Genomic DNA, 69,882 nt, shown 5'->3' on the forward strand with positions numbered 1-69,882 from the left:
TGGAACGAGAGTCAGGCTCTACAGGAGAGAGGGGTTTGGGGCGAGAGTCAGGCAGGACAGGAGAGAGAGAGGCTTGTGACGAGAGTCAAGCTGGACAGGAGAGAGTGGATTGGGACGAGATTCAGGCAGGACAAGATAGAGAGGATTGGGACGAGAGTCAGGTTGGACAGAAGAGAGAGGCCTAGGACGAGAGTCAGGCAGGACAGTGGAGAGAGGCTTAGGATTAAAGTCAGGCAGGACAGAGGAGAGAGGCTTAGGACGAGAGTCAGGCAGGACAGGAGAGAGAGGCTTGGTTCGAGAGTCAGGTAGGACAGGAGAGAGAGAGCGCTGAGACGTGAATAGGTAGAACAGGAGAGAGAGGATTGGAACGAGGGTCAGGCTCTACAGGAGAGAGGGGTTTTTGACGAGAGTCAGGCAGAACAGGAGAGAGAGGCTTGGGACGACAGACAGGCAGGACAGGAGAGAGAGGCGTGTGACGAGAATAGGCTGGACAGAAGGTAGAAGCTTGGGACGAGAGTCAGGCATGACAGAAGAGAGAGACTTGGGACGATAGTCAGGCAGGACAGGAGAGAGAGGATTGGGACGAGAGTCAGGCTGGACAGGAGAGAAAGGCTTGGGACGAGAATTACGCAGGATAGGAGAAAGTGGCTTGGGACGAGAGTCATGTTGGACAGGAGAGAGAGGGCTGAGACGAGAATAGGAAGGACAGAAGAGAGAGGATTGGAACGAGAGTCAGGCTGGACAGTAGAGAGTGGCTTGGGACGAGAGTCAGGCTGGACAGTAGAGAGCGGCTTGGGACGAGAGTCAGGCTGGACAGGAGAGAGAGGCCTGTGACGAGAATAGGCTGGACAGGAGAGAGAGCCTTGGCAAGAGGGTCAGGCTGGGCAGGAGAGAGACGCTTGGGAAGAAAGTCAGGCTGGACAGAAGAGAGAGGCGTGGGACGAGATTTATTCAGGGTAAGAGTGAGAGGATTAGGACGACAGTCAGGCATGACAAGAGCGAGAGGCTTGGGACGAGAGTCAGGGAGAACAGGAGAGAGAGAATTGTGAGAAGAGTCGGGCAGGACATGAGAGAGAGGCTTGTGACGAGAGTCAGGCTGGAAATGAGAGAGAGGCTTGGCATGAGAGTCAGGCAGGGCACGAGAGAGATAGGCTTGGGACGAGAGTCAGGCTGGACAGGAGAGAGGATTGAGATGAGAATAGGCAGGACAGGAGAGAGAGGTTTGAGACGAGAGTCAGGCAGGACAGGAGAGTGCGGCTTATGACGAGGTTCAGGCATCATTGGAGAGAGAGGCTTAGGACGAGAGGCAGGCTGCACAGGAGAGAGAGGCTTGGTACGAGAGTCAGGCAGGACAGGAGAGATAGGCTTGGGACTAGAGTCACGCTGGACAGGAGAGAGTGGATTGGGACGAAAATAGGTAGAACAGGTGAGAGAGAGTTTTGGGATGAGAGTCAGGCAGGACAGAAGAGACGCTTAGAACGAGAGTCATGCAGGACAGGAAGGAGATGCATAGGACGAGAGTCAGACAGGACAGGAGAGAGAGGCATGGGAATAGCGTCAGGCTGGACAGGAGAGAGAGAGGCTTGGGACGAAAATTACGCAGGATAGGAGAAAGTGGCTTGGGACGAGAGTCAGGTTGGACAGGAGAGAGAGGACTGAGACGAGAATAGGCAGGACAGGAGAGAGAGAGGATTGGAACGAGAGTCAGGCTCTACAGGAGAGAGGTGTTTGGGACGAGAGTCATGCAGGACAGGAGAGAGAGAGGCTTAGGACGAGAGTCAAGCTGGACAGGAGAGAGTGGATTGGGACGAGAATAGGTAGAACAGGTGAGACAGAGGTTTGGGATGAGAGTCAGGCACGAAAGGAGAGAGCGGCTTAGGACGAGATTTAGGCAGGACAGGAGAGAGAGGTTTAGGACGAGAGTCAGGCAGGACAGGAGAGAGTGGTTTGGGACGAGAGTCAGGCAGGACAAGAGAGAGAGGCTTGGGACGAGAGTCAGGTAGGACAGGAGAGAGAGGGCTGAGACGAGAATAGGCGGGACAGGAGAAACAGGATTGGAACGAGAGTCATGCTTTACAGGAGAGAGGGGTTTGGGACGATGGTAAGGCATGACAGGAGAGAGAGGCTTGGGACGAGAGACAGGTAGGACAGGAGAGAGAGGCGTGTGACGAGAATAGGCTGGACAGAAGGGAGAGGCTTGGGACGAGAGTCAGGCATGACAGAAGAGAGAGACTTGGGACGATAGTCAGGCAGGACAGGAGAGAGAGGATTGGGACGAGAGTCAGGCTGGACAGGAGAGAAAGGATTGGGACGAGAATTACGCAGGATAGGAGAAAGTGGCTTGGGACGAGAGTCATGTTGGACAGGAGAGTGATGGCTGAGACGAGAATAGGAGGGACAGAAGAGAGAAGATTGGAACGAGAGTCAGGCTCTACAGGAGAGAGGGGTTTGGGACGAGAGTCAGGCAGGACAGGAGAGAGAGAGGCTTGTGACGAGAGTCAAGCTGGACAGGAGAGAGTGGATTGGGACGAGAGTCAGGCAGGACAAGAGAGAGAGAGGCTTGGGACGAGAGTCAGGTTGGACAAAAGAGAGAGGCCTAGGACGAGAGTCAGGCAGGACAGGGGAGAGAGGCTTAGGACTAGAGTCAGGCAGGACAGGGGAGAGAGGCTTAGGACGAGAGTCAACCAGGACAGGAGAGAGAGGCTTGGTTCGAGAGTCAAGTAGGAGAGGAGAGAGAGGGCTGAGACGAGAATAGGCAGAACAGGAGAGAGAGGATTGGAACGAGAGTCAGGCTGTACATGAGAGAGGGGTTTTTGACGAGAGTCAGGCAGAACAGGAGAGAGAGGCTTGGGACGACAGACAGGCAGGACAGGAGAGAGAGGCGTGTGACGAGAATAGGCTGTACAGAAGGTAGAAGCTTGGGACGAGAGTCAGGCATGACAGAAGAGAGAGACTTGGGACGATAGTCAGGCAGGACAGGAGAGAGAGGATTGGGACGAGAGTCAGGCTGGACAGGAGAGAGAGGCTTGGGACGAGAGTCAGGCTGGACAGGAGAGAGAGGCCTGTGACGAGAATAGGCTGGACAGGAGAGAGAGCCTTGGCAAGAGAGTCAGGCTGTACAGGAGAGAGAGGCTTGGGAGGAAAGTCAGGGTGGACAGAAAAGAGAGGCTTGTAACGAGATTTTGGCAGGGCAAGAGTGAGAGGATTAGGACGACAGTCATGCATGACAGGAGCGAGAGGCTTGGGACGAGAGTCAGGCAGAACAGGAGAGAGAGAATTGTGAGGAGAGTCGGGCAGGACATGAGAGAGAGGCTTGGGACGAGAGTCAGGCTGAAAATGAGAGAGAGGCTTGGCTTGAGAGTCAGGCAGGACAAGAGAGAGATAGACTTGCGACGAGAGTCAGGCTGGATAGGAGAGAGTGGATTGAGATGAGAATAGGCAGGACCGGAGACACAGGTTTGGGACGATAGTCAGGCAGGACAGGAGAGTTCGGCTTAGGACGAGGTTCAGGCATCATAGGAGAGAGAGGCTAAGGACGAAAGGCAGGCTGAACAGGAGAGACAGGCTTGGTACGAGAGTCAGGCAGGACAGGAGAGATAGGTTTGGGACTAGAGTCACGCTGGACAGGAGAGAGTGGATTGGGACGAGAATAGGTAGAACAGGTGAGAGAGAGTTTTGGGATGAGAGTCAGGCAGGACAGAAGAGACGCTTAGAACGAGAGTCAAGCAGGACAGGAAGGAGGTGCATAGGACGAGAGTCAGGCATGACAGGAGGAAGATGCATAGGGCGAGAGTCAGACAGGACAGGAGAGAGAGGCTTGGGAATAGCGTCAGGCTGGACAGGAGAGAGAGAGGCTTGGGAGGAGAATTGCGCAGGATAGGGGAAATTGGCTTGGGACGAGAGTCAGGTTGGACAGGAGAGAGATGACTGAGACGAGAATAGGCAGGACAGGAGAGAGAGAGGATTGGAACGAGAGTCAGGCTCTACAGGAGAGAGGTGTTTGGGACGAGAGTCAGGCAGGACAGGAGAGAGAGAGGCTTGGGATGAGAGTCAAGGTGGATAGGAGAGAGTGGATTGGGACGAGAATAGGTAGAACAAGTGAGACAGAGGTTTGGGATGAGAGTCAGGCACGACAGAAGAGAGCGGCTTAGGACGAGAGTGAGGCAGGACAGGAGAGAGAGGTTTAGGACGAGAGTCAGACAGGACAGGAGAGAGTGGCTTGGGACGAGAGTCAGGCAGGACAAGGAAGATAGGCTTGGGACGAGAGTCAGTTTGGACAGGAGAGAGAGGCTTGTGACGAGAGTCAGGCATGACAGAAGAGAGAGGCTTGGGACGATAGTCAGGCAGGACAGGAGAGAGAGGATTTGGACGAAAGTCAGGCTGGACAGAAGAGAAAGGTTTTGACGGAAGTCATGCTGGATGGGAGAGAGAGGCCTGTGAGGAGAAACGGCAGGACAGGAGAGAGAGCCTTGTGAAGAGAGTCAGGCTGGACAAGAGATAGAGGCTTGGGACGAAAGTCAGGCTGGACAGGAGAGAGAGGCTTGGGACGAGAGTCAGGCAGGACAGGGGAGAGAGGCTTATATCTAGAGTCATGCAGCACAGGAGAGGGAGGCTTGGGACGAGAGTCAGGCAGGACAGGAGAGAGAGGATTGGGACGAGAGTCAGCCTGGACAGGAGAGAGAGGCTTGGGACGAGAGTCAGGCTGGACAGGAGAGAGAGGCCTGTGACGAGAATAGGCTGGACAGGAGAGAGAGCCTAGGCAAGAGAGTCAGGCTGTACAGGAGAGAGAGGCTTGGGAGGAAAGTCAGGCTGGACAGAAAAGAGAGGCTTGTAACGAGATTTTGGCAGGGCAAGAGTGAGAGGATTAGGACGACAGTCAGGCATGACAGGAGCGAGAGGCTTGGGACGAGAGTCAGGCAGAACAGGAGAGAGAGAATTGTAAGGAAAGTCGGGCAGGACATGAGAGAGAGGCTTGGGACGAGAGTCAGTCTGGAAATGAGAGAGAGGCTTGGCTTGAGAGTCAGGCAGGACAAGAGAGAGATAGACTTGCGACGAGAGTCAGGCTAGTAGGAGAGAGTGGATTGAGATGAGAATAGGCAGGACCGGAGGCACAGGTTTGGGACGATAGTCAGGCAGGACAGGAGAGTGCGGCTTAGGACGAGGTTCAGGCATCATAGGAGAGAGAGGCTAAGGACGAAAGGCAGGCTGAACTGGAGAGACAGGCTTGGTACGAGAGTCAGGCAGGACAGGAGAGATAGGTTTGGGACTAGAGTCACGCTGGACAGGAGAGAGTGGATTGGGCCGAGAATAGGTAGAACAGGTGAGAGAGAGTTTTGGGATGAGAGTCAGGCAGGACAGAAGAGACGCTTAGAACGAGAGTCAAGCAGGACAGGAAGGAGATGCATAGGACGAGAGTCAGGCATGACAGGAGGAAGATGCATAGGGTGAGAGTCAGACAGGACAGGAGAGAGAGGCTTGGGAATAGCGTCAGGCTGGACAGGAGAGAGAGAGGCTTGGGACGAAAATTACGCAGGATAGGAGAAATTGGCTTGGGACGAGAGTCAGGTTGGACAGGAGAGAGAGGACTGAGACGAGAATAGGCAGGACAGGAGAGAGAGAGGATTGGAACGAGAGTCATGCTCTACAGGAGAGAGGTGTTTGGGACAAGAGTCAGGCAGGACAGGAGAGAGAGAGGCTTGGGATGAGAGTCAAGGTGGATAGGAGAGAGTGGATTGGGACGAGAATAGGTAGAACAGGTGAGACAGAGGTTTGGGATGAGAGTCAGGCACGACAGGAGAGAGCGGCTTAGGACGAGAGTGAGGCAGGACAGGAGAGAGAGGTTTAGGACGAGAGTCAGACAGGACAGGAGAGAGTGGCTTGGGACGAGAGTCAGGCAGGACAAGAAAGATAGGCTTGGGACGAGAGTCAGGTTGGACAGGAGAGAGAGGCTTGGGACGAGAGTCAGGCATGACAGAAGAGAGAGGCTTGGGACGATAGTCAGTCAGGACAGGAGAGAGAGGATTTGGACGAAAGTCAGGCTGGACAGAAGATAAAGGTTTTGACGGAAGTCATGCTGGATGGGAGAGAGAGGCCTGTGAGGAGAAACGGCAGGACAGGAGAGAGAGCCTTGTGAAGAGAGTCAGGCTGGACAGGAGATAGAGGCTTGGAACGAAAGTCAGGCTGGACAGGAGAGAGAGGCTTGGGACGAGAGTCAGGCAGGACAGGGGAGAGAGGCTTAGGACGAGAGTCATGCAGGACAGGAGAGAGAGGCTTGGGACGAGAGTCTGGCAGGACAGGAGAGAGAGGGCTGAGACGAGAATAGGCAGGACAGGAGAGAGAGGATTGGAACGAGAGTCAGGCTCTACAGGAGAGAGGGGTTTGGAACGAGAGTCAGTCAGGACAGGAGAGAGAGTCTTGGGACGAGAGACAGGCAGGACAGGAGAGAGAGGCCTGTGACGAGAATAGGCTGGACAGAAGGGAGAGGCTTGGGGCGAGAGTCAGGCATGACAGAAGAGAGAGACTTGGGACGATAGTCAGGCAGGACAAGAGAGAGAGGATTGGGACGAGAGTCAGGCTGGACAGGAGAAAGAGGCTTGTGACGAGAATAGGCAGGAGAGGAGAGAGAGCCTTGGGAAGAGACTCAGGCTGGACAGGAGAGAGAGGCTTGGGACGAAAGACAGGCTGGAATGGAGAGAGAGGCGTGTGACGAGCTTTAGGCAGGGGAAGAGTGAGAGGATTAGGACGACAGTCAGGCATGAAAGGAGCGAGAGGCTTGGGACGAGAGTCAGGCAGAACAGGAGAGAGAGAATTGTTACGAGAGTCGGGCAGGACATGAGAGAGAGGCTTTGCACGAGAGTCAGGCAGGAAAGGAGAGAGAGGCTTGGCATGAGAGTCAGGCAGGACAAAAGAGAGATAGGCTTGGGACGAGAGTCAGGCTGGACAGGAGAGAGAGGGTTGGGACGAGAATAGGCAGGACAGGAGAGAGAGGTTTGGGATGAGAGCCAGGCAGGACAGGAGAGTGCGGCTTAGGACGAGGTTCAGGCAGCATAGGAGAGAGAGGCCTAGGACGAGAGTTAGGCTGAACAGGAGAGAGAGGCTTAGGACGAGAGTCAGGCAGGACAGGAGAGATAGGCTTGGGACTAGAGTCAGGCTGGACATGAGAGAGAGGCTTAGTACGAGAGTTAGGCAGGACAGGAGAGAGCGGCTTAAGACGAGAGTCACGCAGGACAGGTGAGACAGAGAGGCTTTAGACGAGACTCAGACAGGATAGGAGAGAGATAGAGGCTTAGGACGAGAGACCGGCAGGACAGGAGAGAGACGCTTGGGACGAGAGTCAGGACGGACAGGATAGAGAGGCTTAGGTCGAGAGTCAAGCAAGACATGAGAGAGATATGCATAGGATTAGAGTTAGGCAGGACAGGAGGGAGATGCTTAGGACTAGAGTCAGGTTGGACAGGAGCGAGAGGCTTGGGACGAGAGTTAGCCATGATAGGGGAGAGTGGCTTGGGACGTGAGTCAGGCAGGACAGGAGATAGAGGATTGGGACGAGAGTCATGCAGAACAGGAGAGAGAGAGGCTTGGGACGAGAGTCAAGTATTATAGGAGAGAGTAGATTGGGACGATAATAGTTAGAACATGTGTGAGAGAGGTTTGGGATGAGAGTCAGGCAGGACAGGGAAAAGAGGCTTAGGACGAGAGTCAAACAGGACAGGAGGGAGATGCATAGGACGAGAGCCAGGCAGGATAGCAGAAAGATGCTTAGGATGAGAGTCAGACAGGAATGTTGAGAGATTCTTGGGACTAGAGTCAGGCTGGACAGGAGAGAGAGGCTTGGGACGAGAGTTAGGCAGGATAGGAGAGAGTGGCTTGGGACGAGAGTCAGGCAGGAAAGGAGAGAGAGGGCTGAGACGAGAATAGGCTGGACAGAAGGAAGAGGCTTGGGACGAGAGTCAGGAATGACAGAAGAGAGAGACTTGGGACGATAGTCAGTCAGGACAGGAGAGAGAGGATTGGGACGAGAGTCAGGCTGGACAGGAGAGAAAGGCTTGGGACGAAAGTCAGGCTGGACAGGAGAGAGAGGCCGTTACGCGAATAGGCAGGACAGGAGAGAGAGCCTTGTGAAGAGAGTCAGGTTGGACAGGAGAGAGAGGCTTGGGACGAAAGTCAGGCTGGACAGGAGAGAGCGGACTTGGGACGAGAGTCAGGCAGGACAGGGGAGAAAGGCTTAGGACGAGAGTAAGTCATAACAGCAAAGAGAGGCCTGGGACGAAAGTCAGGTAGCACAGGAGAGAGAGGGCTGAGATGAGAATAGGCAGGACAGCAGAGAGAGGACTGGAACGAGAGTCAGGCTCTACAGGAGAGAGGGGTTTGGGACGAGAGTCAGTCAGGACAGGAGAGAGAGGCTTGGGACAAGAGAAAGGCAGGACAGGAGAGAGAGGCCTGTGACAAGAATAGGCTGGACAGAAGGGAGAGTCTTGGGGCGAGAGTCAGGCATTTCAGAAGAGACTTGGGAAGATAGTCAGGCAGGACAGGTGACAAAGGATTGGAACGAGAGTCAGGCTGGACAGGAGAGAGAGGCTTGGGACGAGAATCATGCTGGACAGGAGAGAGAGGATTGGGACGAGAATATGCAGGACAGGAGAGAGAGGTTTGGGATGAGAGTCAAGCAGGACAGGAGAGTGCGGCTTAGGACGATGCTCAGGCAGGACAGGAGAAAGAGGCTTGGGACAAGAGTCAGGCAGGACAGGAGAGATAGGCTTGGGACTAGAGTCACGCTGGACATGTGAGAGAGGCTTAGGACGAGAGTTAGGCAGGACAGGGGAGAGAGGCTTAGGACGAGAGTCAGGTAGGACAGGAGAGAGAGGCTTGGGACGAGAGTCAGGCAGGACAGGGGAGAGAGGCTTAGGACGAGAGTCAGGTAGGACAGGAGAGAGAAGCTTGGGACGAGAGTCAGGCAGGACAGGACAGAGAGAGCTGAGACGAGAATAGGCAGGACAGGAGACAGAGGATTGGAATGAGAGTCAGGCTCTACAGGAGAGAGGGGTTTGAGACGAGAGTCAGGCAGGACAGGAGAGCCAGAGAGGCTTTAGACGAGAATCAGACAGGACAGGAGAGAGAGAGGCTTAGGAAGAGAGACCGGCAGGACAGGAGAGAGACGCTTGGGACGAGAGTCAGGCAGGACAGGATAGAGAGGCTTAGGTGGAGAGTCAAGCAGGACATGAGAGAGATATGCATAGGACGAGAGTTAGGCAGTACAAGAAAGAGATGCATGGGACTAGAGTCAAGTTGGACAGGAGCGAGAGGCTTTGGACGAGAGTTAGGCAGGATAGAAAGGAGAGGCTTGGGACGAGTGTCAGGCAGGACAGGAGAGAGAGGCTTGGTTCGAGAGTCATGCAGGACAGGAGAGAGAGGGCTGAGACGAGAAGAGTCAGGACATGAGAGAGGGGATTTGAATGAGAGTCAGGCTCTACAGGAGAGAGGGGTTTTTGACGAGAGTCAGGCAGGACAGGAGAGAGAGGCTTGGGACGAAAGACAGGCAGGACAGGAGAGAGAGAAGCCTGTGCCGAGAATAGGCTGGACAGAAGGGAAAGGCTTGGGACGAGAGTCAGGCTGGACAGGAGAGAGAGGCCTGTGACGAGAATAAGCAAGATAGGAGAGAGAGCCTTGGGAAGACATTCAGGCTGGACAGGGGAGAAAGGCTTGAGACGAGTCAGGCTGGGCAGGAGAGAGAGTCGTGGGACGAGATTTAGTCAGGGCAAGAGTGAGAGGATTAGGACGACAGTCGGGCATGACAGGAGCGAGAGGCTTGGGACGAGTGTCAGGCAGAACAGGAGAGAGAGAATTGTGACGAGAGTCGGGAGGACATGAGAGAGAATCTTGGGACGAGAGTCAGGCAGGAAAGGAGAGAGAGTCTTGGAACGAGAGTCAGGTAGGACAGGGGTGAGAGGCTTAGGACGATGTTCAGGCAGGACAGGAGAAAGAGGCTTGGGACAAGAGTCAGGCAGGACAGGAGAGATAGGCTTGGGACTAGAGTCACGCTGGACATGTGAGAGAGACTTAGGACGAGAGTTAGGCAGGACAGGAGAGAGAGGCTTAGGACGAGAGTCAGGCAGGATAGGAGAGAGAGAGAGTCCTTAGACGAGACTCAGGCAGGACAGGAGAGAGAGAGAGGCTTAGGACGAGAGAAACGAAAGATAGGAGAGAGAGGATTGGGACGAGAGTCAGGCTGGACAGGAGAGAGAGTCTTGGGACGAGAGTCATGCTGGACAGGAGAGAGAGGATTGGGACGAGAATAGGCAGGACTGGAGAGAGAGGTTTGGGACGAGAGTCAAGCAGGACAGGAGAGTGCGGCTTAGGACGATGTTCAGGCAGGACAGGAGAAAGAGGCTTGGGACAAGAGTCAGGCAGGACAGGAGAAATAGGCTTGGGACTAGAGTCACGCTGGACATGTGAGAGAGGCTTAGGACGAGAGTTAGGCAGGACAGGAGAGAGAGGCTTAGGACGAGACTCAGACAGGACAGGAGAGAGAGAGAGGCTTAGGACGAGAGAAAGGAAGGTCAGGAGAGAGAGGATTGGGACGAGAGTCAGGCTGGACAGGAGAGAGAGGCTTGGGAGGAGAGTCAGGCAGGACAGGGGAGAGAGGCTTAGGATGAGAGTCAGGTAGGACAGGAGAGAGAGGCTTGGGATGAGAGTCAGGCAGGACAGGACAGAGAGGGCTGAGACGAGAATAGGCAGGACAGGAGAGAGAGGATTGGAATGAGAGTCAGGCTCTACAGGAGAGAGAGGTTTGAGACGAGAGTCAGGCAGGACAGGAGAGAGGCTTGCGACGAGAGACAGGCAGAACAGGAGAGAGAAGGCTGTGACGAGAATAGGTTGGACAGAAGTGAGAGGCTTTGGACGAGAGTCGGGCATGACAGAAGAGAGAGACTTGGGACGATTGTCAGGCAGGACATGAGAGAGAGGATTGGGACGAGAGTCAGGCACGACAGGAGAGAGAGGCTTGGGACGAGAGTCAGACAGGACAGGAGAGAGAGGGCTGAGACGAGAATAGGCAGGACAGTAGAGAGAGGATTGGAACGAGAGTCAGGCTCTACAGGAGAGAGGGGTTTGTGGCGAGAGTCAGGCAGGACAGGAGAGAGAGGCTTGGGACGAGAAACAGGCAGGACAAGAGAGAGAGGCCTGTGACGAGAATAGGCTGAACAGAAGGGAGAGGGTTGGGACGAGAGTCAGGCATGACAGAGGAGAGAGGCTTTGGACGATAGTCAGGCAGGACAGGAGAGAGAGGATTGGGGCGAGAGTCAGTCAGAACAGGAGAGAGAAGTCTGTGACGAGAATAGGTTGGATAGAAGGGAGAGGCTTGGGACGAGAGTCGGGCATGACAGAAGAGAGAGACTTGGGACGATAGTCAGGCAGGACATGAGAGAGAGGATTGGGACGAGAGTCAGGCAGAACAGGAGAGAGAGGCTTTGGACGAGAGTCAGGCAGGAGGGGAGAAAGAGTGCTGAGACGAGAATAGGCATAACAGGAGAGAGAGGATTGGAACGAGAGTCAGGCTCTATAGGAGAGAGGGGTTTGTTGCGAGAGTCAGGCAGGAGAGGAGAGAGAGGCTTGGGACTAGAAACAGGCAGGACAAGAAAGAGAGGCCTGTGAAGGGAATAGGTTGGACAGAAGGGAGAGGGTTGGGACGAGAGTCAGGCATGACAGAAGAGAGAGGCTTGGGACGATAGTCAGGCAGGACAAGAGAGAGAGGACTGGGGCGAGAGTCAGGCTGGACAGGAGAGAGAGACTTGGGACGAGAGTTAGGCAGGACAGGAGAGAGAGGCCTCTGCCGAGAATAGGCCGGACAGGAGAGAGAGAGAGGCTTGGGACCTGAGTCAGGCTGAACAGGAGAGAGAGGCCTGTGACGACAATAGGCAGGACAGGAGACAGAGGCTTAGGAAGAGAGTCAGGCAGTACAGGAGCTAGAGGCTTGGGACGAGAGTCAGTCTGGACAGGAGAGAGAGGCTTGGGACGAGAATCAGGCAGGACAGGAGAGAGAGGCCTCTGACGAGAATGCGCAGGACAAAAGAGAGAGGCTTGTGACGAGAGTCAGGCAGAAAAGGAGAGAGAGAGAGAGAGAGGCTTTAGACGAGAGTCAGGCAGGACAGGAGAGAGAGAGACGCTTAGGACGAGAGACAGGCAGGTCAGGAGAGAGAGGCTTGGGACGAGAGTCAGGCAGGACAGGAGAGAGAGGCTTAGGACGAGTGTCAAGCAGGAAGGGAGGGATATGCATAAGACTAGAGTCATGCAGGACATGAGAGAGATGCATAGGACGAGAGTCAGACAGGACTGGAGATAGAGTCTTGGGACTAGAGTCAGGCTGGACAGGAGAGAGAGGCTTGTTACGAAAGTCAGGAAGGACTGGAGAGAGAGGCTTGGGACAAGAGTGAGGCTGGATAGGAGAGAGAGGCTTGAGACGAAAGTCACGCAGAATTGGAGAGAGAGGATTCGGACGAGAGTGAGAAGAGAGAGAGAGAGAGAGAGAGAGAGAGAGAGAGAGAGAGAGAGAGAGAGAGAGAGAGAGAGAGAGAGAGAGAGAGAGAGAGAGAGAGAGAGAGAGAGAGAGAGAGAGAGGTTTGGACGAGAGAGAGGACAGGAGAGAGAGAGAGAGGAGAAGAGAGAGAGGTAGGACGAGAGGAGAGGAGAGAGAGGCTTGGGACGAGAGTCAGGCAGGACAGGAGGATTAGGCTTGTGAGTACAGTCAGGCTGGACATGAGAGAGAGGCTTAGGAGGAGAGTTAGGCATGACAAGAGAGAGAGGCTTAGTACGATAGTCAGTCAGGACAGGAGTAGCGGACTAGGACGAGAGTCAGGCAGGACAGGAGAGAGAGGCTTAGGGCAAGAGTCAGGCACGACAGGAGAGAGAGGCTTGGGACGAGAGTCAGGTAGGACAGGAGAAAGATACTTGAGATGAGAGTCAGGCAGGACAGGAGAGAGAGACTTAGGACGAGAGTCAAGCAGGGCAGGAGAGAGAGGCTTGGGACGAGAGTCAGACAGGACAAGAGAGAGTGAGCTGAGACGAGAATAGGCAGGACTGGAGAGAGAGGATTGGAACGAGAGAAAGGGAACTCAGGAGAGAGAGGTTTGGGACGAGAGACAGGCAGGACAGGAGACAGAGGCTAGGGACGAGAGTCCGGCAGGACAGGAGACAGAGGCGTGTGACGAGAATAGGCTGGACAGGAGAGAGAGGCTTGGGACGAGAGTCAGGCATGACAGAAGACAGAGGCTTGGGACGATTGTCAGGCAGGACAGGAGAGAGAGGATTGGAACGAGAGTCAGGCTGGACAGGATAGAGAGGGATGGGACTAGAGTCAGGCAGGACAGGGGAGAGAGGCTTTGGACGAGAGTTAGTCACGACAGGAGAGAGAGGCTTGGGACGAGATTCTGGCAGGACAGGAGAGAGAGGCTTGGGACGAGAGTCAGGCATAACAGAAGAGAGAGACTTGGGACGATAGTCAGGCAGGGCGGGAGAGGATTGGGACGAGAGTCAGGTTGGACAGGAGAGAAAGGTTTGGGACGAGAGTCAGGCTGGACAGGAGAGAGAGGCCTGTGATGAGAATAGGCAGGACAGGAGAGAGAGCATTGGGAAGAGAGCCAGGCTGGACAGGAGAGAGAGGCTTGGGACGAAAGTCAGGCTGGACAGGAGAGAGAGGGGTGGGACGAGATTCAGGAAAGGCAAGAGTGAGAGGATTAGGACGACAGTCAGGCATGAAAGGAGAGAGAGGCTTGGCACGAGAGTCAGGCAGGACAAGAGAGAGATAGGCTTGGGACGAGAGTCAGGCTGGATAGGAGAGAGAGGATTGGGAAGAGAATAGGAAGGACAGAAGAGGGATGTTTGGGACGAGAGTCAAGCAGGACATGAGAGTGCGGCTTAGGACGAGGTTCAGGCAGGACAGGAGAGAGAGGATTTGGACGAGAGTCAGGCAGAACAGGAGAGAGAGGCTTAGGACGAGGTTCAGGCAGGACAGGAGACAGAGGCTTTGGACGAGAGTCAGGCAGTACAGGAGAGAGAGGCTTGGGACGAGAGTCAGGCAGGACAGGAGAGATAGGCCTGGGAATAGAGTCAGGCTGGACATGAGAGAGAGTCTTAGGACGAGAGTTAGGTAGGACAGGAGAGAGAGGCTTAGGACGAGAGTCAGGCAGGACAGGAGAGAGAGAGAGGCTTTAGACGAGAGTCAGACAGGACAGGAGAGAGAGAGAGAGGCTTAGGACGAGAGACAGATGGGAAAGGAGAGAGACGCTTGGGACGAGAGTCAGGCAGGACAGGATAGAGAGGCTTAGGTCGAGAGTCAAGCTGGACACGAGAGAGAGATGCATAGGACGAGAGTTAGGAAGGATAGGAGAGAGATGCATAGGACGAGAGTCAGACAGGACAGGAGAGAGAGGCTTGGGACTAGAGTCAGGTTGGACAGGAGTGAGAGGCTTGGGACGAGAGTTAGGCAGGATAGGAGAGAGTGTCTTGTGACGAGAGTCAGGCGGGACAGGAGATAGAGGATTGGGACGAGAGTCAAGCTGGACAGGAGTGAATGGAATGGGACGAGAATAGGTAGAACAGGTGAGAAAGAGGTATGAGATGAGAGTCAGGTTGGAGAGGAGAAAGAGGCTTACAACGAGAGTCAAGCAGGACAGGAGGGAGATGCATAGGACGAGAGTCAGGCAGGACAGGAGAAAGATGCATAGGACGAGAGTCAGACAGGACAGGAGGGAGAGCTTGGGACTAGAGTCAGGCTGGACAGGAGAGAGAGGCGTGGGACGAGAGTTAGGCAGGATAGGAGAGAGTGGCTTGGGACGAGAGTCAGGCTGGACGGGAGAGAGAGGCTGAGGACGAGAGTCAAGCAGGACAGGAGGGAGATGCATAGGACGAGAGTTAGGCAGGACAGGAGAGAGATGCATAGAACGAGAGTCAGACAGGACAGGAGAGAGAGTCTGTGGACTAGAGTCAAGATGGAAAGGAGAGACAGGCTTGCGACGAGAGTCAGGCAGGATGGGAGAGAGTGGCTTGGGACGAGAGTCAGGCAGGACGAGAGAGAGAGGATTGGGACGAGAGTCTGGACAGGAGAGAGTGGATTGGGGCGAGAATAGTTAGAACAGGTGAGAGAGACGTTTGAGATGAGAGTCTGGCAGGACAGGAGAGATGCTTAGAACAAGAGTCAAGCAGGACAGGAGGGAGATGCATAAGACGAGAGTCAGGCAGGACAGGAGAAAGATGCATAGGACAAGAGTCAGACAATACAGGAGAGAGAGGCTTTTGACTAGAGTCAGGCTGGACAGGAGAGAGAGGCTTGGCACGAGAGTTAGGCAGGATAGGAGAAAGTGGCTTGGGATAGGAGTCAGGCAGGTCAGGAGAGAGACAGCTGAGACGAGAATAGGCAGGACAGGAAAGAGAGGATTGTAACAAGAGTCAGGCTCTACAGGAGAGAGGGGTTTGGGACGAGAGTCAGGCAGGACAGGAGAGAGAGAGGCTTAGGACGAGAGTCAAGCTGGACAAGAGAGAGTTGATTGGGGCGAGAATAGGTAGAACAGGTGAGAGAGAGGTTTGGGATGAGAGTCAGGCAGGGCAGGGGAGAGCGGCTTAGGACGAGGGTGAAGCAGAACAGGAGAGAGAGGTTTACGACGAGAGTCACGCAGGAAAGGAGAGAGAGGCGTAGGACGAGAGTCAGGCAGGACAGCAGAGAGAGGCTTGGGACGAGAGTCAGGTGGACAGGAGAGAGAGGATTGGGACGAGAGTCTGGCTGGACAGGAGAGAGAGGCTTGGGACGAGAGTCAGGCAGGACAGGGGAGAGAGGCTTAGGACGAGGGTCAGGTAGGACAGGCGAGAGAGGCTTGGGACGAGAGTCAGGCAGGACAGGAGAGAGAGGGCTGAGACGAGAATAGGCAGGACAGGAGAGAGAGCCTTGTGAAGAGAGTCAGGCTCTACAGGAGAGAGGGGTTTGGGACAAGAGTCAGGCATGACAAGAGAGAGATGCTTGGGACGAGAGACAGGCAGAACAGGAGAGAGAAGTCTGTGTCGAGAATAGGTTGGACAGAAGTGAGAGGCTTGGGACGAGAGTCAGGCAGGACAGGAGAGAGAGGGCTAAGACGAGAATAGGCAGGACAGGAGAGAGATGATTGTAACGAGAGTCAGGCTCTACAGGAGAGAGGGGTTTGTGGCGAGAGTCAGGCAGGACAGGAGAGAGAGGCTTGGGACGAGAAACAGGCAGGACAGGAGAGAGAGGCCTGTGACGAGAATAGGCTGGACAGAAGGGAGAGGGTTGGGACGAGAGTCAGGCATGACAGAAGAGAGAGGCTTAGGACGATAGTCAGGCAGGACAGGAGAGAGGATTTTGACGAGAGTCAGGCTGGACAGGAGAGAGTTTTGGGACGAGAGTCAGGCAGGGCAGGAGTGAGAGGCCTCTGCCGAGAATAGGCCGGACAGGAGAGAGAGAAAGGCCTGGGACCTGAGTCAGGCTGGACAGGAGAGAGAGGCCTGCAACGAGAATAGGCAGGACAGGAGAGAGAGGCTTGGGAAGACAGTCAGGCACTACAGGAGAGAGAGGCGTCTGCCGAGAATAGGCTGGGCAGAAGGAAGAGGCTTGGGGCGAGAGTCAGGCATGACAGAAGAGAGAGACTTGGGACGATAGTCAGGCAGGACAGGAGAGAGAGGATTCTGACGAAAGTCAGCCTGGACAGGAGAGAGAGGTTGGGACGAGAGTCAGGCTGGACAGGAGAGAGAGGCTTGGGAAGAAAGACAGGCTGGACAGGAGAAAGTGGCGTGGGACGAGATTTAGGCAGGGGAAGAGTGAGAGGATTAGGACGACAGTCAGGCATGACAGGAGCGAGAGGCTTGGGACGAGAGTCAGGCAGAAAACGAGAGAGAGAATTGTACCGAGAGTCGGGCAGGACAGGAGAGTGCGGTTTAGGACGAGGTTCAGGCAGCATAGGAGAGAGAGGCCTAGGACGAGAGTCAGGCAGTACAGGAGAGAGAGGCCTCTGCCGAGAATAGGCTGGACAGAAGGAAGAGGCTTGGGGCGAGAGTCAGGCGTGACAGAAGAGAGAGACTTGGGACGATAGTCAGGCAGGACAGGACAGAGAGGATTGGGACGAGAGTCAGGCTGGACAGGAGAGAGAGGCTTTGCACGATAGTCAGGCAGGAAAGGAGAGAGAGGCTTGGCATGAGAGTAAGGCAGGACAAGAGAGAGATAGGTTTGGGACGAGAGTCAGGCTGGACAGGAGAGAGAGGATTGGGACGAGAATAGGCAGGACAGGAGAGAGAGGTTTGGGACGAGAGTCAGGCAGGACAGGAAAGTGCGGCTTAGGACGAGGTTCAGGCAGCATAGGAAAGAGAGGCCTACGACGAGAGTCAGGGTGAAGAGGAGAGAGAGGCTTAGGACGAGAGTCCGGCAGGACAGGAGAGATAGGCTTGGGACTAGAATCAGGCTGGACATGAAAGAGAGAGGCTTAGTATGAGAGTTAGGCAGGACAGGAGAGAGAGGCTTAGGACGAGAGTCAGGCAGGACAGGAGAGAGAGAGAGGCTTTAGACGAGACTCAGGACAGGAGAGAGAGAGAGGCTTAGGAAGAGAGACCGGCAGGACAGGAGAGAGAGGATTGGGACGAGAGTCAGGCAGGACAGGATAGAGAGGCTTATGTCGAGTGTCAAGCAGGACAGGATAGAGAGACGAGAAGGAGGAAGGAGAGAAGAGGAGAGAGACTAGAGGGACAGAGAGAAGGATGGGAGGAGAAGAGAGAAGGGGAGAAGGTTGGACGAGAGTTAGGCAGGAACAGGAGAGAGGATGGGACGAGAGTCAGGCAGGACAGGAGAGAGAGGCTTGGACGAGAGTCAGGCAGAACAGAGAGAGAGAGAGGATTGAGAGAGAAGTAGGAGGACAGGAGAGAGAGGATTGGACGAGAGTCAGGTGGACAGGAGAGAGAGGCTTGGGACGAGAGTCAGGCAGGACAGGAGAGAGAGGCCTGGAGAGAAAGAGCAGGACAGGAGAGAGAGGCCTTGGAAAGACAGGCTGGACAGAGGGAGAGCTTGGGACGAAGTAGGCATGGACGGAGAGAGAGGCTGGGACGAGAGTCAGGAGGACAGAGAGAGAGGATTGGACAGTGCCAGGCAGAAGAGGAGAGAGAGGCTTGGACGAGAGGTAGGCAGAAAGAAGAGAAGAGGTTGGGACGAGAGTCAGGCTGACAGGAGAGAGGAGGGATTGGAAGAAAGTCAGGCAGGACAGGAGAGAGATGTTGGACGGAGTCAGCAGGACAGGAGAGAGGGCTTGGGACAGAGTCAGGCAGGACAGGAGAGAGAGGTGGACGAGAAGTAGGCAGGACAGGAGAGAGAGGCTTGGACAAGAGTCAGCAGGACAGGAGAGAGAGGGCTTTGACGAGAGCAGGCAGGCAGCGAGGAGAGAGGCTTGGGACGAGAAGTCAGGCAGGACAGGAGAGAGAGGCTGGGAAGATCAGGCTGGACAGAGAGAGAGGTTGGGACGGAGTTAGGCAGACAGGAGAGAGAGGCTTGGACGAGAGTCAGGCAGGAAGAGAGAGGCTTGAGAGAGTATTGGGGGAAGGAGAGGGCTAGACGAGACAGAGAAGAGAAGAGCTGGACGAGAGTAGGCAGGACAGAGAGAGAGAGCTTGGACGAGAGTCAGCTGGACAGAGAGAGAGAGCTGTGACGAGATAGGCAGGACAGGAGAGAGAGGAGACGAGAGTCAGGCAGGACAGGAGAGAGAGGCTTGGGACAGAGTCAGGTAGGACAGGAGGAGAGGCTTGGACGAGAGTAGGCAGGATGAAGAGAGATAGAATCGGAGAGCAGGCAAAGGAGAGAGAGGTTGGGACGAGGAGTAAGGAGGACAGGAGAGGGGTTTTAGGACGGGGTTTCAGGCAGGACAGGAGAGAGAGGTTGGACGAAAATAAGCAGGCCCGGGAAGAGAGGTTTGGGACGAGGTTCAGGCAGGACAGGAGAAAGAGGCTTTGGCGAGAGTCAGGCAGGACGGGAAAGGGAGAGAGGGGGGAGAGAGTGGGGGAGAAGGAGAGAAGGGGAGATCGGTGGGAATGGGGAGAGAGTTAGGACGGAGTAGGAGGAAGGGAGAGAGGAGGAGGAGAGAGATGGAGAGAGGAGAAGAGAGAGGAGAGGAGTAGAAGGAAGGAGAGAGAGAGAGAGGCTTAGGACGAGAGACAGAAGGGAGGAGAGAGAGGCTTGGACGAGATTTAGGCAGGACAGGAAGAGAGCTTAGCGAAGTCAGCGGACAGAGAGAGAGAGGCTTGGGACAGAGTTAGGGGAAAGGAGGAAAAGCATGGACGAGATTTGGGCAGGAGGAGAGAGAGGTTGGGACAGAGTCAGGGGACAGGAGGAGAGGTTGGGAGAGAGTAGCAGGAACAAGGAGGAGAGGGGAGGTTAGGGGACGGAAAAGATTACGATCAATGGACAGGGGGAAAATGGATTGTGGGAGATAGTTAGAAAGGTGGAAAAGAGGTTTGGATGAGAGTCTGGCAGGAAGAGAGACGCTTAAAAGAGTCAAGCAGGACGGGAGGGAGATGCATAGGCGAGAGTCAGGCAGGACAGGAGAAAGATGCATAGGACAAGATTTAGCCCGGACAGGAGGGAGAGGCTTGGGACTAGAGTCAGGCTGGACAGGAGAGAGAGAGAGGCTTGGGACGAGAGTTAGGCAGGACAGGAGAGATAGGCTTGGGACGAGAGTCAGGCAGGACAAGAGAGAGAGGGCTGAGACGAGAATAGGCTTGGACATAGATAGAGGAGGAGTTGGAAGTGGAGTCAGGATCTATAGGAGAGGAGAGATTTGGGAGAGAGTAGGCTAGGACAGGAGAGAGAGAGGCTTAGGACGAGAGTCAAGCAGGACAGAGAGAGAGTTGATTGGGACGAGAATAGGTAGAACAGGTGAGAGAGAGGTTTGGGATGAGTCAGGCAGGACAGGAGAGAGATGCTTAGGACGAGAATAAAGCAGGATAGGAGGGAGATGCATAGGACGAGAGTCAGGCAGGACAGGAGAAAGATGCATTGGACGAGAGTCAGACAGGACAGGAGAGAGAGGCTTTGGATTAGAGTCAGGCTGGACAGGAGAGAGAGGCTTTGGACGAGAGTTAGGCAGGATAGGAGAAAGTAGCTTGAGACGAGAGTCAGGCAGGACAGGAGATAGAGGATTGGCATGAGAGTCAGGCAGGACTGGAGAGAGAGAGGCTTGGGACGAGAGTCTAGTAGGACAGGAGAGAGTGGATTAGGACGAGAATAGGTAGTAGAGGTGAGAGAGAGGTTTGGGATGAGAGTCAGGCAGGACAGGGGAGAGATACTTAGGACAAGAGTCAAGCAGGACAGGAGGGAGATGCATAGGACGAGAGTCAGGCAGGACAGGAGAAAGATGCATAGGACGAGAGTCAGACAGGACAGGAGAGAGAGGCTTTGGACTAAAGTCAGGCTGGACAGGAGAGAGAGGCTTGGGACGAGAGTTCGGCAGGATATGAGAAAGTGGCTTGGGACGAGAGTCTGGCAGGACATGAGAGAGATGGCTGAGATGAGCATAGGCAGAACAGGAGAGAGACGCAGAGGACGAGAGTCAGGCTGTACAGGAGATAGGGGTTTGGGACGAGAGTCAGGCAGGACAAGAGAGAGAGAGAGGCTTGGAACGAGAGTCAAGCTGGACAGGAGAGAGTGGATTGGGACGAAAATAGGTAGAACAGGTGAGAGAGAGGTTTGGGATGAGAATCAGGCAGGCCTTTGGAGCGCGGCTTAGGACGAGAGTGAAGCAGGACAGGAGAAAGATGCTTAGGACGAGAGGCACGCAGGACAGGAGAGATAGACGTAGGACGAGAATAGGCCGGACAGGAGAGAGAGGCTTGGGACGAGAGTCAGGCTGGATAGGAGAGAGAGGCCTGTGACGAGAATAGGCAGGACAGGAGAGAGAGGCTTGGGAAGAGAGTCAGGCTGGACAGGAGAGAGAGGCTTGGGACGAGAGTGAAGGAGGACAGGAGAGAGAGGCTTGGGACGAGAGTCAGGCAGGACAGGAGAGAGAGGCTTGTGACGAGAATAAGCAGGACAGTACAGAGAGGTTTGGGACGAGAGTCAGGCAGGACAGGAGAAAGAGAGATTCTTTAGGCGAGAGTTAGGCAGGACAGGAGAGAGAGAGAGAGAGAGAGAGAGAGAGAGAGAGAGAGAGAGAGAGAGAGAGAGAGAGAGAGAGAGAGAGAGAGAGAGAGAGAGAGAGAGAGAGAGAGAGAGAGAGAGAGAGAGAGAGAGAGAGAGAGAGAGGCTTAGGACGAGAGACATTAAGGACTGGAGAGAGAGGCTTAGGACGAGAGTCAGGCAGGAGAGGAGGGAGATGCATAGGACGAGAGTTAGGCAGGACAGGAGAGAGATGCATATGACGAGAGTCAGACAGGACAGGAGAGAGAGGTTTGGGACTAGAGTCAGGCTGGAAAGGAGAGACAGGCTTGCGACGAGAGTTAGGCAGGATTGGAGAGAGTGGCTTGTGACGAGAGTCAGGCAGGACGAGAGAGAGAGGATTGCGATGAGAGTCAGGCAGGACTGGAGAGAGAGAGGTTTGGGACGAGAGTCAAACTGGACAGGAGAGAGTGGATTGTGGTGAGAATAGTTAGAAGAGGTGAGAGAGAGGTTTGGGATGAGAGTCTGGCAGGACAGGAGAGACGCTTAGAATAAGAGTCAAGCAGGACAGAGCTAGATGCATAAGGCGAGAGTCAGGCAGGACAGGAGAAAGATGCATAGGACAAGAGTTAGACAGGACAGGAGGGAGAGGCTTGGGACTAGAGTCAGGCTGGACAGGAGAGAGAGGTTTGGCACGAGAGTTAGGCAGGATAGGAGAAAGTGGGTTGGGACAAGAGTCAGGCAGGACAGTAGAGAGAGGGGTGAGACGAGAATAGGCAGGACAGGAAAGAGAGGATTGGAACAAGAGTCGGCTCTACAGGAGAGAGGGGTTTGGGACGAGAGTCAGGCAGGAAAGGAGAGAGAGAGGCTTGGGACGAGAGTCAAGCTGGACAAGAGAGAGTTGACTGGGACGAGAATAGGTAGAACAGGTGAGAGAGGTTTGGGATGAGAGTCAGGCAGGGCAGGGGAGAGCGGCTTAGGACGACAGTGAGGCAGAACAGGAGAGAGAGGTTTTGGACGAGAGTCACGCAGGAAAGGAGAGAGAGGCGTAGGACGAGAGTCTGGCAGGACAGGAGCGAGAGGCTTGGGACGAGAGTCAGGTAGGACACAAGAGAGAGGATTGGGACGAGAGTCAGGCTGGACAGGAGAGAGAGGCTTGGGACGAGAGTCAGGCAGGACAGGAGAGAGTGGGCTGAGACGAGAATAGGCAGGACTGGAGAGAGACGATTAGAACGAGAGCCAGGCAATTCAGGAGAGAGAGGTTTGGGACGAGAGTGAGGCAGGACAGGAGAGAGAGGCTTGGGACGAGAGTCCCTGAGGACAGGAGAGAGAGGCCTGTGACGAGAATAGGCTTGACAGGAGAGAGAGGATTGGGACGAGAGTCAGGCATGACAGAAGAGAGAGGTTTGGGACGATAGTCAGGCAGGACAGGAGAGAGAGGATTAGAACGAGAGTCAGGCTGGACAGGAGAGAGAGGGATGGGAGGAGAGTCAGGCAGGACAGGGGAGATAGGCTTTGGACGAGAGTTAGGCACGACAGGGGAGAGAGGCTTGGGACGAGAGTCCGGCAGGACAGGAGAGAGAGGCTTAGGACGAGAGTCAGGCATAACAGAAGAGAGAGAATTGGGACAATAGTCAGGGAGGGCGGGAGAGAATTGGGACGAGAGTCAGGATGGACAGGAGAGAAAGGCTTGGGACGAGAGTCAGGCTGGACAGGAGAGAGAGTTCTGTGATGAGAATAGGCAGGACAGTAGAGAGAGCCTTGGGAAGAGAGCCAGGCTGGACAGGAGAGAGACGCTTGGGACGAAAGTCAGGCTGGACAGGAGAGAGAGGCGTGGGACGAGATTCAGGAAGGGCAAGAGTGAGAGGATTAGGTTAGGTCAGGCATGAAAGGAGAGAGAGGCTTGGCACGAGAGTTAGGCAGGACAAGAGAGAGATAGGTTTGGGACGAGAGTCAGGCTGGACAGGAGAGAGAGGATTGGGACGAGAATAGGCAGGACAGGAGATGGATGTTTGGGACGAGGGTCAGGCAGGCCAGGAGAGTGCGGCTTAGGACGAGGTTCAGGCAGGACAGGAGAGAGAGGTTTTGGACGAGAGTCAGGCAGGACAGGAGAGAGAGGCTTAGGACGAGGTTCAGGCAGGACAGGAGAGAGAGGCTTTGGACGAGAGTCACGCAGGACAGGAGAGAGAGGCTTGGGACGAGAGTCAGGCAGGACAGGAGAGATAGGCTTAGGAATAGAGTCAGGCTGGACATGAGAGAGAGGCTTAGGACGAGAGTTAGGCAGGACAGGAGAGAGAGGCTTTGGACGAGAATCAGGCAGGACAGGAGAGAGAGAGAGAGGCTTTAGACGAGAGTCAGACAGGACAGGAGAGAGAGAGAGGCTTAGGACGAGAGACAGACAGGGAAGGAGAGAGACGCTTGGGACGAGAGTCAGGCAGGACAGGATAGAGAGGCTTAGGTCGAGAGTCAAGCTGGACACGAGAGAGAGATGCATAGGACGAGAGTTAGGAAGGACAGGAGAGAGATGCATAGGACGAAAGTCAGGCAGGACAGGAGAGAGAGGCTTGGGACTAGAGTCAGGTTGGACAGGAGTGAGAGGCTTGGGACGAGAGTAAGGCAGGATAGGAGAGAGTGTCTTGGGACGAGATTTATGCGGGACAGGAGATAGAGGATTGGGACGTGAGTCAAGCTGGACAGGAGAGAATGGATTTGGACGAGAATAGGTAGAACAGGTGAGAGAGAGGTTTGAGATGAGAGTCAGGCAGGATAGGAGAAAGATGTTTACAACGAGAGTCACGCACGACAGGAGGGAGATGCATACGACGAGAGTCAGTCAGTACAGGAGAAAGATGCATAGGACGAGAGTCAGACAGGACAGGAGGGAGAGGCTTGGGACTAGAGTCAGGCTGGACAGGAGAGAGAGGCTTGGGACGAGAGTTAGGCAGGACAGGAGAGATTGGCTTGGGACGAGAGTCAGGCAGGACAAGAGAGAGAGGGCTGAGACGAGAATAGGCTGGACAAGAAAGAGAGAATTGGAATGAGAGTCAGGATCTATAGGAGAGAGGAATTTGGGACGAGAGTAGGTAGGACAGGAGAGAGAGAGGCTTAGGACGAGAGTCAAGCAGGACAAGAGAGAGTTGATTGGGACGAGAATAGGTAGAACAGGTGAGAGAGAGGTTTGGGATGAGTCAGGCAGGACAGGAGAGAGATGCTTAGGACGAGAATAAAGCAGGATAGGAGGGAGATGCATAGGACGAGAGTCAGGCAGGACAGGAGAAAGATGCATTGGACGAGAGTCAGACAGGACAGGAGAGAGAGGCTTTGGATTAGAGTCAGGCTGGACAGGAGAGAGAGGCTTGGGACGAGAGTTAGGCAGGATAGGAGAAAGTAGCTTGAGACGAGAGTCAGGCAGGACAGGAGATAGAGGATTGGCATGAGAGTCAGGCAGGACTGGAGAGAGAGAGGCTTGGGACGAGAGTCTAGTAGGACAGGAGAGAGTGGATTAGGACGAGAATAGGTAGTAGAGGTGAGAGAGAGGTTTGGGATGAGAGTCAGGCAGGACAGGGGAGAGATACTTAGGACAAGAGTCAAGCAGGACAGGAGGGAGATGCATAGGACGAGAGTCAGGCAGGACAGGAGAAAGATGCATAGGACGAGAGTCAGACAGGACAGGAGAGAGAGGCTTTGGACTAAAGTCAGGCAGGACAGGAGAGAGAGGCTTGGGACGAGAGTTAGGCAGGATATGAGAAAGTGGCTTGGGACGAGAGTCTGGCAGGACATGAGAGAGATGGCTGAGATGAGCATAGGCAGAACAGGAGAGAGACGCAGAGGACGAGAGTCAGGCTGTACAGGAGATAGGGGTTTGGGACGAGAGTCAGGCAGGACAAGAGAGAGAGAGAGGCTTGGAACGAGAGTTAAGCTGGACAGGAGAGAGTGGATTGGGACGAAAATAGGTAGAACAGGTGAGAGAGGTTTGGGATGAGAATCAGGCAGGCCTTTGGAGCGCGGCTTAGGACGACAGTGAAGCAGGACAGGAGAAAGATGCTTAGGACGAGAGTCACGCAGGACAGGAGAGAGAGACGTAGGACGAGAATAGGCCGGACAGGAGAGAGAGGCTTGGGACGAGAGTCAGGCTGGATAGGAGAGAGAGGCCTGTGACGAGAATAGGCAGGACAGGAGAGAGAGGCTTGGGAAGAGAGTCAGGCTGGACAGGAGAGAGAGGCTTGTGACGAGAGTGAGGCTGGACAGGAGAGAGAGGCTTGGGACGAGAGTCAGGCAGGACAGGAGAGAGAGGCTTGTGACGAGAATAAGCAGGACAGTACAGAGAGGTTTGGGACGAGAGTCAGGCAGGACAGGAGAAAGAGAGATTCTTTAGGCGAGAGTTAGGCAGGACAGGAGAGAGAGAGAGAGAGAGAGAGAGAGAGAGAGAGAGAGAGAGAGAGAGAGAGAGAGAGAGAGAGAGAGAGAGAGAGAGAGAGAGAGAGAGAGAGAGAGAGAGAGAGAGAGAGAGAGAGAGAGAGAGAGAGAGAGAGAGAGAGAGAGAGAGAGAGAGAGAGAGAGAGAGAGAGAGAGAGAGAGAGAGAGAGAGAGAGAGAGAGAGAGAGGCTTAGGACGAGAGACAGTAAGGACTGGAGAGAGAGGCTTAGGACGAGAGTCAGGCAGGACAGGAGGGAGATGCATAGGACGAGAGTTAGGCAGGACAGGAGAGAGATGCATATGACGAGAGTCAGACAGGACAGGAGAGAGAGGCTTGGGACTAGAGTCAGGCTGGAAAGGAGAGACAGGCTTGCGACGAGAGTTAGGCAGGATTGGAGAGAGTGGCTTGTGACGAGAGTCAGGCAGGACGAGAGAGAGAGGATTGCGATGAGAGTCAGGCAGGACTGGAGAGAGAGAGGTTTGGGACGAGAGTCAAACTGGACAGGAGAGAGTGGATTGTGGCGAGAATAGTTAGAAGAGGTGAGAGAGAGGTTTGGGATGAGAGTCTGGCAGGACAGGAGAGACGCTTAGAATAAGAGTCAAGCAGGACAGAGCGAGATGCATAAGGCGAGAGTCAGGCAGGACAGGAGAAAGATGCATAGGACAAGAGTTAGACAGGACAGGAGGGAGAGGCTTGGGACTAGAGTCAGGCTGGACAGGAGAGAGAGGCTTGGCACGAGAGTTAGGCAGGATAGGAGAAAGTGGCTTGGGACAAGAGTCAGGCAGGACAGTAGAGAGAGGGCTGATACGAGAATAGGCAGGACAGGAAAGAGAGGATTGGAACAAGAGTCGGCTCTACAGGAGAGAGGGGTTTGGGACGAGAGTCAGGCAGGAAAGGAGAGAGAGAGGCTTGGGACGAGAGTCAAGCTGGACAAGAGAGAGTTGACTGGGACGAGAATAGGTAGAACAGGTGAGAGAGGTTTGGGATGAGAGTCAGGCAGGGCAGGGGAGAGCGGCTTAGGACGACAGTGAGGCAGAACAGGAGAGAGAGGTTTTGGACGAGAGTCACGCAGGAAAGGAGAGAGAGGCGTAGGACGAGAGTCTGGCAGGACAGGAGCGAGAGGCTTGGGACGAGAGTCAGGTAGGACACAAGAGAGAGGATTGGGACGAGAGTCAGGCTGGACAGGAGAGAGAGGCTTGGGACGAGAGTCAGGCAGGACAGGAGAGAGTGGGCTGAGACGAGAATAGGCAGGACTGGAGAGAGACGATTAGAACGAGAGCCAGGCAATTCAGGAGAGAGAGGTTTGGGACGAGAGTGAGGCAGGACAGGAGAGAGAGGCTTGGGACGAGAGTCCCTGAGGACAGGAGAGAGAGGCCTGTGACGAGAATAGGCTTGACAGGAGAGAGAGGATTGGGACGAGAGTCAGGCATGACAGAAGAGAGAGGCTTGGGACGATAGTCAGGCAGGACAGGAGAGAGAGGATTAGAACGAGAGTCAGGCTGGACAGGAGAGAGAGGGATGGGAGGAGAGTCAGGCAGGACAGGGGAGATAGGCTTTGGACGAGAGTTAGGCACGACAGGGGAGAGAGGCTTGGGACGAGAGTCCGGCAGGACAGGAGAGAGAGGCTTAGGACGAGAGTCAGGCATAACAGAAGAGAGAGAATTGGGACAATAGTCAGGGAGGGCGGGAGAGAATTGGGACGAGAGTCAGAATAGACAGGAGAGAAAGGCTTGGGACGAGAGTCAGGGTGGACAGGAGAGAGAGTTCTGTGATGAGAATAGGCAGGACAGTAGAGAGAGCCTTGGGAAGAGAGCCAGGCTGGACAGGAGAGAGACGCTTGGGACGAAAGTCAGGCTGGACAGGAGAGAGAGGCGTGGGACGAGATTCAGGAAGGGCAAGAGTGAGGGGATTAGGTTAGGTCAGGCATGAAAGGAGAGAGAGGCTTGGCACGAGAGTTAGGCAGGACAAGAGAGAGATAGGTTTGGGACGAGAGTCAGGCTGGACAGGAGAGAGAGGATTGGGACGAGAATAGGCAGGACAGGAGATGGATGTTTGGGACGAGGGTCAGGCAGGCCAGGAGAGTGCGGCTTAGGACGAGGTTCAGGCAGGACAGGAGAGAGAGGTTTTGGACGAGAGTCAGGCAGGACAGGAGAGAGAGGCTTAGGACGAGGTTCAGGCAGGACAGGAGAGAGAGGCTTTGGACGAGAGTCACGCAGGACAGGAGAGAGAGGCTTGGGACGAGAGTCAGGCAGGACAGGAGAGATAGGCCTGGGAATAGAATCAGGCTGGACATGAGAGAGAGGCTTAGGACGAGAGTTAGGCAGGACAGGAGAGAGAGGCTTAGGACGAGAATCAGGCAGGACAGGAGAGAGAGAGAGGCTTTAGACGAGAGTCAGACAGGACAGGAGAGAGAGAGAGGCTTAGGACGAGAGACAGACAGGGAAGGAGAGAGACGCTTGGGACGAGAGTCAGGCAGGACAGGATAGAGAGGCTTAGGTCGAGAGTCAAGCTGGACACGAGAGAGAGATGCATAGGACGAGAGTTAGGAAGGACAGGAGAGAGATGCATAGGACGAAAGTCAGGCAGGACAGGAGAGAGAGGCTTGGGACTAGAGTCAGGTTGGACAGGAGTGAGAGGCTTGGGACGAGAGTAAGGCAGGATAGGAGAGAGTGTCTTGGGACGAGATTTATGCGGGACAGGAGATAGAGGATTGGGACGTGAGTCAAGCTGGACAGGAGAGAATGGATTTGGACGAGAATAGGTAGAACAGGTGAGAGAGAGGTTTGAGATGAGAGTCAGGCAGGATAGGAGAAAGATGTTTAAGACGAGAGTCACGCACGACAGGAGGGAGATGCATACGACGACAGGCAGGACAGGAGAAGAGTGCTTGGGACGAAAGTCAGGCAGGACAGGAGAGAGAGGCTTGGGCGAGAGTCAGGCTGGACAGGAGAGAGAGGCTTGGACGAGAGTCAGCAGGAAGGAGAGAGATGATTGGACGAGATGAGGCAGGAAGGAGAGGAGAGAAGGTTGGATGAGTCAGTGGACAGGAGGAGAGAGAGCTGGAGAGAGAGAAGGAGAGGAGAAGAGGCTTGGACGAGAGTGAGGCAGGACAGGAGAGAGAGGCTAAGGACGAGAGTCAGGCGGGACACAAGAGATAGGCTTGGGACTAGAGTCAGGCTGGACATAAGAGAGACGCTTAGGATGAGAGTTAGGCAGGACTGGAGAGAGAGGCTTAGGACGAGAATCAGAGTAGAGGAGTAGAGGAGTAGAGTAGAGGAGTAGAGGAGTAGAGTCAGGCAGGATAGGAGAGAGAAGATTAAGGCAAGAGTCAGGCGGGACAGGAGAGAGAGGCATGGGACGAGAGTCAGGCAGGATATGAGAGAGATGCTTGGGACGAGAGTCAGACAGGACAGGAGAGAGAGGCTTGGGACGAGAGTCAGGTTGGACATGAGAGAGAGGCCTGTGACGAGAATAGGCTGGAGAGGAGGGAGAGTCTTGTGACGAGAGTCAGGCATGACCGAAGAGAGAGGCATGGGACGATAGTCAGGCAGGACAAGAGAGAGAGGACTGGGACGAGAGTCAGGCTGGACAGGAGAGAGAGGGATGGGACGAGAGTCAGGCAGGACTGGGGAGAGAGGCTTAGGACGAGAGTTAGGCACGACAGGAGAGAGAGGCTTGGGACGAGAGTCAGGAGAGAAGAGATGAGAGAGCTGGGAGAGATTGGACGATAGTCAGGAGGTACGGAGGATTGGGACGAGAGTCAGCTGGACAGAGAGAAAGGCTGGACGAGGTCCGCAGACAGAGAGAGCCTTGGGACGAAGTCAGGAATAAAAGAAGAGAGAGACTTGGGACGATAGTCAGGCAGTGGGAGAGATTGGAACGAGAGTCAGGCACTATAGGAGAGAGAGTCTTGGGACGACAGTCAGGCGGGATAGGAGAGAGAGGCTTGGGACGAGAGTCAGGCAGGACAGGGGAGAGAGGCTTAGGACGAGAGTCGGGGAGGACAGGAGAGTGAGGCTTCGGCCGAGAGTCAGGCAGGATTGGAGAGAGAGGGCTGAGACGAGAATAGGCAGGAGATGAGAGGATTGGAACGAGAGTCAGGCTCTACAGGAGAGAGGGGTTTAGTAAGAGAGTCAGGGAGGACTGGAGAGAGAGGCTTGGGACGAGAGACAGGCAGGACAGGAGAATCCTGTGATGAGAATAGGCTAGACAGAAGGGAGAGGCTTGGGACGAGAGTCAGGCATGACAGAAGAGAGAGCTTGAGACGATAGTCAGGCAGGACAGGAGAGAGAGGATTGGGACGAGAGTCAGCGGGCAGGAAAGAGAGAGGCTGGAGAGTAGGCAGGACAGGAGAGAGAGGCTTGGATGAGAGCAGCAGGACAGGAGAGAAGGCTTGGACAGAGATAGCTGGACAGAGAAGAGGCTTGGACGAGAGTAGGCAGGACAGAGAGAGAGAGGCTTGGACGAGAGTCAGACAGGACAGGAGAGAGAGGATTAGGACGAGAGTCAGGCTGGACAGGAGAGAGAGCTTGGGACGAGAGTCAGGCAGGACAGGAGAGAGAGGTTGGTAAACGAGAGACAGGACAGGAGAGAGAGTGCATTGACGAGAGTCAGGCAGGACAGGAGAGAGATGCTTGGGACGAGAGTCAGGCAGACAAGGAGAGAGAGCTTGACGAGAATAGGCAGGACAGGAAGAGAGGTTGGGACGAGAGTCAGGCAGGACAGGATAGAGGAGGAGAGGTTCAGGCAGGACAGGAGAGAGAGGCTTAGGACGAGATCAGCTGGACAGGAGAGAAAGGCTTTGGACGAGATAGGCTGGACAGAAGAGAGAGGCTTGCGACGAGAGTCAGGCAGAACAGAAGAGAAGACTTAGGACGATAGTCAGGCAGGACAGGAGAGAGAGGACTTAGGACGAGAGTCAGGCAGGACAGAGAGAGATGCTGGACGAGAGTCAGCAGGACAGGAGAGAGAGGCCTTGGGACTAAAAGTCAGGACGGACAGGAGAGAGTGGCTTGATAGGAGAGGGCTGGAGAGAGATGGCAGGAGGGAGAGAGGTTAGGACGAGAGTCAGCAGCAGGGAGAGGTTGGGACGAGGTCAGGCAGACAGGAGAGAGAGGCTTGGACAAAACTGCAGAAGAGTGGATTGGGACGAGATAGTAGACAGGAGAGGAGTTGGGATGAGAGTCAGGCAGGACAGGAGAGAGGGTTGGACGAGAGTCAGCGGACAGGAGGAGATGCTTGGACAGAGTCAGCGGACAGGAGAGAGAGGCTGGACGAGAACAGGCGGACAGGAGAGAGAGCTTGGACAGAGTCAGGCTGGACAGGAGAGAAGGTTGGGACGAAGTAGGCGGAAGGAGAGAGAGGCTGGGAGAGTAGCAGGCAAGAGAGAGGTGAGAAGTCAGATGCAGGAGCGAGCTGGACGAGAGTCAGGCAGACAGGAGAGAGAGATTGACGAGAGTCGCAGGACAGAGGAGGCTTGGCAGAGTCAGGCAGGACGAGAGAGAGGGCTTGGACGAGATAGCAGGAAGGAGAGAGGGCTTGGGACGAATAGAGGACAGGAGAGAGAGGTTGGACAGAATACTGGACAGAGAGAGGCTGGGACGAGAGTCAGCAACAGGAGAGAGAGTTGGGACGAATAGGAGGACAGGAAGAGAGGCTTGACGAGAGTCAGGCTGGGCAGGAGAGAGATGCTTGGACAGAGTAGGAGGACAGGAGAGAGAGGCTGGACGAGACAGCAGACAGGAGAGAGCTTGGAGAATCAGGCTGACAGGAGAGAGAGGCTGGGAAAGTCAGGCAGGACAGGAGAGAGAGGCTTGGACGAGAGTAGGGACATGAGAGAGAGCTTGGGACGAGAGTAGTGGCAGGAGGAGTGGAGAGAATAGGCTAGGACGGAGAGTGGAAATCGCAGGACAGGAGAGAGAGTCTTGGACGAGAGTCAGGCTGGACAGGAAGAGAGGCTTGGACGAGAGTACAGGACAGAGAAAGTGAAGAGAGAGGCTTCGGGACTTGAGAGTCAGGCAGGACAGGAGAGAGGGCTTAGGACAGAGTCAGGCTGGACAGGAGAGAGAGGCTTAGGGACGAGAGTCAGGCAGGACAGGAGAGAGAGGACTTGGACGAGAGTCAGGCAGAAGGACGAAGAGGAGACAGGTCAGGAGACGAGAGATCTAGGAGGAAGGAGACTGAGGCTTGGACGAGAGTAGCAGGACTGAGAGAGAGGCACTAGGTAGCGGGAAGAGAGCTTAGGCGGGACAGAGGAAGAGAGTGGATGCAGAGAGAGTCAGACTAGGACAGGAGAAGAGGATTGGGAATGTGACGAGAGTAGGCAGACAGGAGAGAGAGGCTTGGAGAGAGTCAGGCAGGAGAGAGAGAGGGCTTAGGACGAGAGTCAGGAAGGACATGAGAGAGAGATTGGACGAGATAGGCTGAGGAGAAGGGAGTCTTGGGACGAGAGTCAGGATGACAGAAGAGAGAGGCTTGGGACGAGAGTCAAGCTGACAGGAGAGAGTGGATTGGACGAGAATAGGTAGAACAGGTGAGAGAGAGGTTCTGGGATGAGAGTCAGGCAGGACAGGAGAGAGCGTTTAGGACAGAGAGTAAGGCAGGACAGGAGAGAGAGGTTTGGACGAGAGTCACGCAGGACAGGAAGAGAGAGGATAGGCAGGTGGGAGGACAGGAGAGAGCATTGGACGAGAGTCAGGGACAGAGAGAGGTCTGGCGAGAGTCAGGCGGACAGGAGAGAGAGGCTTGGACGAGAGTCAGGCAGGACAGGGAGAGAGGCTTAGGACAGAGTCAGGCAGGACAGGAAGAGAGGCTTGAGATAGGCAGACAGTAGGAGAGAGAGCTTGGAACGAGAGTCAGGCTCTACAGGAGAGAGGGTTTGAGAGAGTCAGGAGGACGAGAGAGAGCTTGGGACGAGAGCAAGGCTGGAGACGGAGGACGAGGAGACTTGGGACGAGAGTCAGGATGACAGAAGAGAGAGACTTGGAACAGGACAGTGGAGAGAGGTTGGGAGAGAGTCAGCATGGACAGGAGAGAGGCTTAGGACAGAGTAAGCAGGACAGGAGAGAGAGCCTTGACGAGATCAGCAGGACAGGAGAAGAGACGTATGACGAGAGTCAGGCTGGACAGAGAGAGAGGCTTGGGACGAGAGTCAGGCTAGACAGGAGAGAGAAGTGGACAGATTAGGAGGCAAGAGGAGAGGTTAGGACGAGAGTCAGACATGACAGGAGGAGAGGCTTGGACGAGAGTCAGGCAGACAGAGAAGAGAGAGGCTTAGACGAGAATAGGCAGGACAGAGAGAGAGGTTGGAACGAGAGTCAGGCAGACAGAGAGAGGGTTTGGACGAGAGTCAGCAGGACAGGAGAGAAGGTTTGGGACGAGAGTCAGGCTGGCAGAGAGAGAGGCTTAGGACGATTAGGCAGAAGAAGAGTAGGATTGGACAGGTCAGGCGGACAGAGAGAGAGCTTAGGACGAGAGTCAGGCAGGACATGAGAGAGAGGCTGGACGAGAGTAGGCAGACATGAGAGAGAGCTTGACGAGAGTCAGGCAGGACAAGAAGAGAGAGGCTTAGGACGAGATCAGACAGGCAAGAGAGAGAGGCTTAGGAACAGAGAGAGAAACGCTTGGACGAGAGTCAGCAGGACAGGAAGAGAGGCTTGGCACGAGAGTCAAGCAGGACAAGGAGAAGATAGTGCATTAGGACGAGAATCAGGCAGGACAGGAGAGAGAGCATAGGACTAGAGTAGGGAACAGAAAAGAGTCTTAGGGACGAGAGTAGGCAGAGAAGAGAGAGTGCTTGACGAGATCAGACAGGACAGAGAGAGAGCTAGGACGAGAAGAGGAGGAAGGAGAGAGAGATTGGAACGAGAGTCAGGCCGTACAGGAGAGAGAGGTCTAGGACGAGTCAGGTAGGACAGGAAGAGAGAGGCTTGGGACGAGAGTCAGACTGGACAGGAGAGAGGATTGGGACGAGAAGTAGGCTGAGACAGGAGAGAGAGGTTTGGAAGAGAGTCAGCAGATGAAAGATAGAGAGAGGACGACGAGAAAGCAGGACAGAAACAGAAGAAGAGAGTAACGAGAGTCAGCCGACAGAAGAGAGAGGTTTTGGACGAGAGTCAGGAGGACAGGAGAGATAGGTTGGACAGAGTCAGACTGGCATGAGAGAGAGGCTTAGGACGAGAGTTAGGCAGGACAGGAGTAGAGGATTAGGACGAGAGTCAGGCAAGACAGGAGAGAGAGGCTTAGGACAAGTGTCAGGCAGGACAGGAGAGAGAGGCTTTGGGCGAGAGTAAGGCAGGACATGAGAGAGACTCTTGGCACGAGAGTCAGGCAGGACGTGAGAGAGAGGCTTGGGACGAGAGTCAGGCAGGCAAGGAGAGAGAGGCTTGGGACGAGAGTCAGGCAGGACAGGAGAGAGAGGCTTGTGACGAGAGTCAGGCAGGACAGGAGAGAGAGGGCTGAGACGAAAATAGGTAGGACAGGAGAGAGAGGATTGGAAAGAGATTGTGAAGAGAGTCCGGCAGGACAGGAGAGAGAGGCTTGGGACGAGAGTCAGGCAATAGAGGAGAGAGAGGCTTGGGACGAGAGTCAGGATGGACATGAGAGAGATGCTTGGGACGAGAATAGGCTGGAGGGAAGGGAGAGTGCTGGGACGAGAGTCAGGAATGACAGAAGAGAGAGGTTTGGGACGAGAGTCAAGCTTGACAGGAGAGAGTGGATTGGGACGAGAATAGGTAGAACAGGTGAGAGAGAGGTTCGGGATGAGAGTCAGGCAGGACAGGAGAGAGCGGCTTAGGACAAGAGTAAGGCAGGAATGGAGAGAGAGGCTTTGGACGAGAATCACGCAGGACAGGATAGAGAGAGGAGTAGGACGAGAGTCAGGGAGGACAGGAGAGAGAAGCTTGGGACGAGAGTCAGGTAGGACAGGAGAGAGAGGCTTGGTCCGAGAGTCATGCTGGACAGGAGAGAGAGGCATGGGACGAGAGTCAGGCAGAACAGGGTAAAGAGATTTACGACGAGAGTCAGGCAGGACAAGAGAGAATAGGCAGGACAGTAGAAAGATGCTTGGGACGAGATTCAGGCTCTACAGGAGACAGGGGTTTGGGACGAGAATCAGGCAGGACAGGAAACAGAGATGTTTGGGACGTGAGTCAAGCTGAACAGGACAGAGTGGATTGGGACGAGAGTAGGTAAAATAGGTGAGAGAGAGGTTTGGGATGAGAGTCAGGCAGGACAAGAGAGAACGGCTTAGGACGAGAGTGAGGCAGGACAGTAAAGAGAGGCTTGTGACGAGAGTCAGGCAAGACAGGAGAAAGAGGCGTAGGACGAGAATAGACTAGAAAGAAAGGAGAGGCTTGGGACGAGAGTCAGGCAGGACAGGAGAGAGAAGGCTGACACGAGAATAGGCAGGACAGGAGAGAGAGGATTAGAACGAGAGTCAGGCTCTACAGGAGAGAGGGGTTTGGGACGAGAGTTAGGCAGCACAGGAGAGAGAGGCTTGGGACGAGAGACAGGCAGGACAGGAGAGAGAGGCCTGTGACGAGAATAGACTAGACAGAGAGGAGAGGCTTGGAACGAGAGACAGGCATGACAGAAGAGAGAGGCTTGGGACGAGAGTCAGCGTGGACAGCAGAGAGAGGCTTGGGACGAGAGTCAGGTAGGACATGAGAGAGATGCTTGGCACAAGAGTCAAGCAGGACAGGAGAGAGAGTATTGGAAAGAGAGTCAGGCACTACAGGAGAGAGAGGTTTGGGACTAGAGTCATGCAGGACAGGAGAGACTGGATGGGACGAGAGTCAGGCAGGACAGGAGAGAGAAGCCTGTGACGAGAATAGGCTGGACAGGTGAGAGAGGCTTGGGACGAGAGTCAGGCTCGACAGCAGAGAGAGGCTTGGGACGAGAGTCAGGTAGGACATGAGAGAGATGCTTGGCACGAGAGTCAGGCAGGCCAGGAGAGAGAGTATTGGAACGAGAATCAGGCACTACAGGAGAGAGAAGTTTAGGACGAGAGTCAGGCTGGACAGGAGAAAGAGGCCTGTGACGATAATAGGCTGGATTGGAGGGAGGGGCTTGGGACGAGAGTCAGGCTTGACAGAAGAGAGAGTCTTGGGACGATAATCAGGAAGGTGAGGAGAGAGAGGATTGGGACGAGAGTCAGGCTGGACAGGAGAGATAGGCATGGGACGAGAGTCAGGCAGGACAGGAGAGAGAGGCCTGTGACAAGAATAGGCCGGACAGGATAGAGAGGCTTGCGACAAGAGTCAGGCTAGACAGGAGAGAGAGGCCTGTGACCTGAATAGGCAGTACAGGAGAGAGAGGCTTGGGAAGAGAGTTAGGTAGTAGTGGAGAGAGAGGCTTTGGACGAGAGTCAGGAAGGACCTGAGAGAGATGCTTGGGACGAGAATAGGCTGGAGGGGAGGGAGAGTCTTGGGACGAGACTCAGGAATGACAGAAGAGAGATGCTTGGGAAGACAGTCAAGCTTGACAGGAGAGAGTGGATTGGGACGAGAATAGGTAGAACAGGTGAGAGAGAGGTTCGGGATGAGAGTCAGGCAGGACAGGAGAGAGCGGCTTAGGACAAGAGTAAGGCAGGAATGGAGAGAGAGGCTTTGGACGAGAATCACGCAGGACAGGATAGAGAGAGGAGTAGGACGAGAGTCAGGTAGGACAGGAGAGAGAGGCTTGGTCCGAGAGTCAGGCTGGACAGGAGAGAGAGGCATGGGACAAGAGTCAGGCAGAACAGGGGAGAGAGACTTACGACGAGAGTCAGGCAGGACAAGAGAGAATAGGCAGGACAGTAGAAAGAGGCTTGGGACGAGAGTCAGGCTCTACAGGAGACAGGGGTTTGGGACGAGAATCAGGCAGGACAGGAGAGAGAGATGTTTGGGACGAGAGTCAAGCTGAACAGGACAGAGTGGATTGGGACGAGAGTAGGTAAAATAGGTGAGAGAGAGGTTTAGGATGAGAGTCAGGCAGGACAGGAGAGAACGGCTTAGGACGAGAGTGAGGCAGGACAGGAGAGAGAGGCTTGTGACGAGAGTCAGGCAAGACAGGAGAAAGAGGCGTAGGACGAGAATAGACTAGAAAGAAAGGAGAGGCTTGGGACGAGAGTCAGGCAGGACAGGAGAGAGAAGGCTGACACGAGAATAGGCAGGACAGGAGAGAGAGGATTAGAACGAGAGTCAGGCTCTACAGGAGAGAGGGGTTTGGGACGAGAGTTAGGCAGCACAGGAGAGAGAGGCTTGGGACGAGAGACAGGCAGGACAGGAGAGAGAGGCCTGTGACGAGAATAGACTAGACAGAGAGGAGAGGCTTGGAACGAGAGACAGGCATGACAGAAGAGAGAGGCTTGGGACGAGAGTCAGTGTGGACAGCAGAGAGAGGCTTGGGACGAGAGTCAGGTAGGACATGAGAGAGATGCTTGGCACAAGAGTCAAGCAGGACAGGAGAGAGAGTATTGGAAAGAGAGTCAGGCACTTCAGGAGAGAGAGGTTCGGGACTAGAGTCATGCAGGACAGGAGAGACTGGATGGGACGAGAGTCAGGCAGGACAGGAGAGAGGCCTGTGACGAGAATAGGCTGGACAGGTGAGAGAGGCTTGGGACGAGAGTCAGGCTGGACAGCAGGGAGACGCTTGGGACGAGAGTCAGGTAGGACATGAGAGAGATGCTTGGCAAGAGAGTCAGGCAGACCAGGAGAGATAGTATTGGAACGAGAATCAGGCACTACAGGAGAGAGAAGTGTAGGACGAGAGTCAGGCTGGACAGGAGAGAGAGGCCTGTGACGAGTATAGGCTGGATTGGAGGGAGGGGCTTGGGACGAGAGTCAGGCTTGACAGAAGAGAGAGTCTTGGGACGATAATCAGGCTGGTGAGGAGAGAGAGGATTGGGACGAGAGTCAGGCTGGACAGGATAGATAGGCATGGGCCGAGAGTCAGGCAGGACAGGAGAGAGAGGCCTGTGACAAGAATAGGCCGGACAGGATAGAGAGGCTTGCGACAAGAGTCAGGCTAGACAGGAGAGAGAGGCCTGTGACCTGAATAGGCAGTACAGGAGAGAGAGGCTCGGGAAGAGAGTCAGGTATTACAGGAGAGAGAGGCTTGGGACGAGAGTCAAGCTGGACAGGAGAGAGACGGATGGGACGAGAGTCAGGCAGGACAGGAGAGAGAGGCATGTGACGAGAATAGGCAGGACAAAAGAGAAAGGCTTGGGACGAGAGTCAGGCAGGACACGAGGGAGAGAGAGGCTTAGGACGACAGACAGGCAGGACAGGAGAGAGAGGCTTGGGATGAGAGACAGGCAGGACAGGAGAGAGAAATCTGTGACAAGAATAGGCTGGACAGAAGGGAGAGGCTTGCGACGAGAGTTAGGCATAACAGAAGAGAGAGACTTGGGACGATAGTCAGGCAGGACAGGAGAGAGAGGATTGGGACGCGAGTCAAGCTGGGCAGGAGAGAGATGCTTGGGACAAGAGTCAGGCTGGACAGGAGAGAGAGGCCTGTGACGAGAACAGACAGGACAGGAGAGAGAGCCAGTTGAAGAGAATCAGGCTGGACAGGAGAGAGAGGCTTGGGACGAAAGTAAGGCTGGACAGGAGAGAGAGGTGTGGGACGAGATTTAGGCAGGGCAAGAGTGAGAGGATTAGGACGACAGTCAGGCATGACAGGAGCGAGAGGCTTGGGACGAGAGTCAGCCAGAACAGGAGAGAGAGAATTGTGACGAGAGTCGGGCAGGACATGAGAGAGTGGCTTGGCACGAGAGTCAGGCAGGACAAGAGAGAGATAGGCTTTGGACGAGAGTCACGCAGGAAAGGAGAGAGAGGATTGGGACGAGAATAAGTAGGACAGGAGAGAGAGGTTTGGGACGAGAGTCAGGCTGGACAGGAGAGATAGGCATGGGACGAGAGTCAGGCAGGACAGGAGAGAGAGGCCTGTGACAAGAATAGGCCGGACAGGATAGAGAGGCTCGCGACAAGAGTCAGGCTAGACAGGAGAGAGATGCCTGTGACCTGAATAGGCAGTACAGGAGAGAGAGGCTCGGGAAGAGAGTCAGGTATTACAGGAGAGAGAGGTCTGGGACGAGAGTCAGGCTGGACAGGAGAGAGACGGCTGGGACGAGAGTCAGGCAGGACAGGAGAGAGAGGCATATGACGAGAATAGGCAGGACAAAAGGGAAAGGCTTGGGACGAGAGTCAAGCAGGACACGAGGGAGAGAGAGGCTTAGGACGACAGACAGGCAGGACAGGAGAGAGAGGCTTGGGATGAGACACAGGCAGGACAGGAGAGAGAAGACTGTGACAACAATAGGCTGGACAGAAGGGAGAGGCTTGCGACGAGACTTAGGCATAACAGAAGGGAGAGACGTGGGACGACAGTCAGGCAGGACAGGAGAGAGAGGAATGGGACGCGAGTCACGCTGGGCAGGAGAGAGATGCTTGGGACAAGAGTCAGGCTGGACAGGAGAGAGAGGCCTGTGACGAGAACAGACAGGACAGGAGAGAGAGCCAGTTGAAGAGAATCAGGCTGGACAGGAGAGAGAGGCTTGGGACGAAAGTAAGGCTGGACAGGAGAGAGAGGTGTGGGACGAGATTTAGGCAGGGCAAGAGTGAGAGGATTAGGACGACAGTCAGGCATGACAGGAGCGAGAGGCTTGGGACGAGAGTCAGCCAGAACAGGAGAGAGAGAATTGTGACGAGAGTCGGGCAGGACATGAGAGAGTGGCTTGGCACGAGAGTCAGGCAGGACAAGAGAGAGATAGGCTTTGGACGAGAGTCACGCAGGAAAGGAGAGAGAGGATTGGGACGAGAATAAGCAGGACAGGAGAGAGAGGTTTGGGACGAGAGTCAGGCAGGACAGAAGAGTGCGGATTAGGACGAGGTTCAGGCTGGACAGGAGAGAGAAGCTTAGGACGAGAGTCAGGCTGGACATGAGAGAGAGGCATAGGACGAGAGTTAGGCATGACAGCAGAGAGAGGCTTAGGACGAGAGTCAGGCAGAACAAGAGAAAGAGAGAGGCTTTAGACGAGACTCAGACAGGACAGGAGAGAGAGAAAGGCTTAGGAAGAGACAGGCAAGACAGGAGAGAGACGCTTGGGACGAGAGTCAGGCAGGACAGGATAGAGAGGCTTAGGTCAAGAGTCAAGCAGGACAGGAGAAAGATATGCATAGGCCGAGAATTAGGCAGGACAGGAGAGAGATGCATAGGACTAGAGTCAGGGAAGACAGGAGAAAGAGGTTTGGGACGAGAGTTAGGCAGGATAGGAGAGAGTGGCTTGGGACGAGAGTCAGCCAGGACAAGAGAGAGAGGGCTGAGACGAGAATAGGTAGGAAAGGAGAGAGAGGATTGGAACGAGAGTCAGGCTCTACAGGAGAGAGGGGTCTGGAACGAGGGTCAGGTAGGACAGGAGAGAGAGAGGCTTGGGACGAGAGTCAAGCTGGACAGGAGAGAGTGGATTGGGACGAGAATAGGTAGAACAGGTGGGAGAGAGGTTTGGGATGAGAGTTAGGCAAGACTGGAGAGAGTGAAGCAGGATAGGAGAGAGAGTCTTAGGACGAGAGTCAAGCAGGACAGGAGAGAGAGACGTAGGACCAGAGTCAGGCCGGACAGAAGAGAGAGGCTTGGGACGAGAGTCAGGTAGGACAGGAGAGAGAGGATTAGGACGAGAGTCAGACTGGACAGGAGAGAGAGGCTTGGAACGAGAGTCAGGCAGGACAAGAAAGAGAGAGGGCTTCGACGAGAATAGGCAGGACAGAAGAGAGAGGATTGGAACGAGAGTCAGGCTCTACAGGAGGGAGGGTTTTGGACGAGAGTCAGGCAGGACAGGAGAAATAGGTTTGAGACTAGAGTCAGGCTGGCTATGAGAGAGAGGCTTAGGACGAGAGTTAGGCAGGAGAGGAGTAGAGGATTGGGACTAGGGTCAGGCAGGACAGGAGAGAGAGGCTTAGGACAAGAGTCAGGCAGGACAGGAGAGAGAGGCTTGGGGCGAGAGTAAGGCAGGACATGAGAGAGATTCTTGGCACGAGAGTCAGGCAGGACGGGAGAGAGAGGCTTGGGACGAGAGTCAGGCAGGCCAAGAGAGAGACTCTTGGGACGAGAATCAGGCAGGACAGGAGAGAGAGGCATGTGACGAGAGTCACGCAGGACAGGAGAGAGAGGGCTGAGACGAAAACAGGTAGGACAGGAGAGAGAGGATTGGAAAGAGAGTCACCCACTATAGGAGAGAGAGGCTTGGGACGACAGTCAGGCAGGACAGGAGAGAGAGGCCTGTGACGAGAGTCCGGCAGGACAGGAGAGAGAGGCTTGGGACGAGAGTCAGGCAGTACAGGAGAGAGAGGCTTGGGACGAGAGTCAGGAAGGACATGAGAGAGATGCTTGGGACGAGAATAGGCTGGAGGGGAGGGAGAGTCTTGGGACGAGAGTCCGGAATGACAGAAGAGAGAGGCTTGGGACGAGAGTCAAGCTTGACAGGAGAGAGTTGATTGGGACGAAAATAGGTAGAACAGGTGAGAGAGAGGTTCGGGATGAGAGTCAGGCAGGACAGGAGAGAGCGGGTTAGGACAAGAGTAAGGCAGGAATGGAGAGAGAGGCCTTGGACGAGAATCACGCAGGACAGGATAGAGAGAGGAGTAGGACGAGAGTCAGGCAGGAAAGGAGAGAGAAGCTTGTGACGAGAGTCAGGTAGGACAGGAGAGAGAGGCTTGGTCCGAGAGTCAGGCTGGACAGGAGAGAGAGGCATGGGACGGGAGTCACTCAGAACAGGGGAGAGAGACTTAGGACGAGAGTCAGGCAGGACAAGAGAGAATAGGCAGGACAGTAGAAAGAGGCTTGGGACGAGAGTCAGGCTCTACAGGAGACAGGGGTTTGGGACGAGAATCAGGCAGGACAGGAGAGAGAGATGTTTGGGACGAGAGTCAAGCTGAACAGGACAGAGTGGATTGGGACGAGAGAAGGTAAAATAGGTGAGAGAGAGGTTTGGGATGAGAGTCAGGCAGGACAGGAGAGAGAGGCTTGTGACGAGAGTCAGGCAAGACAGGAGAAAGAGGCGTAGGACGAGAATAGACTAGACAGAAAGGAGAGGCTTGGGACGAGAGTCAGGCAGGACAGGAGAGAGAAGGCTGACACGAGAATAGGCAGGACAGGGGAGAGAGGATTAGAACGAGAGTCAGGCTCCACAGGAGAGAGGGGTTTGGGACGAGAGTCAGGCAGCACAGGAGAGAGAGGCTTGGGACGAGAGACAGGCAGGACAGGAGAGAGAGGCCTGTGACGAGAATAGACTAGACAGAAAGGAGAGGCTCGGAACGAGAGACAGGAATGACAGAAGAGAGAGGCTTGGGAAGAGAGTCATGGTGGACAGCAGAGAGAGGCTTGGGACGAGAGTCAGGTACGACATGAGAGAGATGCTTAGCACAAGAGTCAAGCAGGACAGGAGAGAGAGTATTGGAACGAGAGTCAGGCACTTCAGGAGAGAGAGGTTTGGGACTAGAGTCATGCAGGACAGGAGAGACTGGATGGGACGAGAGTCAGGCAGGACAGGAGAGAGAGGCATGTGACGAGAACAGGCTGGACAGGAGAGAGAGGCTTGGGACGAGAGTCAGGATGGACAGCAGAGAGAGGCTTGGGACGAGAGTCAGGCAGGACATGAGAGAGATGCTTGGCACGAGAGTCAGGCAGGCCAGGAGAGAGAGTATTGGAACGAGAATCAGGCACTGCAAGAGAGAGAAGTTTAGGACGAGAGTCAGGCTGGACAGGAGAGAGAGGCCTGTGACCTGAATAGGCAGTACAGGAGAGAGAGGCTTGGGAAGAGAGTTAGGTAGTAGAGGAGAGAGAGGCTTTGGACGAGAGTCAGGAAGGACCTGAGAGAGATGCTTGGGACGAGAATAGGCTGGAGGGGAGGGAGAGTCTTGGGACGAGAGTCAGGAATGACAGAAGAGAGATGCTTGGGAAGAGAGTCAAGCTTGACAGGAGAGAGTGGATTGGGACGAGAATAGGTAGAACAGGTGAGAGAGAGGTTCGGGATGAGAGTCAGGCAGGACAGGAGAGAGCGGCTTAGGACAAGAGTAAGGCAGGAATGGAGAGAGAGGCTTTGGACGAGAATCACGCAGGACAGGATAGAGAGAGGAGTAGGACGAGAGTCAGGTAGGACAGGAGAGAGAGGCTTGGTCCGAGAGTCAGGCTGGACAGGAGAGAGAGGCATGGGACGAGAGTCAGGCAGAACAGGGGAGAGAGACTTACGACGAGAGTCAGGCAGGACAAGAGAGAATAGGCAGGACAGTAGAAAGAGGCTTAGGACGAGAGTCAGGCTCTACAGGAGACAGGGGTTTGGGACGAGAATCAGGCAGGACAGGAGAGAGAGATGTTTGGGACGAGAGTCAAGCTGAACAGGACAGAGTGGATTGGGACGAGAGTAGGTAAAATAGGTGAGAGAGAGGTTTAGGATGAGAGTCAGGCAGGACAGGAGAGAACGGCTTAGGACGAGAGTGAGGCAGGACAGGAGAGAGAGGCTTGTGACGAGAGTCAGGCAAGACAGGAGAAAGAGGCGTAGGACGAGAATAGACTAGAAAGAAAGGAGAGGCTTGGGACGAGAGTCAGGCAGGACAGGAGAGAGAAGGCTGACACGAGAATAGGCAGGACAGGAGAGAGAGGATTAGAACGAGAGTCAGGCTCTACAGGAGAGAGGGGTTTGGGACGAGAGTTAGGCAGCACAGGAGAGAGAGGCTTGGGACGAGAGACAGGCAGGACAGGAGAGAGAGGCCTGTGACGAGAATAGACTAGACAGAGAGGAGAGGCTTGGAACGAGAGACAGGCATGACAGAAGAGAGAGGCTTGGGACGAGAGTCAGTGTGGACAGCAGAGAGAGGCTTCGGACGAGAGTCAGTTAGGACATGAGAGAGATGCTTGGCACAAGAGTTAAGCAGGGCAGGAGAGAGAGTATTGGAAAGAGAGTCAGGCACTACAGGAGAGAGAGGTTCGGGACTAGAGTCATGCAGGACAGGAGAGACTGGATGGGACGAGAGTCAGGCAGGACAGGAGAGAGAGGCCTGTGACGAGAATAGGCTGGACAGGTGAGAGAGGCTTGGGACGAGAGTCAGGCTGGACAGCAGGGAGAGGCTTGGGACGAGAGTCAGGTAGGACATGAGAGAGATGCTTGGCAAGAGAGTCAGGCAGACCAGGAGAGATAGTATTGGAACGAGAATCAGGCACCACAGGAGAGAGAAGTGTAGGACGAGAGTCAGGCTGGACAGGAGAGAGAGGCCTGTGAAGAGAATAGGCTGGATGGGAGAGAGGGGCTTGGGACGAGAGTCAGGCTTGACAGAAGAGAGAGTCTTGGGACGATAATCAGGCAGGTGAGGAGAGAGAGGATTGGGACGAGAGTCAGGCTGGACAGGAGAGATAGGCATGGGACGAGAGTCAGGCAGGACAGGAGAGAGAGGCCTGTGACAAGAATAGGCCGGACGGGATAGAGAGGCTTGCGACAAGAGTCAGGCTAGACAGGAGAGAGAGGCCTGTGACCTGAATAGGCAGTACAGGAGAGAGAGGCTCGGGAAGAGAGTCAGGTATTACAGAAGAGAGAGGCTTGGGACGAGAGTCAGGCTGGACAGGAGAGCGACGGCTGGGACGAGAGTCAGGCAGGACAGGAGAGAGAGGCATGTGACGAGAATAGGCAGGACAAAAGAGAAAGGCTTGGGACGAGAGTCAGGCAGGACACGAGGGAGAGAGAGGCTTAGGACGACAGACAGGCAGGACAGGAGAGAGAGGCTTGGGATGAGAGACAGGCAGGACAGGAGAGAGAAGGCTGTGACAAGAATAGGCTGGACAGAAGGGAGAGGCTTGCGACGAGAGTTAGGCATAACAGAAGAGAGAGACTTGGGACGATAGTCAGGCAGGACAGGAGAGAGAGGATTGGGACGCGAGTCACGCTGGGCAGGAGAGAGATGCTTGGGACAAGAGTCAGGCTGGACAGGAGAGAGAGGCTTGGGACGAAAGTAAGGCTGGACAGGAGAGAGAGGTGTGGGACGAGATTTAGGCAGGGCAAGAGTGAGAGGATTAGGACGACAGTCAGGCATGACAGGAGCGAGAGGCTTGGGACGAGAGTCAGCCAGAACAGGAGAGAGAGAATTGTGACGAGAGTCGGGCAGGACATGAGAGAGTGGCTTGGCACGAGAGTCATGCAGGACAAGAGAGAGATAGGCTTTGGACGAGAGTCACGCAGGAAAGGAGAGAGAGGATTGGGACGAGAATAAGTAGGACAGGAGAGAGAGGTTTGGGACGAGAGTCAGGCTGGACAGGAGAGATAGGCATGGGACGAGAGTCAGGCAGGACAGGAGAGAGAGGCCTGTGACAAGAATAGGCCGGACAGGATAGAGAGGCTTGCGACAAGAGTCAGGCTAGACAGGAGAGAGAGGCCTGTGACCTGAATAGGCAGTACAGGATAGAGAGGCTCGGGAAGAGAGTCAGGTATTACAGGAGAGAGAGGCTTGGGACGAGAGTCAGGCTGGACAGGAGAGAGACGGCTGGGACGAGAGTCAGGCAGGACAGGAGAGAGAGGCATGTGACGAGAATAGGCAGGACAAAAGAGAAAGGCTTGGGACGAGAGTCAGGCAGGACACGAGGGAGAGAGAGGCTTAGGACGACAGACAGGCAGGACAGGAGAGAGAGGCTTGGGATGAGAGACAGGCAGGACAGGAGAGAGAAGGCTGTGACAAGAATAGGCTGGACAGAAGGGAGAGGCTTGCGACGAGAGTTAGGCATAACAGAAGAGAGAGACTTGGGACGATAGTCAGGCAGGACAGGAGAGAGAGGATTGGGACGCGAGTCACGCTGGGCAGGAGAGAGATGCTTGGGACAAGAGTCAGGCTGGACAGGAGAGAGAGGCCTGTGACGAGAACAGACAGGACAGGAGAGAGAGCCAGTTGAAGAGAATCAGGCTGGACAGAAGAGAGAGGCTTGGGACGAAAGTAAGGCTGGACAGGAGAGAGAGGTGTGGGACGAGATTTAGGCAGGGCAAGAGTGAGAGGATTAGGACGACAGTCAGGCATGACAGGAGCGAGAGGCTTGGGACGAGAGTCAGCCAGAACAGGAGAGAGAGAATTGTGACGAGAGTCGGGCAGGACATGAGAGAGTGGCTTGGCACGAGAGTCAGGCAGGACAAGAGAGAGATAGGCTTTGGACGAGAGTCACGCAGGAAAGGAGAGAGAGGATTGGGACGAGAATAAGCAGGACAGGAGAGAGAGGCTTGGGACGAGAGTCAGGATGGACATCAGAGAGAGGCTTGGGACGAGAGTCAGGTAGGACATGAGAGAGATGCTTGGCACGAGAGTCAGGCAGGCCAGGAGAGAGAGTATTGGAACGAGAATCAGGCACTGCAAGAGAGAGAAGTTCAGGACGAGAGTCAGGCTGGACAGGAGAGAGAGGCCTGTGACGAGAATAGGCTGGATGGGAGGGAGGGGCTTGGGACGAGAGTCAGGCTTGACAGAAGAGAGAGTCTTGGGACGATAATCAGGCAGGTAAGGAGAGAGAGGATTGGGACGAGAGTCAGGCTGGACAGGAGAGATAGGCATGGGACGAGAGTCAGGCAGGACAGGAGAGAGAGGCCTGTGACAAGAATACGCCGGACAGGATAGAGGGGCTTGCTACAAGAGTCAGCTAGACAGGAGAGAGAGGCCTGTGTCCTGAATAGGCAGTACAGGAGAGAGAGGCTTGGGAAGAGAGTCAGGTAGTACAGGAGAGAGAGCTTGGGACGAGAGTCAGGCTGGACTGGAGAGAGACGGCTGGGACGAGAGTCAGGCAGGACAGGAGAGAGAGGCATGTGACGAGAATAGGCAGGACAAAAGAGAAAGGCTTGGGACGAGAGTTAGGCAGGACACGAGAGAGAGAGAGGCTTAGGACGACAGACAGGCAGGACAGGAGAGAGAGGCTTGGGACGAGAGTCACGCAGGACAGGAGAGAGAGTCTTAGGACGAGAATCAAGCAGGAAAGGAGGGAGATGCATAGGACTAGAGTCAGGCAGGATATGAGAGAGAGGCATAGTACGAGAGTCAGACAGGACTGGAGATAGAGGCTTGGGACGACAGTGAGGCAGGACAGCAGAGAGAGGCTGGAGACGAAAGTCACGCAAGTTAGGAGAGAGAGGATTCGGACCAGAGTGAGGTAGGAGAGAGAGAGAGAGAGAGAGAGAGAGAGAGAGAGAGAGAGAGAGAGAGAGAGAGAGAGAGAGAGAGAGAGAGAGAGAGAGAGAGAGAGAGAGAGAGAGAGAGAGAGAGAGAGAGAGAGAGGTTTGGGACGAGAGTCCGGCAGGACAGGAGAGTGCGGCTTTGGACGAGGTTCAGGCAGGACAGGAGATAGAGGCTTAGGACGAGAATCAGGCAGGATAGGGGATAGAGGCTTGGGACGAGAGTCAGGCAGGACAGGAGAGATAGTCTTATGACTATTGTCAGGCTGGACATGAGACAGAGGCTTACGACGAGAGTTAGGCAGGACAGGAGTGAGAGGCTTAGGGCAAGAGTCAGGCAGGACAGGAGTGAGAGGCTTAGAGCAAGAGTCAGGCAGGACAGGAGAGAGAGGCTTGGGACGAGAATCAGGTAGGACATGAGAGAGAGACTTGGGACGAGAGTCAGGCAAGACAGGAGAGATAGGACTTGGGACTACAGTCAGGCAGGACAGGAGAGAGAGGCTTGGGACGAGAGTCTGGCAGGACAGGAGAGAGAGGCTTGGGACGAGAGTCAGGCTGGACAGGAGAGAGAGGGCTGAGACGAGAATAGGCAGGAGAGGAGAGAAAGGATTAGAACGAGAGTCAGGCAATACAGGAGAGAGAGGTTTTGGACGAGAGTCAGGCAGGACAGGAGAGAGAAGCCTGTGACGAGAGTCAGGCTGGACAGGAGAGAGAGGCCTATGACGAGAATATGCAGGAGAGGAGGGAGGTTTGGGAAGAGAGTCAGGCTGGAGAGGAGAGGCTGGACATGAGACAGAGGCTTACGACGAGAGTTAGGCAGGACAGGAGTGAGACGCTTAGGGCAAGAGTCAGGCAGGACAGGAGTGAGAGGCTTAGAGCAAGAGTCAGGCAGGACAGGAGAGAGAGGCTTGGGACGAGAGTCAGGCAGGGCAGGAGAGAGAGGGAGAGACGCTTAGGACGAGAAATAGGCAGGACAAGAGAGAGAGGCTTGGGACGAGAGTCAGGCAGGACATGAGAGAGAGGCTTAGGACGAGAGTCAAGCAGGGCAGGAGGGAGATGCATAGGACGAGAGTCAGGTTGGACAGGAGAAATATGCAGAGGACATGAGTCAGACAGGACTGGTGATAGAGGTTTGGGACTAGAGTCAGGCTGGACAGGAGAGAGAGGCTTAGCGCAAGAGTCAGGCAGGACAGGAGAGAGAGGCTTGGAACGAGAATCAGGCAGGACATGAGAGACTTGGGACGACAGTCAGGCAGGACAGGAGAGAGAGGCTTGGGACGAGAGTCTGGCAGGACAGGAGATAGAGGCTTGGGACGAGAGTCAGGCTGGACAGGAGAGAGAGGGCTGAAACGAGAATAGGTAGGACAGGAGAGAGAGGATTGGAACGAGAGTCACGCAATACAGGAGAGAGAGGTTTGGGACGAGAGTCAGGCATGACAGGAGAGAGAGGCCTGGGACGAGATTCCGGCAAGAAAGGGGAGAGAAACCTGTGAGGAGAATAGGCTGGACAGGAGAGAGAGGCTTGGGACGAGAGTCAGGCATGACAGAAGAGAGAGGTTTGGGACGATAGTCAGGCTGGACAGGAGAGAGAGGATTGGGACGAGAGTCGGGCTGGACAGGAGAGAGAGGCTTGGGACTAGTCAGGCAGGACAGGAGAGAGAGGCCTGTGAAGAGAATATGCAGGAGAGGAGAGAGGTTTGGGAAGAGAGTCAGGCTGGACAGGAGAGACAGGCTTGGGACGAGAGTCAGGCTGGATAGGAGAGAGAGGCTTGGGACGAATGTCAGGCAGGAAAGGAGAGAGATATAGGCTTTAGACGAGAGTCAGGTAGGACAGGAGAGAGACGCTTAGGACGAGAAACAGGCAGGACAAGAGAGAGAGGCTTAGGACGAGAGTCAGGCAGGACATGAGAGAGAGGCTTAGGACGAGAGTCAAGCAGGACAGGAGGGAGATGCATAGGACGAGAGTCAGGTAGGACAGGAGAAAGATGCATAGGACATGAGTCAGACAGGACTGGTGATAGAGGTTTGGGACTAGAGTCAGGCTGGACAGGAGAGAGAGGCTTAGGACGAGAGTTATTCAGGATAGGAGAGAGTGGCTTGGGACTAGAGTCAGGCAGGACAAGAGAGAAAGGATTGGGACGAGAGTCAGGCAGGACAGGAGAGAGAGAGGCTTGGGACGAGAGTCAACCTGGACAGGAGAGAATGGATTGAGACGAGAATAGGTAGAACAGGTGAGAGAGAGGTTTGGGATGAGAGTCAATCAGGACAGGAGAGAGCGTCTTAGGACGAGAGCGAGGCACGAGAGGAGAGAGAGGATCGAGACGAAAGTCAGGCAGGAGAGGAGAGAGAGAGGCTTAGGACGAGAGTCAAGCTGGACAGGAGAGAATGGATTGGGACGAGAATATGTAGAACAGGTGAGAGAGATGTTTGGGATGAGAGTCAGGCAGGACAGGAGAGAGCGGCTTAGGACGAGAGTGAGGCAGGACAAGAGAGAGAGGCTTAGGAAGAGAGTCACACAGGACAGGAGAGAGAGGCGTAGGACGAGAGTCATGCAGGACAGGAGAGAGATGCTTGGGACGAGAGTCAGGTAGGACAGGAGAGATAATAATGGGACGAGAGTCAGGATGGACAGGAGAGAAAGGCTTTTGAGGAGAGTCAGTCAGGACAGGGGAGAGAGGCTTAGGGCGAGAGTCAGGCAGGACAGGAGAGAGACAGCTGAGACGAGGATAGCCAGGACAGGAGAGAGAGTATTCGAACGAGAGTCAGGCTCTATATGAGAGAGGGGTTTGGGCCGAGAATCAGGCACGACAGAAGACAGAGGCTTGGGACGAGAGACAGGCAGGACAGGAGAGAGAGGGCTGTGACGAGAATAGGTTGGACATATGGGAGAGGCTTGGGACAGAGTCAGGCATGACAGGAGAAAGAGACTTGGGACGATAGTCAGGCAGGACAGGAGGTAGAGGATTGGGACGAGAGTCAGGCTGGACAGGAGAGAGAGTCTTAGGACGAGAGTCAGGCAGGACAGGAGAGAGAAGCCAGTGACGAGAATAGGCCGGACAGGAGAGAGAGGCTTGGGACTAGAGTCAGGCTGGACAGGAGAGAGAGGCCTGTGACGAGAATAGGCAGGACAGGAGAGAGAGTCTTGGGAAGAGAGTCAGGCTGGAGAGGTGAGAGAGGCTTGGGACGAGAGTCAGCCTGGACAGGAGAAAGAGGCTAGGGACGCGATTCGGGCAGGGCAAGAGTTAGAGTATTAGGAAGGTTGTCAGGCAGGATATGAGCGAGAGGCTTGGGACGAGATTCAGGCAGAACAGGAGAGAGAGAATTGGGACGAGAGTCGGGCAGGACATGAGAGATAGGCTTGGGACGAGAGTCAGGCAGGACAGGAGAGAGAGGCTTGTGACGAGAATAGGCTGGAGAGGAGAGAGAGAGAGGCTAGGGACGAGAGTTAGACTGGACAGGAGAGAGAGGATTGGGACGAGAATAGGCAGGACAGGATGGAGAGTTTTGGGACGAGAGTCAGGCAGGACAGGAGAGTGCGGTTTAGGACGAGTTTCAGGAAGGACAGGAGAGAGAGGCTTGGGGCGAGAGTCAGGCAGGACATTAAAAAGAGGTTTAGATCGAGAGTCAAGCAGGATAGGAGAGAGAGATGCATAGGAGGAGAGTCAGGCAGGACAGGAGAGAGATGTATAGGACGAGAGTCAGACATGACAGGAGAGAGTGGCTTGGGACTAGAGTCAGGTTGGACAGGAGAGAGAGGCTTGGGACGAGAGTTAGGTAGGATAGGAGAGAGTGGCTTGGGACGAGTGTCAAGCTGGACAGGAGAGAGAGGATTGGGACTGGAGTCAGGCAGGACAAGAGAAAGAGAGGCTTAGGACGAGAGTCAAGCTGGACAGGAGAGAGTGGATTGGGACGAGAATAGGTAGAACAGAGATGAGAGAGGTTCGGGATGAAAATCAGGCAGGACGCGAGAGAGCGTCTTAGGACGAGAGTAAGGCAGGACAGGAGAGAGAGGCTTAGGACGAGAGTCACGCAGGACAGGAGAGAGAGGACTAGGACGAGAGTCAGGCAGGACAGGAGAGAGAGGCTTGGGACGAGAGTCAGGTAGGAGAGGAGAGAGAGGCTGGTCCGAGAGTCAGGCTCGAGAGGAGAGAGAGGCATAGGACGAGAGTCAGGCAGGACAGGGGAGAGAGGATTAGGACGAGATCAGGCAGGACATGAGAGAGAGGCTAGGGACGAGAGTCAGGCTGGACAGGAGAGAGAGGCATAGGACGAGAGTCAGGCAGGACAGGGGAGAGAGGCTTAGGACGAGAGTCAGGGAGGACAGGAGAGAGAGGCCTGTGACGAGAATAGGCAGGACAGGAGAGAGAGCCTTGGGAAGAGAGTCAGGCTAGACAGGAGAGAGAGGCTTGGGCGAGAGTCTGGCTCTACAGGAGAGAGGGGTTTGGGACGAGAGTCAGGTAGGACAAGAGAGAGAAAGGGTTGGGACGAGAGTCAAGCTGGACAGGACAGAGAGGGTTGGGATGAATACAGGTAGAACAAGTGAGAGAGAGGTTTGGGATGAGAGTCAGGCAGGACAGGCGAGAACGGCTTAGGACCAGAGTGAGGCAGGACAGGAGAGAGAAGCTTGGGACGAGAGTCAGGCAGGACAGGAGAAAGAGGCTTAGGACGAGAATCAGGTAGGCCAGGAGAGAGAGGGCTGAGAAGAGATTAGCCGGGACATGAGAGAGAGGATTGGAACGAGAGTCAGGCTCTACAATAGAGATTGGTTAGGGACGAGAGTCAGGCAGGACAGGAGAGAGAGGCTTGGGACGAGAGACAGGCAGGACAGGAGAGAGAGGCCTGTGACGAGAATAGGCCGGACAGAAGGGAGAGGCTTGTAACGTGAGTCAGGCATGACAGAAGAGATAGGCTTGTGACGAGAATCAGGCTGGACAGCAGAGAGAGGCTTGGGACGAGAGTCAGGTAGGACATGAGAGAGATGCTTGGCACGAGAGTCAGGCAGGACACGAGAGAGAAGATTGGGACGAGAGTCAGGCAGGACAAGAGAGAGAGGCCTGTGCCGAGAATAGGCTGGACATGAGAGAGAGGCTTGGGACGAGAGTCATACTGGACAGGAGAGAGAGGGCTGTGAAGAGAATAGGCTAGACAGGAGGGAGGGGCTTGGGACGAGAGTCAGGCTAGACAGGAGAGAGAGGCCTCTGACGATAATAGGCAGGACAGGAGAGAGAGGCTTAGGACGAGAGTCAGGCAGGACAGGTGAGAGAGGCTTAGGACGAGAGTCAGGCAGGACAGGAGAAAGAGCCTGTGGCGAGAATAGGCAGGACAAAAGAGAGAGGCTTGGGACGAGAGTCAGGCAGGACTGGACAGAGAGAGAGAGAGGCTTTAGACGACAGTCAGGCAGGACACGAGAGAGAGAGGACTAGGACGAGAGTCAGGCAGGACAGGAGAGAGAGGCTTGGGACGAGAGTCAGGTAGGAGAGGAGAGAGAGGCTGGTCCGAGAGTCAGGCTCGAGAGGAGAGAGAGGCATAGGACGAGAGTCAGGCAGGACAGGGGAGAGAGGATTAGGACGAGATCAGGCAGGACATGAGAGAGAGGCTAGGGACGAGAGTCAGGCTGGACAGAAGAGAGAGGCATAGGACGAGAGTCAGGCAGGACAGGGGAGAGAGGCTTAGGACGAGAGTCAGGGAGGACAGGAGAGAGAGGCCTGTGACGAGAATAGGCAGGACAGGAGAGAGAGCCTTGGGAAGAGAGTCAGGCTAGACAGGAGAGAGAGGCTTGGGCGAGAGTTTGGCTCTACAGGAGAGAGGGGTTTGGGACGAGAGTCAGGTAGGACAAGAGAGAGAAAGGGTTGGGACGAGAGTCAAGCTGGACAGGACAGAGAGGGTTGGGATGAATACAGGTAGAACAAGTGAGAGAGAGGTTTGGGATGAGAGTCAGGCAGGACAGGCGAGAACCGCTTAGGACCAGAGTGAGGCAGGACAGGAGAGAGAGGCTTGGTACGAGAGTCAGGCAGGACAGGAGAAAGAGGCTTAGGACGAGAATCAGTAGGCCAGGAGAGAGAGGGCTGAGAGAGATTAGCCGGGACATGAGAGAGGATTGGAACGAGAGTCAGGCTCTACAATAGAGATTGGTTAGGGACGAGAGTCAGGCAGGACAGGAGAGAGAGGCTTGTGACGAGAGACAGGCAGGACAGGCGAGAGAGGCTTAGGGCAAGAGTCAGGCTTGACAGGAGAGAGAGGCTTGGGACGAGAATTAGGCAGGACATGAGAGAGATTCTTGGGAAGAGAGTCAGGCAGGACAAGAGAGAGAGGCTTGGGACGAGAGTCAGGCAGGACAGGAGAGGCATGGGATGAGAGTCAGGGAGGACACGAGAGAGAGGCTTGGGAAGAGAGTCAGGGAAGACAGGAGAGAGAGGGCTGAGACGAAAATAGGCAGGACAGGAGAGAGAGGATTGGAACGAGAGTCAGGCACTACAGGAGAGGGAGTCCTGAGACGACAGTCTGGCAAGACAGGAACCAGAGGCTTGGGACAAGAATCAGGCAGGAAAGGAGAGAGAGGCTTGGGATGAGAGTCAGGCAGGACAGGAGAGAGAGGCCTATGACGAGAAGACGCTGGACAGGATAGAGAGGCTTGGGACGAGAGTCAGGAATGACAGAAGAGTGAGGCTTGTGACGATAGTCAGGCAGGACAGTAGAAAGAGGCTTGGTACGAGAGTCAGGCAAGACAGGAGAGGGAGGGGTGAGACGAAAATAGGCGTGACAGGAGAGATAGGCTTGGGACGAGAGTCAGGCAGGACTGGAGAGAGAGGCCTGTGACGAGAATTGGCAGGATAGGAGAGAGAGGCTTGGGACGAGAGTCAGGCAGGACAGGAGAGAGAGGCTTTAGACGAGACTCAGGCTGGACATGAGAGAGAGGCTTAGGGCGAGATTCAAGCAGGACAGGAGAGATAGGATTAGGACGAGAGTCAAGCAGGAAAGGAGAGAGATTCATAGGACTAGAGTCAGGCAGGACATGAGAGAGATGCATGGGACGAGAGTCAAACAGGACTGGATATAGAGCCTTGGGACTAGAGTCAGGCTGGACAGGAGAGAGAGGCTTGGGACGAAAGTCACGGAGGTTAGGAGAGAGAGGATTCGGACGAGAGTGAGGCAGAACTGGAGAGAGAGAGAGAGAGAGAGAGAGAGAGAGAGAGAGAGAGAGAGAGAGAGAGAGAGAGAGAGAGAGAGAGAGAGAGAGAGAGAGAGAGAGAGAGAGAGAGAGAGAGAGAGAGAGAGAGAGAGAGAGAGAGAGAGAGAGAGAGAGAGAGAGAGAGAGAGAGAGAGAGAGAGAAGGAGATAGAGGTTTGGGACGAGAGTCCGGCAGGACAGGTGAGTAAGGCTTAGGACGAGACTCAGGCAGGACAGGAGAGAGAGGCTTAGGACGAGAGTCAAGCAGGACAAGAGATAGAGGCTTGGGACGAGAGTCTGGCAGGATAGGAGAGATATACTTGGGACTAGAGTCAGGCAGGACAAGAGAGAGAGAGGCTTGGGACGATAGTGAGGCAGGACAAGATAAAGAGGCTTGGGACGAGATTCACGCAGGACAGGAGAGAGAGGCTTAGGACCTGAGTCACGCAGAACAGGAGACAGAGGCTTGGGACGAGAGTTAGGTAGAACAGGAGAGATAGTATTGGGACGAGAGTCAGGCTGGACAGGAGAGAGAGGATTGGGAAGAGAGTCAAACAGGACAGGATAAAGAGAGGCTTAGGACGAGAGTCAAACAGGACAGGAGAGAGTGAATTGGGACGAGAATAGGTAGAACAGGTGAGAGAGAGGTTTGGGATGAGAGTCAGGCAGGACAGGAGAGAGAGGCTTGTGACGAGAGTGAGGCTGGACAGAAGAGAGTGGCGTAGTACGAGAGTCAGGCAGAACAGGGGAGAGAGGCTTAGGACGAGAGTCAGGGAGTACAGGAGACAGAGGCTTGGGACGAGAGTCAGGCAGGACTGGAGAGAGTGGCCTTTGACGAGAATTGACAGGACAGGAGAGAGAGGCTTAGGACGAGAGTAACGCAGAACAGGAGAGAGATGCTTGGGGCGAGAGTTAGGTAGAACAGGAGAGATAGTATTGGGACGAGAGTCAGGCTGGACAGGAGAGAGAGGATTGGGACGAGAGTCAGAGAGGACAGGAGAAAGAGAGGCTTGGGACGAGAGTCAAGCTGGACAGGAGAGAGTGGATTGGTACGAGAATAGATAGAACAGCTAGACAGGAGAGAGAGGGCTGAGACGAAAATAGGCGGGACAGGAGAGAGAGGATTGGGACGATAGTCAGTCTGGACAGGAGAGAGTGGCGTAGTACGAGAGTCAGGCAGGACAGGGGAGAGAGGCTTAGGACGAGAGTCAGGCAGTACAGGAGAGAGAGGCTTGGGACGAGAGTCAGGCAGGACTGGAGAGAGAGGCCTTTGACGAGAATTGGCAGGGCAGGAGAGAGAGGCTTAGGGCGAGAGTCATGCTGGACAGGAGAGAGTGGCGTAGGACGAGAGTCAGGCAGGACAGGGGAGAGAGGCTTAGGACGAGAGTCACGAAGTGCAGGAGAGAGAGGCTTGAAACGATAGTCATGCAGGACAGGAGAGAGAGGCTTTGGACGAGAGTCAGGCAGGACAGGAGAGAGGGCTGAAACGAGAATAGGCAGGATAGGAGAGAGAGGATTGGAACGAGAGTCAGGCTCTACAGGAGAGAGGGTTTGGGACGAGAGTCAGATAGGAAAGGAGAGATAGGCCTGGGACTAGAGTCAGTCTGGACATGAGAAAGAGGCTTAGGACGAGAGTTAGGCAGGACAGGAGAGAGAGTCTTAGGACGAGAGTCAGTCAGGACAGGAGTAGAGGATTGGGACGAGAGTCAGGCAGGACAGGCGAGAGAGGCTTAGGGCAAGAGTCAGGCTGGACAGGAGAGAGAGGCTTGGGACGAGAATTAGGCAGGACATGAGAGAGATTCTTGGGAAGAGGGTCAGGCAGGACAGGAGAGAGAGGCTTGGGACGAGAGTCAGGTAGGACAGGAGAGAGGCATGGGACGAGAGTCAGGGAGGACAGGAGAGAGAGGTTTGGGACGAGAGTCAGGGAAGACAGGAGAGAGAGGGCTGAGACGAAAATAGGCAGGACAGGAGAGAGAGGATTGGAACGAGAGTCAGGCACTACAGGAGAGGGAGTCCTGGGACGAGAGTCAGGAAAGACAGGAGACAAAGGCTTGGGACAAGAGTCAGGCTGGACAGGAGAGATAGGCTTGGGACGAGAGTCAGGCAGGACTGGAGATAGAGGCCTGTGACGAGAATTGGCAGGATAGGAGAGAGAGGCTTGGGACGAGAGTCAGGCAGGACAGGAGAGAGAGGCTTTAGACGAGACTCAGGCAGGACAGGAGAGAGAGGCTTAGGGCGAGATTCAAGCAGGACAGGAGAGAGTGGACTGGGAGGAGAATAGGTAGAACAGGTGAGAGAGAGGTTTGGGATGAGAGTCAGGCAGGACTGGAGAGAGAGACCTTTGACGAGAATTGGCAGGACAGGAGAGAGAGGCTTAGGACGAGAGTCAGGCTGGACAGGAGAGAGTGGCGTAGGACGAGAGTCAAGCAGGACAGGAGAGAGTGAATTGGGACGAGAATAGGTAGAACAGGTGAGAGAGAGGTTTGGGATTAGAGTCAGGCAGGATAGGAGAGAGAGGCTTAGGACGAGAGTGAGGTAGGACAAGATAAAGAGGCTTGGGACGAGATTCACGCAGGACAGGAGAGAGAGGCTTAGGAGGAAAGTCACGCAGAACAGGAGAGAGAGGCTTGGGGCAAGAGTTAGGTAGGACAGGAGAGATAGTATTGGGACGAGAGTCAGGCTGGACAGGAGAGAGAGGATTGGGAGGAGAGTCAGACAGGACAGGAGAAAGAGAGGCTTGGGACGAGAGTCAAGCTGGACAGGAGAGAGTGGTTTGGTACGAGAATAGATAGAACAGCTAGACAGGAGAGAGAGGGCTGAGACGAAAATAGGCGGGGCAGGAGAGAGAGGATTGGGACGAGAGTCAGTCTGGACAGGAGAGAGTGGCGTAGTACGAGAGTCAGGCAGGACAGGGGAGAGAGGCTTAGGACGAGAGTCAGGCAGTACAGGAGAGAGAGGCTTGGGACGAGAGTCAGTCAGGACTGGAGAGAGACGCCTTTGACGAGAATTGGCAGGACAGGAGAGAGAGGCTTAGGACGAGAGTCAGGCTGGACAGGAGAGAGTAGCGTAGTGCGAGAGTCAGGCAGGACTGGAGAGAGAGGCCTTTGACGAGAATTGGCAGGACAGGAGAGAGAGGATTAGGACGAGAGTCAGGCTGGACAGGAGAGAGTAGCGTAGGACGAGAGTCAGGCAGGACAGGGGAGAGAGGCTTAGGACGAGAGTCAGGCAGTACTGGAGAGAGAGGCTTGGAACGAGAGTCAGGCAGGACAGGAGAGAGAGGCTTGGGACGAGAGTCAGGCAGGACAGGGGAGAGGGCTGAGACGAGAATAGGCAGGATAGGAGAGAGAGGATTGGAACGAGAGTCAGGCTCTACAGGAGAGAGGGTTTGGGACGAGAGTCAGGCAGGAAAGGAGAGATAGGCTTGGGACTAGAGTCAGTCTGGACATGAGAGAGAGGCTTAGGACGAGAGTTAGGCAGGACAGGATAGAGAGTCTTAGGACGAGAGTCAGTCAGGACAGGAGTAGAGGATTTGGACGAGAGTCAGGCAGGACAGGCGAGAGAGGCTTAGGGCAAGAGTCAGGCTGGACAGGAGAGAGAGGCTTGGGACGAGAATTAGGCAGGACATGAGAGAGATTCTTGGGAAGAGAGTCAGGCAGGACAGGAGAGAGAGGCTTGGGACGAGAGTCAGGCAGGACAGGAGAGAGAGGCATGGGACGAGAGTCAGGGAGGACACGAGAGAGAGGCTTGGGACGAGAGTCAGGGAAGACAGGAGAGAGAGGGTTGAGACGAAAATAGGCAGGACAGGAGAGAGAGGATTGGAATGGGAGTCAGGCACTACAGGAGAGGTGTCCTGGGACGATAGTTAGGAAAGACAGGAGACAGAGGCTTGGGACAAGAATCAGGCAGGACAAGAGAGAGAGGCTTGGGATGAGAGTCAGGCAGGACAGGAGAGAGAGCCCTATGACGAGAAGAGGCTGGACAGGATAGAGATGCTTGGGACGAGAGTCAGGAATGACAGAAAAGTGATGCTTGTGACGATAGTCCGGCAGGACAGTAGAAAGAGGCTTGGTACGAGAGTCAGGGAATACAGGAGAGAGAGGGGTGAGACTAAAATAGGCGTGACAGGAGAGATAGGCTTGGGACGAGAGTCAGGCAGGACTGGAGAGAGAGGCCTGTGACGAGAATTGGCAGGATAGGAGAGAGAGGCTTGGGACGAGAGTCAGGCAGGACAGGAGAGAGAGGCTTTAGACGAGACTCAGGCAGGACAGGAGAGAGAGGCTTAGGGCTAGATTCAAGCAGGACAGGAGAGATTGGATTGAGACGAGTCACGCAGGACAGGAGAGAGAGGCGTGGGACTATAGTCAGGCTTTACGGGATAGAGAGACTTGGTACGAGATAACGTTAGGCAGGATAGGAGAGAGTGGCTTGGGACGAGAGTCAGGCAGGACAAGAGAAAGAGGATTGGGACGAGACTCAGGTAGGACAGGAGAGAGAGAGGCTTGGGACGAGAGTCAAGCTGGACAGGAGAGAGTGCATTGGGACGAGAATAGGTAGAACAGGTGAGATAGAGGTATGGGATGAGAGTCAGGCAGGACAGGAGAGACGCTTAGGACGAGAATCAAGCAGGACAGAAGGGAGATGCTTAGGACGAGAGTAAGGCAGGACAGGAGAAAATGAATAGGACAAGTCAGACAGGACAGGAGAGAGTGGCTTGGGACTAGAATCAGGCTGGACAGGAGAGAGAGGCTTGGGACGAGAGTTAGGCAGGATACAAGAGAGTGGGTTGGGACGAGAGTCAGGTAGGACAGGAGAGAGAGGGCTGAGACGAGAATAGGCAGAACAGGAGAGAGAGGATTGGCACGAGAGTCAATCTCTACAGGAGAGAGGGGTTTGGGACGAGAGTCAGGCAGGACAGGAGAGAGAGAGGCTTTGGACGAGAGTCAAGCTGGATATGAGACAGTAAATTGGGACGAGAATAGATAGAACATGTGAGAGAGCTGTTTGGAATGAGAGTCAGGCAGGACCGGAGAGAGTTGCTTAGGACGAGAGTGAGGCAGGGCAGGAGAGAGAGGTTTAGGACGAGAGTCATGCAGGACAGGAGAGAGAGGCGTAGGGCGAAAGTGAGGCAGAACAGGAGAGAGAGGCTTGGGACGATAGTCAGGTAGGACAGGAGAGAGAGGATTGGGACGAGCGTCAGGTTGGACAGGAGAGAGAGGCTTGGGACGAGAGTCAGGCAGGACAGGGGAGAGAGGCTTAGGACGAGAGTCAGGCAGGACAGGAGAGAGAGGCTTGGGACGAGAGTTAGGCAGGATACGAGAGAGTGGCTTGGGACGAGATTCAGGCAGGACAGGAGAGAGAGGGCTGAGACGAGAATAGGCAGGACAGGAGCGAGAGGATTGGAACGAGAGTCAGGCTCTACAGGAGAGAGGGGTTTGTGACGAGAGTCAGGCAGGACAGGAGAGAGAGGCTTGGGACGAGAGACAGGCGGGGCAGGAGAGAGAGGCCTGTAACGAGAATAGGCTGGACAGAAGGGAAAGGCTTGGGACGAGAGTCAGGCATGACAAAAGAAAGCAGCTTGGGACGATAGTCAGGCTTGACAGGAGAGAGAGGATTGGGATGAGAGCCAGGCTGGACAGGAGAGAGAGGCCTGGAACGAGAGTCAGGCTGGACAGGAGAGAGAGGCCTCTGATGCGAATGGGCAGGACAGGAGAGAGAGCCTTGATAAGAGAGAGGATTCGGACTAGAGTCAGGTAGGACATGAGAGAGATACTTGAGACGAGAGTCACGCAGGACAGGAGAGAGAGGCTTGGGATGACAGTGAGGCAGGACAGAAGAAAGAGGCTTGGGACGAGAGTCAGGAAGGACAGGAGAGAGAGGCTTGGGACGAAGTTCCGGCAGGACAGGAGAGAGAGGCTTAGGACGAGAGTCAGACAGGATAGGAGAGAGAGGCTTGGGACGAGAGCTAGGCAGGACAGGAGGGATAGGCTTATGACTAGAGTCAGGTTGGACATGAGAGAGAGGTTTATGAGAAGAGTTAGGTAGGAGAGGAGAGAGAGGCTTGGGACGAGAGTCAGGCATGACATGAGAGAGATACTTGGGGCGAGAGGCACGTAGGACAGGAGAGAGAGGCTTGGGACGACATTGAGGCAGGACAGGAGAAAGAGGCTTGGGACGAGAGTCAGGCAGGACAGGAGAGAGAGGCTTGGGACGAGAGTCAGGCAGGACATGAGAAAGAAGGCTGAGACGAGAATAGGCAGGACAGAAGAGAGAGGATTGGAACGAGAGTCAGGCAATATAGGAGAGAGAGGTTTGGGACGAGTCAGGCAGGACAGGAGAGAGAGGCTTGGGACGAGAGTCAGGCTGGACAGGATAGAGAGGCCTGTGACGAGAATAGGCAGGGCAGGAGGGAGAGGCTTGGGACGAGAGTCAGGCATAACAGAAGAGAGAAGCTTAGGACGATAGTCAGGCACGACAGGAGAGAGAGGCTTGGGACGAGAGTCAGGCAGGACATGAGAAAGAAGGCTAAGACGAGAATAGGCAGGACAGAAGAGAGAGGATTGGAACGAGAGTCAGGCATGTAGGAGAGAGAAGTTTGGGACTAGTCAGGCAGGACAGGAGAGAGAGGCTTGGGACGAGAGTCAGGCTGGACAGGATAGAGAGGCCTGTGACGAGAATAGGCAGGACAGGAGGGAGAGGCTTAGGACGAGAGTCTGGCATGACAGAAGAGAGAGGCTTAGGACGATAGTCAGGCACGACAGGAGAGAGACGCTTGGGACGAGAGTCAGGCAGGACAGGAGAGATTGAGGCTTAGGACGAGAGTCAGTCAGGACAGGAGTAGAGGATTGGGACGAGCGCCAGGCTGGACAGGAGAGAGAGGCTTAGGGCAAGAGTCAGGCAGGACAGGAGAGAGAGGCTTGTGACGAGACTCACGCAGGACATGAGAGAGATACTTAGGACGAAAGTCAGGCAGGACAGGAGAGAGAGGCTTGGGACTAGAGTCGTTCAGGACAGGACAGAGAGGCTTGGGACGAGAGTCAGGCAGGACAGAAGAGAGAGAGGCTTGGGACGAGAGTCAGGCTGAACAGGAAAGAGAGGATTGGGACGAGAATAGGAAGGACAGGAGAGATTGGATTGGGACGAGAGTCAGGCAGGACAGGAGTATGCGGCTTAGGTCGAGTTTCAGGCAGGACAGGAGAGAGAAGATTGGGAAGAGAGTCAGTTAGGACAGGAGAGAAAGGTTTGGGATGAGAGTCAGGCAGGACAGGACAGAGAGGTTTGGGACGAGAGTCAGGCAGGACAGGAGAGGCCTGTGACGAGAATAACCTAGACAGGAGGAGAGGCTTGGGACGAGAGTCAGGCATGACAGAAGAGAGAGGCTTAGGACGAGAGTCAGGCAGGACAGGAGAGAGAGAATTGGGACGAGAGTCACGCTGGACAGGAAAAACAGGCTTGGGACGCAAGTCAGGTAGGACAGGAGAGAGAAGCCTGTGACGAGAATAGGCCGGACAGGAGAGAGAGTCTTTGGACGAGAGTCAGGCTGGACAGGAGAGAGAGGCCTGTGACGAGACTAGGCAGGACAGGAGAGAGAGACTTGGGGAGAGAGTCAGGCAGTACAGGAGAGAGAGGCTTGGGACGAGAGTCATGATGGACAGGAGATAGAGGCTTGGGACGAGAGTCAGTCAGGACATGAGAGAGATGCCTATGACGAGAATAGGCAGGACAGGAGAGAGAGGCTTGGGACGGGAGTCAGGCAGGACAGGAGAGAGAGAATTGGGACGAGAGTTAGGCTGGACAGGAGAGAGAGGCTTGGGACGAGAGTCAGGCAGGACAGGAGAGAGAGGCCTGTGATGAGAATAGGCAGGACAAGAGAGAGAGAGAGAGAGAGAGAGAGAGAGAGAGAGAGAGAGAGAGAGAGGCATTAGAAGAGAGTCACGCAGGACAGGAGAGAGAGAGGCTTAGGAAGAGAGACAAGCTGGCCAGGAGAGATAGGCTTGGGATCAGAGTCAGGCAGGACAGGAGAGAGATGCATAGGACGAGAGTCAGACAGGACTGGAGACAGAGGCTTGGGACTAGAGTCAGGCATGACAGGAGAGAGAGGTTTGGGACGACAGTCGGGCAGGACAGGAGAGAGACGCTTGGGACGAGAGTCAGTCAGGACAGGAGAGAGAGGCTTGGGAGGAGAGTCAGGCAGTACAGGAGAGAGAGTGTTGAGACGAAAATTGGCAGGACAGGACAGACAGGATTAGAACGAGAGTCAGGCACTACAGGAGAGAAAGGTTTGGGACGAGAGTCAGGCAGGACAGGAGATAGAGGCTTGGGACGAGAGTCAGGAAGGACAGGAGAGAGAGGCCTGTGACGAGAATAGGCTGGACAGGAGAGAGAGGCTTGGGACGAGAGTCAGGCAGGACAGGAGAGAGAGGGTTTTGACGAGAATAGGCAAGACAAAAGAGAGAGGCTTGGGACGAGAATCAGGCAGGACAGGAGAGAGAGAGAGAGGCTTTCGACGAGAGTCAAGCAGGACCGGAGAGAGAGAGAGGCTTAGGACGAGAGTCAAGCAGGACAAAAGAGAGTGGATTGGGACGAGAGTCAGGCAGTACAGGAGAGAGAGGCTTGGGACGAGAGTCCGGCTGGGCAGGAGAGAGGGGCTTGGGACGAGAGACAGGCACGACAGCAGAGAGAGGCTTGGGACGAGAGTCAGGCAGAACAGGAGAGAGAGGCTTCGGATGAGAGTTCAGGCAGGACGAGGAGAGTAGGAGCGAGTTAAGGAGAAGATGAGAGTCGAGGTCTGGACAGGAGTAGAGGATTGGGATGAGAGTCAGGCAGGACAGGAGAGTAGAGAGAGCTTAGGCAAGAGTAAGGCAGAGACAGAGAGAGAGAGGCTTAGGACGAGAGTCAGGCAGGACATGAGATAGAACTTAGGGCGAGAGGTTAGGCAATAGGGAGGAGGCTTGGGACGACATAGCAGGACAGGAGTAGAGGATTGGGACGAGAGTCAGGCTCTACGGAGAGAGAGGCTTGGGACGAGAGTCAGGCAGGACAGGAGAGAGAGAACTGAGACGAGAATAAGGCAGGACAGAAGAGAGAGAATTGGTACGAGAGTCAGGCAGGACAGAAGAGAGAGGCTTGTGGACGAAGTCAGGCTGGACAGTGAGAGAAAGGCTTGGACGAGAATGGCAGTACAGGAGAGGTGGCTTGGGACGAGAGCCAGGCGGCCAGTAGAGAAGGTACAGGCCATGCAGGACATGAGGAGAGAGAGAGAGAGAGGAGAGAGAAGAGAGAGAGAGAGAGAGAGAGAGAGAGAGAAGAGACGAGAGAGGCTTTAGGACAGAGACAGGCAGGATAGGAAGAGAGAGGTTGAACGAAATAACAGGACAAGATAGAGCAGGTTTTTGGGACGAGAGTCCCAGGCAGGACAGAAAGAGAGGGCTTGGGACGAGAGTCAGGAAGACAGAGAGAGAGGCTTTGGACAGAGTCAGCAGGACAATAGGGGAGATGCATAGGACGAGAGTCAGGCAGGACAGGAGATAGAGGTTTGGGACTAAAGTCAGGCTGGACAGTAGAGAGAGGCTTGGGACGAGAGGTAGGCAGGATAGGAGATGGGTGGCTTGGGACGAGAGTCAGGCAGGACAGGAGAGAAAGGATTTGGGACGAGAGAGTCCGGCAGAGAGGAGAGAGAGAGGCTAGGACGAGAGTCGCGCAGGTTAGGAGAGGAATTCGAAGAAAGTGGGACAGGACAGGAGAGATAAGAGAGAGAGAGAGAGAGAGAGAGAGAGAGAGAGAGAGAGAGAGAGAGAGAGAGAGAGAGAGGTTTGGGGACGAGAGTCCGCAGGTTAGGAGAGATTAGGATTCGGAAGAAGTGAGACAGGAGAGAGAGAGAGAGAGAGGAGAGAGAGTAGAGAGAGAGAGAGAGAGAGAGAGAGCGAGAGAGAGAGGAGAAGAGAGAGAGAGAAGAGAGAGAGAGAGAAGAGAGAGAGAGGGGTTTTGGGACCAGATTCAGGCAGGACAGGAGAGTGCGGCTTAGAACGAGGTTAAGGCAGGACAGGAGAGAGAGGCTTAGGACGAGATTCAGGCAGGACAGGAGGGAGAGGTTTGGGACGAGAGTCAGGCAGGACAGGAGAAAGAGGCTTAGGAGGAGAGTCAGGCAGGACAGGAGAGAGAGGCTTGGTACGAGAGTAAAGCTGGACAGGAGAGAGTGGATTGAGACGAAAATAGGTAGAACAGGTGAGAGAGATGTTTGGGATGAGAGTCAGGCAGGACAGGAGAGAGCGTCTTAGAACGAGAGTGAGGCAGGACAGGATAGAGAGGCTTGGGACGAGAGTCAGGCAGGACAGGAGAAAGAGGCTTAGGACGAAAGTCAAGCAGGACACGAGGGAGATGCATAGGACGAGAGTCAGGCAGGACAGGAGAAAGATGCATAGGACGAGAGTGAGACAGGATAGGAGAGAGAGGCTTGGGACTAGCTTCAGGCTGGACTGGAGAGAGAGGCTTGGGACGAAAGTTAGGCAGGATACGAGAGAGTGGCTTGGGACGAGAGTCGGGCAGGACAGGAGAGAGAGGATTCGGACGAGAGTGAGACAGGACATGAGAGAGAGAGAGAGAGAGAGAGAGAGAGAGAGAGAGAGAGAGAGAGAGAGAGAGAGAGAGAGAGAGAGAGAGAGAGAGAGAGAGAGAGAGAGAGAGAGAGAGAGAGAGAGAGAGAGAGAGAGGTTTGGGACCAGATTCAGGCAGGACAGGAGAGTGCGGCTTAGGACGAGGTTCAGGCAGTACAGGAGAGAGAGGCTTAGAACGAGAGTCAGGCAGGACAGGAGAGAGAGGCTTGGGACGAGAGTCAGGCAGGACAGAAGAGATAGGCTTGGGACTAAAGTCAGGCTGGACATGAGAGAGAGGCTTAGGACGAGAGTTAGGCAGGACAGGAGAGAGAGGCTTAGGATGAGAGTCAGTCTGGACAGGAGTAGAGGATTGGGATGAGAGTCAGGCAGGACAGGATAGAGAGGCTTAGGGCAAGAGTAAGGCAGAACAGGAGAGAGAGGCTTAGGACGAGAGTCAGGCAGGACATGAGATAGATACTTAGGGCGAGAGTTAGGCAATAGAGGAGAGGCTTGGGACGACAGTCAGGCAGGACAGGAGTAGAGGATTGGGACGAGAGCCAGGCTCTACCGGAGAGAGAGGCTTGGGACGAGAGTCAGGCAGGACAGGAGAGAGAGAACTGAGACGAGAATAGGCAGGACAGGAGAGAGAGAATTGGTACGAGAGTCAGGCAGGACAGAAGAGAGAGGCTTGTGACGAGAGTCAGGCTGGACAGGAGAGAAAGGCCTGTGACGAGAAAAGGCAGTACAGGAGAGAGTGGCTTGGGACGAGAGCCAGGCTGGCCAGTAGAGAGAGGCCTGTGACGAGAATAGGCAGGACATGAGAGAGAGCTTTGGAAAGAAATTCAGGCATGACAGGAGAGAGAGGCTTGGGACGAGAGTCAGGCTGGACAGCAGAGAGAGGCTAGGGACAAGATACATGCAGGGTAAGTGAGAGGATTTGTACGAAAGTCAGGAAGGACATGAGTGAGAGGCTTCGGACGAGAGTCAGGCATGACATGAGAGAGAAGCTTGGGACAAGAGTCAGGCTGGACAGGAGAGAGAGGTTTGGGGCGAGAGTCAGGCAGGACTGGAGAGAGAAGAGAGAGGATTAAGACGAGAGACAGGCAGGACTGGAGATAGAGGCTTGGGACTAGAGTCAGGCTGGACAGGAGAGTGAGGCTTGGGACGAAAGTCAGGCAGGACAGGAGAGAGAGGCGTGGGACGAGAGTCAATCAGGACAGGAGAGAGAGAGAGAGGCTTAGGACGAGAGACAGGCAGGACTGGAGATAGATGCTTGGGACTAGAGTCAGGCTGGACAGGAGAGTGAGGCTTGGGACGAAAGTTAGGCAGGACAGGAGAGAGAGCCTTGGAACGAGAGTCAGGCAGGACATGAGAGAGATGCTTGGGACAAGAGTAAGGCTGGACAGGAGAGAGAGGTTTGGGACGAGAGTCAGGCAGGACAGGAGACAGAGAGAGTCTCAGGACGAGAGACAGGCAGTACTGGAGATAGAGGCTTGGGACTAGAGTCAGGCTGGACAGGAGAGTGACGCTTGGGACGAAAGTCAGGCAGGACATGAGAGAGATGCTTGGGACAAGAGTCAGGCTGGACAGGAGAGAGAGGTTTGGGACGAAAGTCAGACAGGACAGGAGACAGAGGCTTGGGACGAGAGTCAGGCAGGACAGGAGAGAGAGGCTTGAGACTAAAGTCACGCAGGTTATGAGAGAGAATATTCGAACGAGAGTGAGGCAGGACAGGAGAGAGAGAGAGAGAGAGAGAGAGAGAGAGAGAGAGAGAGAGAGAGAGAGAGAGAGAGAGAGAGAGAGAGAGAGAGAGAGAGAGAGAGAGAGAGAGAGAGAAGAGAGAGGTTTGGGACTAGAGACAGGAAGGACAGTAGAGTGTGGCTTAGGAGGAGGTTCAGGCAGGACAGGAGAGAGAGGCTGAGGACGAGAGTTAGGCAGGACATGAGAGATAGGCCTGTAACGAGAATAGGCTGGACAGGAGGGAGAGGCTTGCGACGAGAGTGAGGAATGACAGAAAAGAGAGGCTTGTTACGAATGTCATGCAGGACAGGAGAGAGAGGATTGGGACGAGAGTCAGGCAATACAGGAGAGAGAGGATTGGGACGAAAGTCAGGCAGAACAGGAGAGAGAGGCTTGGGACGAGAGTCAGGCAGGACACGAGAGACAGGCTTGGGAAGAGAGTCAGGCAGTACAGGAGAGAGAGACTTGGGACGAGAGTCAGGCTGGACAGGAGAGAGTGGCCTGTGACGAGAATAGGCAGGACAGGAGAGAGAGGCTTAGGACGAGAGTCAGGTAGGACAGGATAGAGAGAGAGGCTTTAGACAAGAGTCAGGCAGGACAGGAGAGAGAGGCTTAGGACGAGAGTCAAGCAGGAAAGGAAGGGAGATGCATAGGACTAAAGTCAGGCAGGACAGGATAGATATGCATAGGACGAGAGTGAGGAAGGACTGGAGATAGAGGCTTTGGACTAGAGTCAGGCTGGACATTAGAGAGAGGCTCGGGACGAAAGTCAGGCAGGACTTGAGTGAGTGGCTTGAGACGAAAGTCACGAAGGCTAGGAGAGAGAGGATTCGGATGAGAGTGAGGCAGGACAGGAGAGAGTAAGAGAGAGAGAGAGAGAGAGAGAGAGAGAGAGAGAGAGAGAGAGAGAGAGAGAGAGAGAGAGAGAGAGGTTTGGGACGAGAGTCAGGCAAGACAGGAGAGAGAGGCTTGGGACGAGAGTCAGGCTGGACAGGAGAGAGAGGCTTGGGACGAGAGTCCGGCAGGACAGGAGAGAGCGTCTTGGGACGAGAGTCAGGCAGGACAGGAGAGAGAGAGAGAGAGGCTTAGGACGAGAGACAGGCAGGATAGGAGAGAGAGGCTTGGTACGAGAGTCAGGCAGGACAGCGGAGAGAGGATTAGGACGAGAGTCAGGGAGGACAGGACAGAGAGAGAGCTTTAGGACGAGAGACAGGCAGGACTGGAGATAGAGGCTTGGGACTAGAGTCAGCCTGGACAGGAGAGTGAGGCTTGGGACGAAAGTCAGGCAAGACAGGATAGAGAGGCTTGGGACGAGAGTCAATCAGGACAGGAGAGAGAGAGAGAGAGGCTTAGGACGAGAGACAGGCAGGATTGGAGATAGAGGCTTGGGTCTATAGTCAGCCTGGACAGGAGTGTGAGGCTTGAGACGAAAGTCAGGCAAGAGGGGAGAGAGAGGCTTGGGACAAGAGTCAGGCTGGACAGGAGAGCGAGGTTTGGGACGAAAGTCAGACAGGACAGGAGAGAGAGGCTTGGAACGAGAGTCAGGCAGGTCAGGAGAGAGAGAGAGGCTTAGAACGAGAGACAGGCAGGATAGGAGAGAGAGCCTTGGTACGAGAGTCAGGCAGGACAGGGGAGAGAGGATTAGGACGAGAGTCAAGCAGGAAATAGGGAGATTCGTAGGACGAGAGTCAGGCAGGACAGGAGAGAGATGCATAGGACGAGAGTCAGGCAGGACTGGAGATAGAGGCTTGGGACTAGAGTCAGGCTGGACAGGAGAGTGAAGCTTGGGACAAGACTCAGGTAGGACAGGAGAGAGAGAGAGGCTTAGGGCGAGAGACAGGAAGGACTGGAGATAGAGGCTTGGGACTAGATTCAGACTGGACAGGAGAGTGAGGCTTGGGACGAAAGTCAGGCAGGACAGGAGAGAGAGGCTTAGGACAAGAGTCAGGCAGGACATGAGAGAGAAGCTTGGGACAAGAATCAGGCTGGACAGGAGAGAGAGGTTTGGGACAAGAGTTAGGCAGGACTGGAGAGAGAGAGAGAGAGAGAGGCTTAGGACGAGAAACAGGCAGGACTGGAGATAGAGGCTTGGGACTAGAGTCAGTCAGGACAGGAGAGTGAGGCTTGGGATGAAAATCAGGCAGGACAGGAGAGAGAGACTTGGGACGAGAGTCAATCAGGATAGGAGAGAGAGAGAGAGGCTTAGGACGAGATACAGGCAGGACTGGAGATAGAGGCTTGGGACTAGAGTCAGGCTGGACAGGAGAGTAAGGCTTGGGACGAAAGTCAGGCAGGACATAGAGAAAGGCTTGGGACGAGAGTCAAGCAGGACATGAGGAAGATACTTGGGACAAGAGTCAGGCTGAACAGTAGAGAGAGGTTTGGGACGAGAGTCAGGCAGGACATGAGAAAGATACTTGGGACAAGAGTCAGGCTGAACAGTAGAGAGAGGTTTGGGACGAGAGTCAGGCAGGACAGGAGACAGAGAGAGTCTTAGGACGAGAGACAGGCAGTACTGGACATAGAGGCTTGGGACTAGAGTCAGGCTGGACAGGAGAGTGAGGCTTGGGACGAAAGTCTGGCAGGACTTGAGAGAAACGATTGGGACAAGAGTCATGCTGGACAGGAGAGATAGGTTTGGGACGAAAGTCAGACAGGACAGGAGAGAGAGGCTTGGGACGAGAGTCAGGCAGGACAGGAGAGAGAGGCTTGAGACTAAAGTCACGCAGGTTAGGAGAGAGAGGATTCGAACGAGAGTGAGGCACGACAGGAGAGAGAGAGAGAGAGAGAGAGAGAGAGAGAGAGAGAGAGAGAGAGAGAGAGAGAGAGAGAGAGAGAGAGAGAGAGAGAGAGAGAGAGAGAGAGAGAGAGAGAGAGAGAGAGAGAGAGAAGAGAGAGGTTTGGGACTAGAGACAGGCAGGACAGTAGAATATGGCTTAGGACGAGGTTCAGGCAGGACAGGAGAGAGAGGCTGAGGACGAGAGTCAGGCAAGACAGGAGAGATAGGCCTGAAACGAAAATAGGCTGGACAGGAGGGAGAGGCTTACGACGAGAGTGAGGAATGACAGAAGACAGAGGCTTGGGACGAATATCAGGCAGGACAGGAGAGGGAGGCTTAGGACGAGAGTCAGGCAGGACAGGAGAGACAGGCTTGGGAAGAGAGTCAGGCAGTACAGGAGAGAGAGACTTGGGACGAGAGTCAGGCTGGACAGGAGAGAGAGGATTGGGACGAGAGTCAGGCAGGACAGGAGAGAGAGGCCTGTGACGAGAATAGGCAGGACAGGAGAGAGAGGCTTGGGACGAGAGTCAGGCAGGGCAGGATAGAGAGAGAGGCTTTAGACAAGAGTCAGGCAGGACAGGATGAAGAGGCTTAGGACGACAGTCAAGCAGGAAAGGAGGGGAGTTGCATAGGACTAGAGTCAGGCAGGACAGGAGAGATATGCATAGGACGAGAGTCAGGCAGGACTGGAGATAGAGGCTTTGGACTAGAGTCAGGCTGGACATTAGAGAGAGGCTCGGGACGAAAGTCGGGTAGGACTTGAGTGAGAGACTTGAGACGAAAGTCACGCAGGCTAGGAGAGAGAGGATTCGGATGAGAGTGAGGCAGGACAGGAGAGAGTAAGATAGAGAGAGAGAGAGAGAGAGAGAGAGAGAGAGAGAGAGAGAGAGAGAGAGAGAGAGA

This window comes from Panulirus ornatus, chromosome 39 (assembly GCF_036320965.1).
Source record: "Panulirus ornatus isolate Po-2019 chromosome 39, ASM3632096v1, whole genome shotgun sequence".
Lineage (NCBI taxonomy): Eukaryota > Metazoa > Arthropoda > Malacostraca > Decapoda > Palinuridae > Panulirus > Panulirus ornatus.